Source organism: Xyrauchen texanus, chromosome 11, assembly GCF_025860055.1.
Source record: "Xyrauchen texanus isolate HMW12.3.18 chromosome 11, RBS_HiC_50CHRs, whole genome shotgun sequence".
NCBI lineage: Eukaryota > Metazoa > Chordata > Actinopteri > Cypriniformes > Catostomidae > Xyrauchen > Xyrauchen texanus.
Window position 1 is genome coordinate 48,430,931 of NC_068286.1, and position 68,131 is coordinate 48,499,061.

The following is a 68,131-nucleotide window of genomic DNA, read 5'->3' on the forward strand; positions in this document are numbered from 1 at the left end:
TCTGTGGATTTGAAATGTGGTGTCCTTCATGTGCCTGTTCAAAAACCCATTTGCTCCAAACGGCTTGATCTGTTATTACTATTGTCTGCTCAACTCTTATGAGAGTCTCTGTGTGTTTCTATACTGTAAAAGATTCTTCTGTGAGTCACAGGTGCTCTTGGAAATAACTGTCAAAGTCATTTTGAGATTCTGTCTGTCTGATCTGTCTTCATCTGAACACGCTTACATTCACACAGGAGTACTGTACAGAGAGAGAGATTTTGGAGGACAGGTCAGCAATATTTCACTGCCCTGGGGCAGAAACTCATAGACACACTGCTGCAGTAAAGAAGCCATCTTCAGACTTGCATGTTTGCAGCGGTCTGCATCGCCTCCACTTAGAAATAAATGTCTTCCTGTGCCATGAGGCGATATGTTGTGCCATGATGGGCAACTATTGGAAACCTCCTGCTACCTTCTGTTATATTTGCCTCCTTGTAACAGCAGAATTTGCATCAAAATAGTCACAGGCAAACATATTGCAGATGCTATTGTGAACCTTCTCTGCCTACTATGATGCACAAACTACAGATCAGAAATGCAGAGAAATGATGCTCTATTTAATAAAAACACTCTATTAAAAGTCACCTTTACACTGTGTTTTATGTTCTGCCCAATGAAGCTGAAATGTAGTTCTTGCTGTGTGTAAAAGGTTTTTATAGTGTGTTTAAGCGTAATCAAGAGTGTGTGTGTGCGTGTGTGTTTTCCAACAGTGTGTGGCCTCACCTCAACCGTGTGCTAAACTCACACAGCTGTGTGGCTCCCCTGAGGGACAGAACATGGGGCAGCAGAAGCAGTGAGCTATTGGATTCACAGTCTGATGCGTTGTTGTTAGATAAAGATGATAAACAAGAGATGAAAAACAATCATTATACTTTAATAAATATGACAATCCATCATAAAGTCTTGAAATGCCCTCTTCACATGCACTGCCCTTGTAAATGTGTCAGTAATGTTGAATCTTGGGTTAGGGTTCAGTTCTGTAGATCACAAGAGGGGGAGTTCATACCTAAATTGTCACTTTTCATTATCTTCTCTGCATTCTCTGCGTGTGTGCATCTCTCTGAAATGTATTCTTTATTCAGATTGAAAGGAGGATAAGCGATTGGACACGGTTAAACTGATTACTTCAAATGTTTCCTTTTCTAAAGAGGTGTGCCCACAACTTCTTGTGGTTCTGTGCTGTTATTTATTATTTATTTTTTAGATATAGTTGCATTTGATTAAAAAAAAGCAGAGAAATCGATGATCCAATTGTAATTTTGATCTGTATTCTCGTGATAATGGAAAACAGCAGGTAAGGAGACGTATCTCACAAGCATACTTTGTGATGCAGGCACACTCAGAACTCTTTATACGTCCCTGACAATTAAAAAAACATTTCTCTGAGTGCGTTTTCCATCTGTCAAAGGTCAGCGAGTGAAGATACCCTCATCTCTCCCGATCCTCATAGGTGAATCTCTACCTTGAGCTTTTTATCTGGGCATGACCTGTTGCTAGGTAACCCTGGGTCACAGCTGTACGAGGAAAGTGGAGGCTCTTTTTTATTTATTAGTGAGTTATAGAGAAGGCAGGATGTAATTTATTAGTTTGGCATTGACAGGCAGCTCAAGTTTGAGATTATAAAGGGGTAGCGGTCAGAACAAAGTGTATTCAGGGTGCAGGTTGTATTTACGGAGCACTTATTGTGGCAGCTGTGACATACAAGACTGACAAAAATTTATTCTCAAGCTACATTTGATGGCGTATATGGACAAATGCTACAAGATCAGAACTGAACCTTTCAATACCATTGTTTATTACAGAATCTTAAAAAAATTGAATTTTCAATTAACTCATTGGTTTATTGTTGCTTAGTTTCTCGCAACAGAGCTCTTATAATCGATGGCCATACGTTTCTCAGCAACCTGTGCTGTTAATCTGTGTGTGTGTGATAATGTTTGTGTGTGAGTGTGTGTGTGTGTTTGTTAGTGTTTGTGTGTGAGTGTGTGTTAGTGTGCGAGTGAGTGTGTGTGTGAGAGAGTCTGTGTGTGTTAATGTTTGTGTGTGAGAGTGTGTGAGAGTGAGAGTGTGTGTGTGTGTGTGTGTGAGAGAGTCTGTGTGTGTTAATGTTTGTGTGTGAGAGTGTGTAAGAGTGAGAGTGTGTTAGTGTTTGTGTGTGAGAGTGTGTGTGTGCGAGTGAGAGTGTGTGAGAGTGTGTGTGTGTGTGTGTGTGTGTGTGTGTGTGTGTGTGTGTGTGTGTGTGTGTGTGTGTGTGTGAGTGTGAGTGTGTGTGTGTGTGTGTGTGTGTGTGTGTGTGTGTGTGTGTGTGTGTGTGTGTGTGTGTGTGTGTAAGTGTGTGTGAGCGTGTATTTATCACTTTGTGGGGACCAAATGTCCCCATAAGGATAGTAAAACCCGAAATTTTTGACCTTGTGGGGACATTTTGTCGGTCCCCATGAGGAAAACAGCTTATAAATCATACTAAATTATGTTTTTTGAAAATGTAAAAATGCAGAAAGTTTTCTGTGAGGGTTAGGTTTAGGGGTAGGGTTAGGTTTAGGGGATAGAATATAAAGTTTGTACAGTATAAAAACCATTATGTCTATGGAAAGTCCCCATAAAACATGGAAACACAACATGTGTGTGTGTGTGTGTGTGTGTGTGTGTGTGTGAGAGTGTATTAGTGTTTGTATGTGAGAGTGTGTGTGTGCGAGTGAGACTGTGTGAGAGTGTGTATCTCTGTGTGTGTTTGTGTGCGAGTGAGAGTGTGTGTGTGTGTGTGTGAGAGTGTGTGCGAGTGAGAGTGTGTGTGAGTGTGTGTGTGTGTGTGTGAATCTCTGTGTGTGTTAGTGTTTGTGTGTGAGTGAGAGCGTGTGTGTATGTGTGTGTGTCTGTTTGTGTGTTAGTGTGTGTGAGTGAGAGCGTGTGTGTATGTGTGTGTGTGTGTTTGTGTGTGAGTGAGAGTGTGTGTGTGTGTGTGTGTTGTGTGTGAGTGAGAGTGTGTGTGTGTGTGTGTGTGTGTGTGTGTGTGTGTATATACAAAATTTACTTGATTTCTTTTTTGCTTTCAAAAAAGCAAGTGTTGACATTTTTATCAATTCATGTACATCAAAGTGCAGTGATGCGACCCCAGAAGGTACATGTGCTCATTCTGTGTTTTAATGTATTTTAAAGTGCAACTGTTTTTGTGCACACACAGTGAGCCTCAGTGCAAGTGTAATTTGAGGGATGAGTTCTTCAAATGAAATTGCAATGACACAAAGGAAAATGTGCCATGTTTGTTTTCCATATTGATGTGCTCCTGATTTATCTGTGCACAGTGATGCGGCTTTAATTTGTGCCGCATCTGTTACAGTTCCATGCGCCTGTCATGAACGAGCTTTCCCATGTTTACCTCGTTGGCCCCTAATAAAAGAGTCCGGCCTTGTCTTGCCGAGATGAAGCAATTGCACTTTGTTAAATCCTGCTTTAATGAGTGTGTGATGCATATTTTTCAGATCACCCCTTTAGGCCATCTCAGATCAAAACAAATGCACCTGCACTTTTTGCATCTGTCACTCCCTCGAGACCTGTAAGAATTGACTCTCTGGCTTCCTCCATGAGGCAATTATGGTCCATCTGTTCCCTTCTTGTTAGCTCCAATTCGTTTTGTTTTGGTGATCGTTTATATAATATTATGAACGCTGAATAAACAAATTAGGGAGAATCGAAAATTTGAAGTGGATGTGGTGAATTTAATCAAACTCTTACGACAAACTTTGGTTTTGATAAAGAGATGCAGAATAACAAAATGTCAATTGTCACAGTTTAGGTCACACAGATTTGGGATGGCATAAAGATCCTGAATATTTTTAGAATCACCAAGAGCCTTTGATCAACGTTTGTACAGTATTTTATATCAATTCATCTTGTATGACCCCCTTGGCATTTTTGCACAATATTTGTTCTCTCTCTCGCCCCCATTGTTCATTGTCAAACAGACATGGGCAATAAACCATGTTTATTAAATTGTTCGTGGTGCAGGTGCTTGGAAAGGATGATTTGAAAACAGTACTAACAAGACCATTCTCTAGAAAACAATACTTGAAATTGGCCATGACACACCAATAATCATGTATTATTATTAATAATCAATAATTAGGGGAAATCCACTAATGGGGTAACGCCAGCTGTATTTCAAGGAAGAACTTTCATCAGCTGCAGATATTTCAGTAGAGATACAGAAGGGGTTAATCACTAAAGTGTGTGATGATTATGATGGACAGATGTGGAGAAGGGCTGGCGTGGGGGGCAAAGAGCACAAAAAGGGATTAGTGGTGGCTCTAATAGTTTGCCTGGATTTATAGCGGCCTCAGTGTGTTTTTATACGGGGTGAACTGTCAGGAATGTTCATCAAGCGACTTTATCAATAAGATATGACATTTCATTTAATGAAGGAAAACAAGAGAGGCAGATGCAGAAAAACATTTCACAGTAACATTTACAGTGTTCATAAACCGTCAAAAAAAGATATATTTATCTTTTTATGGTGATTTATAAATCAAGCTTTGTAACTGATCATTTATTAATACAGATTTGATTGAGCTCTGTTTAGCTCAAACACATATGCAAAACTTAAAGAATGTCACATGTTGTACATCAGACAACTAAAAGCTTAACACTTTGATTACCAAACCTCTCTTGTGGAGTAATAACAGATACAGTCAGCAACGCGCGTGTGTGTGTGTTTGTGTGTGAGTGAGTGTGTGTGTGAGTGTGTGTGTGAGTGTGTGTGTGTGTGTGTGTGAGTGTGTGTGTGTTTGTGTGTGAGTGAGTGTGTGTGTGAGTGTGTGTGTTTGTGTGTGAGTGAGTGTGTGTGAGTGTGTGTGTGTGTGTGTGTGTGAGTGAGTGTGTGTGTGAGTGTGTGTGTTTGTGTGTGAGTGAGTGTGTGTGTGTGTGTGTGAGTGAGTGTGTTTGTGTGTGAGTGAGTGTGTGTGTGAGTGTGTGTGTTTGTGTGTGAGTGAGTGTGAGTGAGTGTGTTTGTGTGAGTGAGTGAGTGTGTGTGTGTGTGTGTCTGTGTGTGAGTGTGTGGTGTGTGTGTGTGTGTGTGTTTGTGTGTGAGTGAGTGTGTGTGAGTGTGTGTGTGTGTGAGTGAGTGTGTTTGTGTGAGTGAGAGTGTGTTTGTGTCTGCGTGAGTGTGGGTGTTTGTGTGTGTGTGTTTGTGTGTGAGTGAGTGTGTGTGTTTGTGTGTGAGTGAGTGTGTGTTTGTGTCTGCGTGTGTGTGTGAGTGAGTGAGTGTGTGTTTGTGTCTGCGTGAGTGTGAGTGAGTGTGTGTTTGTGTCTGTGTGTGTGTGAGTGAGTGTGTGTTTGTGTCTGCGTGAGTGTGGGTGTTTGTGTGTGTGTGTGTGTGTGTGTGTGTGTTCTTCATGCTTTCGGAGTCCCAGACCTGCTGCTCATGATCATTAAGGACCTTCATGATGGCGAGCGGGCCCGGGTAAAACTAAGTGGCCAGGAGTCGGAGCCATTCCCTGTTCACCTTGGAGTGCGACAGGGATGTCCTCTGGCTCCCAAATTATTTAATATCTATTTCAAACACGTGGTTCGTGAAGCCTTTGATGGCTGTACCGGAGTTATAATGGGAGGTTGATCAATGCCCAGGTGCGGTCAAGGGATGCTCCCTATTGGTCAACCACATTATGTATGCTGATGATCTGGTGATTGCTCAGAGGAGGAGTTGGAGGCGCTGCTGATGAACCTGGAGCTTGCCACTAAGAGATGGGGCCTGACCATCAGCCCAACCAAAACTAAACACCTGCCTGGGTATTATGTACCATCGGACACTACACCACCACAGCTCCCAATTGGTGATGGGGCAGTTGTGGGGAGAGTGGAGTGTTTTCCATACCTGGGAAGTGTGCTTATGACCAGCTCCGGTTTGACAGCAGAGGTCTCACTCCGAATCAGTCGAGCAGCATTATCTTTTCATCGGTTGCGTAACGCTGTGTGGAAGCTACCCGGTTTGTCGCTCTGCACGAAGCTTCAGGTCATTCCCTCCCTTCTCTATGCTTGCGAAACGTGGACCCCCCTAATGGAACATCTTCGCCGGTTAGAAACATTTAGGCTGGCCTGCCTAAGATCCATCCTGGGTTTAACCAGGCTGGATTGTGTGAGGAGCTCACAAATCCTTGAAAGATGTGGACAAAGTCCCATCGGTGAGCTCCTCCGACAGGCAAGGTTGCATTGGCTGGGTCATGTAGACCGCATGCCCGGCCACCGTATGCCTAAACAGCTTTTGTTCGGCCGGATAGAGGGGGCTAAGCAGGCGTAGCACAGGCTGGAGAAGAGATGGAGTGATGTGGTACAGGAGGATGTGGAGCTGAGTGGACTTGCCGATGACTGGTACCAGCAGTGTCAAGATCGGCCTCTTTGGAGGAGGCTGGTGAAGGACGCTACTGGCCAGTTGGAGGCAGTCGCCCACCAACAATAACGGAGGGCAGAGGAGCGACGCTCACAACAACGAGCAGAGCGCCGGGTGGCTAAAGCACAGCAAGTTGGCACGGTAGGGCACACAGGTGGTCCATCACCCAGTCATCTCAGTCAGTCGACCCGTGTCACCTGTTGGATCTGTCCCGTGACCTCCTGCCAGTGGGCATTCAACACTTCACGTGGCCTTAACGTGCACATAGCCTGGCACAAGCATCGTGGTGACGTCACCGCCAACCGCGAATGGCGGTTGTTGTTGTATGTGTGAGTGTGTGTGCGAGTGTGTTTGTGTGTGAGTGAGTGTGTGTGTGTGTTGTATGTGTGAGTGAGTTTGAATGAGGTTTATTATTTGTCTATTATTTTTCCCTTACCAAAGTTGAAGCCTACTTGCATTAACCGCTGAGGCTGTAAATTGTAATAGAAAAAGAATTAAAGGTCTTCCACTGAAATCGCATCGTTCTTGTCACAGGTTTCACCTCTTAAATTTGAGCTATTTTGTGTGTACAATAATTAAAAATATCATTAATGTGTGGAAAAACAAAACATTTATGTTCATATTAAAATATATAAATAAAAGTGTTGATGATAAACAAAGTAGTTAAACTGTTTTATTTACTAATCAAATAACAAAACATTAATGTGAAAATTGTAAACATGAACTGTCCTGAGATCAGTGAACTGAAGTGGTCTTCTTATGGCTTCAATATTTGTCAGTTGGAAAGCGATTAAAAAGAATCTGTTTGGGGTTTTTTAGCTTGTCTGAAGTGCAAAAATAGATTTTCGTCATGTTTTTCGTAGTTATAATTGCTATAGCTATCATATTTTTCTCCCCATTTTGTCTGATAGGAATGAATGAGTAACTATGGTAACAGGGCTTTGCTTTCCTCCAGTGGGTGGGGCCTCCTTGACGACTGTATCTATCCACCTTTTCCTGAACATCCCTTTCCTGAAGTGTTCCACGATTCCATTGTTTTCAATTTCTAGTTTCCAGTGTTTTCGCTCACATCGGCATGTATTCTTAAAAGGTAATGTAATGTTTAAGGAATTACATTTGTAAAAACTATCAAAAAAACAACCCTAACCATAACTTCAAAGAGTTGAGATGCCCGTTTTTGGTTTTAGAGAAGGTGCCTCACCTGAGTGTGTAGATGGCATGAAGTGATGGTCCGAGCTGAGTTACGTTGATATCATACATGATTATGAGTTATGACAGTCAACAACAGCAGAAGTTCAGCCTGAAATGTATTTTAACACCAGGTAACCCTTAAATGTTTGTTGTTCTCCTCTGGATCACTTGATTTGGTAGTTTTTACTTGGTGTCTCGAGACCAGAAATACAAAACAGTCAATTAGAATCATCATGGCAGTGCCCAGTGTTTGCTCAGGAAAACTGTGGATAGTCCTTCACGCTAGCGCCATCCTTGATTTTAAACGTGAATGAAAACGAGGCTGTGAGGGAACTTACAGTCTCTTCAATGGCACGAATGGTCTAAAGCTGTTTAAAGCTCCTAGATCACATCTGATGTTCCACAGCTCATGTTGTCTGGAGTTCTTTGTCTAATGAATGTTCTTGGACAGATATTTGATCAATGTTTTGTCACTTTAAACTGCAGTTAAAAAAGTCTCTCCCTCTAAAGTCACTAAAGTCAATCCCTCACAGCCTCGTATTCATTCACGTTTAAAAATACATTCACATCTTTTGTAGCATTAAATATGATCTACATGATAAAAGCACTTTTCTATGTGCTTTGCACTGAGATATATATATATATATACATGGAAAATAATCATTATTATTATTAAACTATAATTATTAAAATTATTATTAAATAATTAAAAATAACTAAACTGGTGTGTTCAATATAATATTAGAACTGTTTTGCTGTGGTATTGAAATTGGTATCGAGAACCATGAAATTTCACTGGTATCGGTACTGACTACTGAAATTTGTGTACCGTGATAACACTAGATACATGTCATAAATTACATGATCGTGTGCCATTTAAATCCAGCGTATCAGTTTAATTTTAAACAGCTTTGCGTGTCTCTATAAAGAAATACACAATAACACAAAAACAGTTCAAAAAGGGAGTGAAGAGTGATTTCTCCAGCACTTTTCCTCACTCTGGAAGTGTATAGTTCTTTAATGGGGGACAGGGGGCACTAATAATCCTCTCAGCGGTCCAAACTGTCCTCTGTAGTCTTCTGATGTCCGATTTTGTAGCTGAACCAAACAGACAATTACTGAAGTGCAGAGGACAGACTCGATGATGGTGCGAGTAGAACTGTGTCAGCAGCACCTGTGGCAGGTTGAACTTCCTCATCTGGTGAAGGAAATACAACCTCTACTGAGCCTTCTTCACCCAGAGTCAATGTGGGTGTCCCACTTCAGATGTGAAGGTGTCCCACTGCTGCCACAGTGCTGTTCTGGATGGTGCAGGGGTCAGTGTTGGGGTGTTCCTCCTAAAGTCCACAATCATCTCCACTTTTTTCACCATCTGGGCCCTGCTTTCCTTTTTTTATTTCCAGAAGACATGGCACACCCCCTCTTCACAGATTTTAAGTGAAGATTGAGTAGCAGGAGGTGTTGATGTTTCTGCTGTCGGACATTGACCAGCGTGTCGGCTCGCCTCCCTCTCCTGCGTCTCATAGCACGCTTAAGCAACACAGCTGTACCTCCGACTAAAACGTCCAGCAAAACAACCAAATAGTCCAAAACTGGGAAGATTGTCTGGTATGTGTTGCTGAATGTTCAGCAGTTCGTCCCTAGTAAAAGTGATTGGAAAACGTTTATAAACATAGGACAAACAAACAAAAAAGAATTGGAGAAATCCACACCGAGGCTAACTCACTTGGGCTTTCAAGAACATTCCAGACTTTAAATAAATAATTATATGTGTAGGACGTTTGCATTGTAGGGATGTACACGCATATTTTAGATATCAAATCTGATTAAATGTCTAATGTTTACTCACTGAAATTAAATTATTTCCTATTAAGTCAATAGGGACATTGGAATGTGTGGGCATTGCAATATGGTGAAGCAGTGGCTTCACTGATATGACGTCATGAGCAGTTCTATATGTATGTCAGTGGTGCGATGTCTAGTGGAGATTTTTAAATGATCCTCAGCTAATTAATTTTCCTGTTTGTTTTGCAACCTGCGATATCGCTGTGAATTGACAGCTTACATATGTATAAGTTATATGAGACATGTATCCATTCAGTTTGTTGTTACGTGCCATCATAGACCAGTGTGCAACAAAGTCCCATTTAAGCAGTACTGCGGCTGAGCAGACGCGCATGAGCTCATGATGTTTAAAGTGCTCACGTGGTTTATTCTCCCGCTCTCTCCTCAACGCTTCCCTCACTTTAACTTTCTTTAACACCCTCTGTTTCAGCACAGTTGGGTTCTCACCATATTTTCAAAAGATTAAGTTGTTGTGGTATCTTGTATCCCAAAATAAATCTGTAAGGCAGTATTCCACTTGTGGTCTTTTTTTAACGGCATGCTCAACATGCAGCACACTTCAGAAACTGGACCAAAACAGTGCGTTACTGCCACCTATTGGACACTCCCAGTATAACAACAATAGAGATACCCAGAGGAACAACACCGAGTCACATGAAGAAGAAACTGTCTGTCATGTTATTAAACCAATCAGGTCAGAGTAAACTGCTCAAGGAAAACCTCATTTGATTGGTTACTAGAAGCAGGTAGACCCGCCTTCCCTCTCGCGCTTACAAAACTCTTTTCAGTGAGAAACTCGTGCAAAAGTGTGAGTGCAACAAAGGGAAAACGAAATCGTGTATATCGGATTATTTCAGGAGAATATTTATGACACAAACACACGTTATTTACAGGTTTGCAGTTGTTTATGTTATTTAATTTTGGCTTTCACAAATCTTGCTCTCCAGTAATGAATAATCATGAGACAGCACGTTCTCATAGGATAAGGCCACGCTGTCTCATTAATAATTATGAGACACTGATGACGCAATAATGCGTCACATACACTACATGCACCGCGTGTGGAGGCTGCGGCATCCAACACAACTCACCACACACCCCACCGAGAGCAAGAACTACATTATAGCGACCATGAGGAGGTTACCCCATGTGACTCTACCCTCCCTAGCAACTGGGCCAATTTGGTTGCTTAGGAGACCTGACTGGAGTCACTCAGCACGCCCCGGATTCAAACTCACGACTCCAGGTGTGATAGTCAGCGTCTTTACTGAGATACCCCCTTTACTATTAGAATAAAAAATAATGGATGATTTCTCTTCTGTCATGTGTAACGCACATATCTGGTAACATGTAGTTTAGTGTTTCATGACACTTTAACTTTGCATAAATCCAGTAATTTCTTCCTGTAAAGTGCTCATATATCTTCATATGAAGTGCATATTATATTAACCTTAATCAAAACTAAACATCTGGCTAACGAATGTTATATAACACAAACAATCCCTCTACATGAGAGTACAGAGGATATATATATATATATATATATATATATAAGACAAGTCATGTGATATATATAAAAGACAAACAAAACCTAAGGGAAGGGGCATCTGTCTATATATCAGCATTTCTTCACTATTTCAAGCCTTTCACCATTTTAATCCCATTCACACTTTTGTCTAGAAGTACAAATAAACTAGTATCTGAATTAATATGATGTCATGGAAACTACAGGTATAATAGTCACAGGTTAACACTTTATAACAAAATGTTCTTCATTTCTGTATGTTCTGCAGTCTCCTTTTAAAATGGTTACCAGTTGGAACAAAGTAAAAGAACCGGTAATGATGTTCTTTAATAATGTCAGGAATCTGCACTGAGCGGCGGCTGAAATAACAAAAAGCATTCTTGCAAATCTCGCTAGAGAAAACACCAACCAGGTCTAAAAAAACAACCCCCAAAAAAGTCACAAATTATCAGTTCATTTTTTTCCTGTGGTGCATTTATCAGAATATAAATCATAACAAGCATACAGTTAATTAAGTTATATATAATTTTAATTACAGATCAGCATCAAAACTGTATTAATGCATCAAATCTCACAATAATTCAGTGAATAATCAACTGAGAAATGAACTTTTACCTGTAATAATGTTTTCCTGGTATCTGGATTAGTCGTGCATGTATATGTAATAATTATACATAGTTGTTAAAAAGGTTTTTATTTACAGAATGGTTCATCTACAATGGGCACATGTCAAGCTCCCTTCAGGTTCAAAGCACGTTTCATTGTTTCGGGCAACAGGAAGTGATGTAGTTCCAGACATTTACGGTGATAAACCCTTTGCCCTTTAGTTTCATGAAAAATAACAAGAAGGAAATGAACCGGTTATAACCCATAAACCAGCGTTTCAAAATAACGTCTTCATTCCAAAACAATTGGAAATCACTTTGTTCCGGTTTTCGGTTACGTTCTGCTGAAATTCGATTCGGTTTCAGTTTTTGTTTTCATCCCTTGAGCATTTTTAGTCCCTGGTTTATATCCAAACCTATAAAATATAGTGTACTGTAGATCCTTAAAATATTTTTCCTTTACATGTGTCTTATTTATAGTCTCTGCATCCAGAGCCATGGAGTTCAAAACCAAAACCCTTCCCTCACTGCCCGTTTGGGACACTTGTGGGACATGAACCTGGCGGCTCACACATGCAATGTGAAGACATTTAAAGTTTCTGACTGTAATAAAGATTTTAAGCAACATCAACTAAATTTATGGCAGACCTTCAGACTGTTCTGATTAAGGTTGCCTTGACCTTTTAAACGGATTGTCTGCTCTGTGAATATTGTAAGTACAATAAAACCCCCACAGACTTGCATTGAAAGAATGCTTGTGAATTAAAGGGAAAAATGAAGATTCTTACATCTGTTTCTCACCCTAACCCTATCATATCACTTCAGAAGACATGGATTAAACCACTGCAGTCTTATGGATTACTTTTATGCTGCCTATGTGCTTTTTTGAGCTTCAAAGTTCTGGTCAGCATTCACTTGCTTTGTATGGACCAACAGAGCTGAAATATTCTTCTAAAAATCTTGATTTGTGTTCTGCAGAATAAAGAAAGTCACATATCTGGGATGGCACGATGGTGAATAAATGACGAGTGAATTTTCATTTTTTGGGGGGTAAACTGTCCCTTTAAAACTGTGAATGTAAAACAAATGTAAAATGTAAACAAACATATTTACATTTACCTTTAATCTGCTTTTTCTTTCACAATAATGACTGTAGTTTGAGTCTGTTATTTGAAAAAGACGTTGCTGGGATTTTGGAGAATTTCAATGCACATCTATTTTTACTTTATTCAATCCTGTGTAAGTCAGTCACAGATCAGCATTTTCCTTAAAACTACAGTACCTGATGAGATGGGTCTAATTACACCAGCTTGGTGTGTTCAGGTTTGCTGACATGCCTTTGGACGATAGGATTTAGAAGAGAAGTTTTGTGACTGATGTTAGAAATATGTCTGAAATTGCTTAAAATCCCTTTAAAGTTTAAGTGTCACCATAATGACACACTTTAAAGATCATCGATAATCTACAAATAAGAGAGACATGTCTACAATATTTCCAACAGCAGTTCTTTTGTGCATGCTTTAAGACAGAAACAAAAAGGTGAACGCAAATAAACAAATATACAGTTACAAGAAGAAATGGGAATAATGTACATGCCAGCCCTTTCCTATTTTCTTATGATTAAAAAAGAAATTAAATCTATTAACATTGAGGGCTTTATACACAGGAAATTACAAGTTTAAAAAAATAATGAAACCACAATAATTCTATGTAGTAGGAACAAACTTGTAATAAAAGTCTCTTGCACAGTTGCTGAAGCACATATAGAAGGAAAAGAGAAAAAGAGCTGCTGATGCAGAATGGGGAGGACAAAAACAGTCCGCTTTTCTTTTATAGAAGAAAAACCAGCGAAGCACAAGCTTGAAGCGATGGTGGCTTCCCTCTATCCTATAGAATAGCCAAAAAATTAGAAACGGACATCCATTGTTTTAACACCGAATCAAAAAATGCTTTAAGAAAAAAAGCATTAAAAAAACCCTTTGTAAATTGCACAACACAGTAATGCAAGTTTCTCATCAATGGTAAACAGGTTCAGTTAGAAATGGACCGGTGGAAATGGTCCAAGGAAACGAACAGGATCCACAGGCAAAAAGAAAAGGCACAGAAGCAAAACTTTGGGGGAGCGCAGCAAATCTCCATTAGCGGCTCTTAGTCGACTCAACGTGGCTTCATGTTGTAATGTGCTTCAGATGCAGACACATACACAGATTCTGGAAAGAAGTCCTCATTAAACTCTGCCAAAAACCTAAGATGAAAACAAAATATGTGAACTTAATTGACTTAAAGTAGAATGGCGCGGATAATGCATACTAAGTTTCTTAATGATATGCCAATGCATTTGTAAAATATAGCATTTTGCAACAAAATTCAAAATGGCTGACACCCAATATGGCCAACATAGCAAAAGTGGGTATCATACGACTCCGTATGCCCCAAGGAATCTGAAGAGACCAGTCTTATGATTTTTGGCCAAAATATTTGAAGATATGCCATTTTACATATCTTGACCACTAGGTGGCGATGTGTTAAAATGTGCAGGTACCGTCAAGTCATGAAGGCTATGACATACACCGATCAGCCACAACATTAAAACCACCTGCATAACACTGTCAGCAGCCATATCAGCTCTCGCCTGGTGGCACACTAAAGCTAAGCAGGGTTGAGCCTGGCCAGTACCCGGATGGGAGACCTACTGGGAAAAACAAAGGTTGCTGCTGGAAGTGGTATTAAGGAGGCTAGCAGGGGGTGTTCACCCTGCAGTCTGTGTGGGTCCTAATGCCCCAATGTAGTGACGGGACACTATACTGTAAAAAAAGTACTCTCTCGTAAAACGAGGTCCTGACTTTCTGTGGTCACTAAAAATCCAAGGGCACTTCTTGTAAACAGTAGGGATATAACCCTGGTGTTCAGGCCATAATTCCTCCCACTGGCCCTTATCTATCATGGCCTCCTAATAATCCCCATCCCTGAGATGGCTACATCACTCTAGTCTCCTCTCCACCAGTAGCTGGTGTGTGGTGTGTGGTGGGCGTTCTGGCGCACAATGGCTGCTGTTGCAGCATCCACAGGTGGTGGAGGAGATTCCCCCTATACTATGTAAAAGTGCTTTGAGTGCCTAGAAAAGCACTATAACAAATGTAATAAATTATCATTAATGATTAACATTGTGTAGGGTGCCGCTAATACAGCGCCAACCCACATCTAAGAACAGCATTCAGAGATGATATTCTGCTCAGCACAATTGTACAGAGCAGTTATCTGAGTTACTGTAGACTTTCTGTCAGCTTAAACCAGTCTGACCATTCTCTGTTGACCTCTCATCAACAAGTGTTTCATACACAGAACTGCACCTCACTGGATGTGTTTTGTGTGTTTAACACCATTCTGAGTAAATTCTAGAGACTGTTGTGTGTGAAAATCCCAGAAATACTCAAACCAGCCCGTCTGACACCAACAATCATTCATGTGATTATCTAATCAGCCAATCGTGTGACAGCAGTGCAGTACATAAAATCATGCAGATACAGGTCAGGAGCTTCAGTTAATGTTCACATCAACCATCAGAATGGGGAAAAATTTATTTGGAGAGTGGCATGATAGAAGTTTACATACATCTTACCCAAATACATTTAAACTCAGTTTTTCACAATTCCTGACATTTAATTGTAGAAACCATTTCCTGTCTTAGGTCAGTTTGGATCACGACTATTATTCTGACATTTCACATTCTTAAAATAAAGTCAAGAGAAGGATTTATTTCAGCTTTTATTTCTTTCATCACATTCCCAGTGGGTCAGAAGTTTACACACACTTTGTCAGTATTTGGCAGCATTGCCTTTAAATTGTTTAACTTGGGTCAAATATTTCGGGTTTCCTTCCATAAGCTTCTCACAATAAGTTGCTGGAATTTTGTCCCATTCCTCCAGATAGAACTGGAGTAACTGAGTCAGGTTTGTCGGCCTCCTTGACTTTTGGAGGTCCACAATAGTTTTACTGAGGTCTTGGCTGATTTCTTTTGATTTTCCCATGATGTCAAGCAAAGAGGCACGGAGTTTGAAGGCCTTAAAAATACATCCACAGGTACACCTCCAATTCAGTACACCTCCTATCAGAAGCTAATTGGCTAATTTTCCAAGCTGCTTAAAGGCACAGTTAACTTAGTGTATGTAAACTTCTGACCCACTGGAATTGTGATATAGTCAATTAACTCTTTCCCCGCCAAACAACGAAATTTTCCGTGTTTTATGAAAAACGCTTCCCCGCCAAACACAGAATTTTCGGGGTTTCCGTGTTTTAGGTGTTATACGGTAAGGAAGACCCCTGCGCATGTTTTGAAAGAGTACGCAACTCTTTGATCAAAGAAACAGACTGCGATCGTCTCAAACATGAAGAAGTGGAGTATGAGAAGCTCAAAATATCAGACATAAACATGCCTTTTTCTCAGCTTTTTGTCTGAAATGTTGTTTTTTGACAAAACCTACCTCTGTTCAAGTCGCAATAAAAAAAAGAACAAATGAAGATAAAATAAAATCGTTTTTTTTTTTGCCTAAAAGCAGAGGCCCAGATCTTTATTGTGATATATAGCATCTTCATACATTCATGGAAGAAAATATTCTGCGGGCCATAAAAGTTTAGGGAAAATCAGTCAAAAACCCTGGCGGTGGCTGGCAACTTTTTTTTAAAAACGCTGGCGGGGAAAGAGTTAAAAGTGAAACAATCGGTCTGTAAACAACTGTTGGGATAATAACTTGTGTCGTGCACAAAGTAGATGTCCTAAACGACTCGCCAAAACTACAGTGTGCTAATATAATATCTGTGGAGTTTTAATGACTTGGTGTATGTAAACTTCTGACTTTAATTTTAGTAAAGATTCTAATACGTTATTTAATATGAAACTAAATCATTTCCGGTCAAATTATCAGTTACTGTGACTACTGTAAAATCGTGAAACAGTTTTGTATAATGTGTAGTAATAAATATCTTTATTTTGGCGCATAGCACAGTGTTGTTTGTTCCACCTCACTGCTGTTTATAATGTCGGGCTTCCTGTTTGAGCGGTTAGACTTCCTTCATAGCGATTTAAACTAGAAAACTATCACTAGAATACATCGTAGATATGATCGATTGCGCCAGAGATACAGTAGCGCATCGCACCCTGTGTTTCATGAAGTCACAAGCGAAATGCAACAAAGATCCATTTACAGCTTATAAACTCTAAAAGATTTTTTCTCAGGCATTTTATTTGATATTAATTTGACATGTAAGTGAAATAATGTTTTTATTTTACTCACAAACGTTCCGATCACAATGATTTAACCGTATGTATACAGTACATAACTCTAATTTGCTAATAAAAAGCGCCGGTAAGAGTTGATTATATTGCATATATTCATTGTAACGTCTTTTAAAACGACACACAGTTTGTGTTATTGAGGCAAGTAGTTATTCAATTTGTTTTTCAGCTTGGAACATCAAAAGTATGTCAATATATTTGTGTTATTAAGCGACGAGCAAGCATACAGTAATTTCATCATTTATTTTCAGGCAACAGGTATAATCAATAATACATTTCAACATATTCAAATACTTTGAGCTCATTTTTGGTCCTACAATAATTACATTTTGAATCCATGCCATGAAGTGACATAACTTTTTATTTATTTATAAAACATATAGTTAGCATGTTGGCTGTGTATTCTCAGAATGAAGCTGACACACACAGAACTATAAATGCATATCAACGCCACTACACAGATCATATGCTGTAGATTCCACGCACAAGTATAAATCAGCCAGTACTCGTCGATTATTCACTAGGGATTGGCCAATAATAAGTTTATCAATGATTTTGTCTGATATTTACACTTTTCTGCTTATTCTGTGAGTTTTTTTATATATCAAGTCTACTGACCCGGGACCCACTAGGGGGCCTCAGCAAACATTCAAAGGGACCTCAAGATGACTTATTTTAAATAAGTTGTATAAATTAGATTATTATAAATCAAACTTAAAAATGCTAAAAACCTCTAAAAATCCAGATGAAAACCATGTTAACATGACCCTAACATAACCTTTCAATTACCATTTATATTTAAAATCAAACAGTTCTTGAAACTTCTGGAATCACAAAATTAATTGTGATGATTTCAAATATTGACATTCCTAGTTTCTGTTAATAAAGTTGTGTCATCATTGCAGCAGAAGTACCAAAATAACTCTCATGTTAGCCTACATGGGGGACCTTTGAATATTGTTTCGGACAATGAGGGGCCTTGGAGTTAACTATACAATGTGCATATACATTAAAGCAATATGACAAGAGCAAGAGTGCTGTTGGCCCCATATCATACATATATATAAAAAGGGTTATACATATAATTGTTTTTTTTTTCCTGAAATAGATGCCTGCAGCACCCCCCCCTCCCCCTGTTAAACAGGTGACGAATCTTGTAATTTTTGGTCTTGATTCACTTGCATTGTATGGACAAACAGACTTCAGATGTTCATATGTGTTCTGCTGAAGAAAGTCATACTAGTTTGAGACGACATAAGGGTGAGTAAAGGATGAGAAAATTGTCAATGTTGTGTAAAGTATTCCTGTAAGGTCGGATGCATGCAATATTTAGAGAGGTCTGTACCTCAGGAAAAGCTCGAAGTGTTTCACCAGTGCCCTCAGGTTCTTTTCTGGTATGTGCATCTTCCCCAGGATTTCTGGAAGTTTCACTAAAACAAGACACACATAAACAATCAGGCCTTTAGCAGTGCTACTCAACACATTGGCCCTAGAGCAATCTTTATAAATTAAACATTAACCCTTCATACACTGAAGAGAGCCGAAATGTTTTTTTTATGTCCCTGCTGCTGCTTTTAGAGAATGAAGAACTAATTTTTCTTAAAGATATTTCAGAGTGCAGATCTTTACTTGAATTAAAGAAAATAAATCTAAGTATACCCAGAGATTATTTGGCAGTGACGGGCCACTTCTTAGACTTAATGGGAGAAATTGGAACGGTCAACGGATGTAGAAAGGAAGTCCCGCCTTACAGGTAAAAGAGCCAATCACCTTTCAGATACAGACATCGCCTGTCAATCAAGTCGAGAACGCAAATGCGCATTAACTGTACAAGCTGGGAAAATTGCTTTTTTCATCATAATATGAGGTAAAGAATCACAATTTACGACAGCAGTGTAGTCAGATTTTTCTGCTGATTTGATATATGCTCATGCTTGTTTACTGGCCGCTGGCTTGAGTTTTTACATGTCAACGGTTAGGGTTAGGTATTAGGGTTAGGTAATTAGGTTAGGGTTAGGTAAAAATGGCGAATTGTGGTTGTTTGAAGCATTTCATGTCTGAATGCTTCCATTAAAAGCATCAGGTGGAAAGGGAGATGTTTTAATGTAGACATTTTCAAAAGGTATCTTGGGATGTACAACACGAACAAGTGTTACTCAGTATTTATATTAAGTGTATTTTGATTTGTAGGCAAACACCACAATGTTCTTGACTCAGTGGAAAAGTGGGCCGGTACTGAGATCAGTTCCATCAGTTCAGTTTCCATGGTAACCAACTCTGACATAAGCAGCAGCAAGATAGAAAGGTGTGCGTGTGTGTTAAATGAAGACTATTTATTTTTTAAAGGGACAAGCCGTTCAGTATGTTCCACCCTAACTTCCTGTTTCAGAAGCAAATAAGTCAAAACACCAAATAGAACTAAAAATAAATGTGATAGAAAGTGACTAATTGAATAAACAACTGTGAGAATTGTTACACGTCTTATTTTTAGGAGATACATAAATAGCATGTTTAGCATCCACAGCCCTATGCAGTCTTCAAGGCCGCTGAGCTTTCTAAAGTTGAGTTGCCCTGCACTAAAGAAAGCCGTAAACATGCAGAAGCTCTTTTAAATAGAAGCAAGAAGTAGATATTCACCAAAGAGCCGAAGCAGGTGCTGAGAGCCGTAGAGGTAAGATGGAGGGGGGGGCTGGTCATGCTGAGGGTAGTTATCTGGTGTCAATCTCCAGCTCAAAACCTACAGACAATCACAAATCAGCAAGTCAATCTAATCTAGTTAATTCTACACATATGGTGACAGCATTTCAGGTGTAGCCATTTCATCTCTATCAGAGCAAACATGGACAGTGAACAGATAACTAATCGGTTAAAACGTAGCTGAGAGCAGGAAATACAGGGCCAAGAGTACAAAATCATCACCTGAGATGCAGTTTTAAAAGTTATAATTACAATTACTTTAACCAAAATTACTCCAAACGTTAGACCAGCGTTTCTCAACGGGGGCGGTAGTGTTGGGGGGCGGTGTGAACGAGGCAGCAGAGAGGGGGGCGCTCAGGCACAAATGGGGGGCGTTACTCAGAGGTACTCAACAGGCGGCCTGCACAAAAATCTTTTCAGCTCTTCTCCTTAGCCTATGTCTTCATCTTGCTCGGATTACTGCTGCCACTTCACCAGGAGGATATGCCAGGAGAGCCGCTTCCTAAGTTACACATGCTTTTAAGAGGCGGAGAATTTTCAGCGCAAAATAGAGGCGCGCTTTCATCGGCTTTTTCTGTACATAACGCGGAATACATAATTAGGTGCAGTTTACACTTCCCCTCCCATCTATTTATGTGACACTCCCACTTTCCCCTTGTCCATCCCATGAATGCATATGCATGACAAGAAAAGCGCATTTGCCATTTTCAATTGCGACAGGCAATCTGCGCTTTCATCTCGGTGCGTCCCGTTCGTACATACCTCGCCATGGTTTTATGCGCTCTTTGCGAAACAAATACGCCTGATGTGGGCGCAAAAGCGTTAGTACATCTGGCCCTGAGAATTTTCATTGTAATGTGATGATCGGGTGCGGATATCTAATCGGAGAAAATCATTGGTGATGGTGAGTTTGTTTTTAACAGCTGATTCTGGTGACGTTAGAGCTGATCCGCGCATCTCTAATCTGCAATGTGTAATTGGCCGATGGGAATAATAAAGTCATAATAATATAAATATTGATTTTATATTAGATGTCTTTTTGCAGTTATTCACCTAGTATAATAATAGTAACTTAAGTTCTCTCCCTCGTGTCCCGCAAAATCAGGTCTGCTGACCTGCAACAGAGCAATAGCCAGGTGGTCACCCTACGTTACTCACTGTTATTCATCACAACGTTTAAGCCTCTGACAACTCATACAATGTTCATTTGAATGTAAAATAAAATTATGTCTGTGCAAATTAATGAATTCATATTTAAATGTTGCTAATAACCCACTCGGCTAGTTACCGGCAAATAATCTCCATAGCAACGCCTAAAAACAAATGCCGCAGCCGGCAGCTGTCAGAGTGGTAGAAAGAATGTGTCCAATCAAAATGTACACAAGTTTCGTGGTTTTTAATGTGTCCAATCAAAATGCACACAAGCACAATTACATAGGCTAAAACAATTTTGATATCAAAACACATTTAAACATCATGGCGGAAAACAAGAAGTGCAGACAGTATAGTGTTGAGTACATTAGGTATGGCTTTATTCCCTCACCAATGAACATCCAGCTCCCAATGTGCCTGCTTTGCCAGCAGGTTTTCTCTAACGAGGCAATGAAACCGTCCCGTCTAAAAGGAGCACCTAACTAAAATTCACCCCGATAAGGCATCCAAGGATGCTGCGTATTTCCAGAAACTCAAGGAGCAACTTTCAAAACAGTCCATCTCCAAGATGTTCGCTAGGAAGGTAAACCAGACAGAGAGTGGGTTACTGGCCTCCTATAACATCTCTCTCTTGATAGCGAAGTCGGGGTTGCCATTTACAGTGGGGGAGAAGCTGGTTATCCCAGCGATTAAAGAGGCCATCTCCACCATCATGGAGAGAGACCCATCGCCAGTGATGCAGGCCATCCCGCTCAGCAATGACAGTGTGGCTCGGAGAATAAATGAGATGCCGCTGGATACAGAGCAGCAGTTGTGTGCCACACTGCGTGAAAATCCATTCAGTATCCAGCTGGATGAAACCACGACAATAGATAATAATGTTCTGCTGATGGCGTATGTGCGTTATATGTCTGAGAGAGATGTGGCCGAGGACGTTTTGTTTGCCAAATATCTCTTCACTGACACACGAGGGGAGACGATCTTCAGGGCTCTGAGTGACTACCTGCTGGAGAACTCTATTCCGATCGCCAACATCCTCGCCTGTGCCACAGATTGAGCTCCCGCTATGGTTGGCAGGTACCGTGGCTTCGCAACTTTGTTAAAGGAGCGTGTGCCGCAGGTGTTAACAGTGCACTGCATGTTGCACCGTCACAATTTAGTGGCCAAAAATATAAGTCCTTCTCTCCACCAGTCTCTGAACATCGCTGTCAGGGCCATAAACAAAATTAAGGCCCATGCTCTGAACGACCGGATCTTCAGGCAGCTGTGCGAGGAGAACGATGAAGCGTTTCAGCGCTTGCTGCTCCACACCGAGGTACGCTGGCTATCCAAGGGCAACTGTCTGGCTAGGCTGTGTGAGTTGTTCACAAGTGTCCTGGAGTTTCTTGCGGTGCCGACACAGCTCTAAGGGACACGCTGTGGTCCTGTCGCGGTGACATCTTTTACCTGGCAGATTTCTTCGGAAGATGAATGAAGTGTCACTCAAGCTCCAGGGAGATGCCGTGACACTGGTCCATTCAAAGGCCACCATCTGCAGTTTCCTCGCCAAGCTGGAGCTGTACAAACAAAATTTGAGCAGAGCCAATTTAATAATTTCCCTCAGCTGGCCAAGGTAGCCTATTATTATTAGTAGTAGTAGTATTATTAGGTATATTTTAATTTACAAAGGCAGCCTAAAAATAATCTCAGTAACGTTAACTGCCTTTCTGTACTTACATTCAGGTGGTTGATGAGCTGACCGACAACCACCTGCTGCGTTACACCGATCACTTGAGAGCAGTGAAGGCGGACATGGAGATCCGTTTCAGGGACCTTGACCAATTAGATGTCCCTGAGTGGGTGATGGAGCCATTTCAAGTGGATGTGTCCAGGAGTGAGGACAAATTCAAGAAACTCTCATCGACCTCCAAAATGATGAGGAGGCCAAGTCAACCTTTCGGACCTGTGGCTGGCGTGTCATGTGGGCCACGCATGGTCAGCGTTTCCCTCTTTTGTGGAAGAGGATTCGTCTTCTGCTCCTTGCTTTTCCGACGTCATACCTTGTTGAGCAGGGGTTCAGTCAAGCTTTGCACATGCAGACGAAGTACCGCAGCCGTCTCAATTTGGTTACCTCAGGCGCACTCCGGCTCAAGCTGACATCATTGTGTCCTGATGTTAAAAAGTTGGCTGCCAATCACCAAGCTCAGGGCTCACACTAATGACCGTAATTAATTTAAAAAAGTGGCTGTTTTTGACGTCGTTTTTCTTCGGTTCAGTTCAGGTGGCCGAGCTGTTGTCGATCTTTGTTCGATCATTTGAAATCAAATGACCGTTTGTAGGCTATTCAAATTTGAAGCCTAGTATATATTGCCTAATTGAGTGCTTGAACGACCACTGCTTTTTCATTGGCCATTTAGGTTAGTTACGTTATTGTTCACGTGATTGGTTCATCTTAAAAAAATTTGTGTGTGAGCCTGAATTTGTTTGAATTTCTAAATACATTTGCAATACCTTTCAAACAATCCATGTGTTTTTGCATTTTTTTCCAAACACAATATTACTCAACTTGAGGCATTTACATGTAGTTTAAATACAATAAGAAACTTCTGTTTCAGTTTTTTTTTTTGACCAAAAACTCAGGTATCAGTGTTGCAATTGTTTGGCTGTAATAGTATTTCTGAAGTGTTTTTGTTTTTTTTAGGGGGGGGGGTGCGTTAAGAGGATCATGAAGAGGTCAGGGGGGCATTTGTTCAAAAAAAGGTTGAGAACCACTGCGTTCGACCAATAAATTGTGTTGCCAAATTGATATGGTGTGGTCAGGGTTATTTGCCAATGCCGAGATACAGCCTCCGAACCTGTTTAGCATCTTGCCTAGGTTTGGGAATCATTACCATTCCGGTTCCGATTCCTCAAAGATTCTGTCAATTATTTGGGGAATCCAACTGTACCAGAAGCACATATGTTTTGCACTGTAAAACGAGCCGGCTCGAGACTCGTTCGATCAGGATTTAAATATACTGGTGGGTCTGTGTGTTTTACGCTGTAGAGTCTGTCGAGGACCGCGCTGCTGCAGAGATGTGCTGCTGGAAACACTGTCAGAGTAATTCAGGATGCTGTTCCTGCCACATCTGGGGAAAACTGCTCGCTGGAGAACCGTTAACGGAACCGTAAGTCACGAAGATCATACGATTCTGGTATTCATTTATACAGTCATGTCCATAAATATTGGGACATCGACACAATTCTAATCTTTTTGGCTCTATACACCACCACAATGGATTTGAAATGAAATGAACAAGATATGCTTTAACTGCAGACTTTCAGCTTTAATTTGAGTGTATATACATCCAAATCAGGTGAACAGTGCGAACCCACATTTTAAGGGACCAAAAGTAATGGGACAGATTAACAATCATAAATCAAACTTTCACTTTTTAATACTTGGTTGCAAATCCTTTGCAGTCAATTACAGCCTGAAGTCTGGAACGCATAGACATCACCAGACGCTGGGTTTCATCCCTGGTGATGCTCTGCCAGGCCTCTACTGCAACTGTATTCAGTTCCTGCTTGTTCTTGGGGCATTTTCCCTTCAGTTTTGTCTTCAGCAAGTGAAATGCATGCTCAATCGGATTCAGGTCAGGTGATTGACTTGGCCATTGCATAACATTCCACTTCTTTCCCTTAAAAAACTCTTTGGTTGCTTTCGCAATATGCTTCGGTCATTGTCCATCTGTACTGTGAAGCGCCAATGAGTTCTGAAGCATTTGGCTGAATATGAGCAGATAATATTGCCCGAAACACTTCAGAATTCATCCTGCTGCTTTTGTCAGCAGTCACATGATCAATAAATACAAGAGAACCAGTTCCATTGGCAGCCATACATGCCCACGCCATGACACTACCACCACCATGCTTCACTGATGAGGTGGTATGCTTTGGATCATGAGCAGTTCCTTTCCTTCTCCATACTCTTCTCTTCCCATCACTCTGGTACAAGTTGATCTTTGACTCATCTGTCCGTAGGATGTTGTTCCAGAACTGTGAAGGCCTTTGTAGATGTTGTTTGGCAAACTCTAATCTGGCCTTCCTGTTTTTGAGGCTCACCAATGGTTTACATCTTGTGGTGAACCCTCTGTATTCACTCTGGTGAAGTCTTCTCTTGATGGTTGACTTTGACACACATACACCTACCTCCTGGAGAGTGTTCTTGATCTGGCCAACTGTTGTGAAGGGTGTTTTCTTCACCAGGGAAAGAATTCTTCGGTCATCCACCACAGTTGTTTTCCGTGGTCTTCCGGGTCTTTTGGTGTTGTTGAGCTCACCGGTGCGTTCTTTCTTTTTAAGAATGCTCCAAACAGTTGATTTGGCCACACCTAATGTTTTGCGATCTCTCTGATGGGTTTGTTTTGATTTTTCAGCCTAATGATGGCTTGCTTCAGTGATAGTGACAGCTCTTTGGATCTCATATTGAGAGTTGACAGCAACAGATTCCAAATGCAAATAGCACACTTGAAATGAACTCTGGACCTTTTATCTGCTCCTTGTAAATGTGATAATGAGGGAATAACACACACCTGGCCATGGAACAGCTGAGCAGCCAATTGTCCCATTACTTTTGGTCCCTTAAAAAGTGAGAGGCACATATACAAACTGTTGTAATTCCTACAACGTTCACCTGATTTGGATGTAACTACTCTCAAATTAAAGCTGAAAGTCTGCGGTTAAAGCACATCTTGTTCGTTTCATTTCAAATCCATTGTGGTGGTGTATAGAGCCAAAAAGATTAGAATTGTGTCAATGTCCCAATATTTATGGAATGGAACTGGTTCTGAACTCGGTTCCTAACCCTAATGTTGCATCAAATATGTTGATCCGTTACACAAGAACAGTGGTCCATCAAAAAGCTCAACTTTTTGCAAAAATAAATAAATAAATAAACTATTTTGGTGTCAAACTTGGACAACACACAATTCATGAAGATGTGTCAACTATTAATTAGTCAACTAAAAAGTAACTTCAGCATGACTGAAATACCAAAGTTCAATTCATTATAGAAACATTGGCATGCAAGGAAAAGGCACATAAATGAAACAAAGTGAACCACACATTGTGTAAATGTAAAATTAATTAAAACATAATTTAAAGTAACTTGGATGTTCAGAAATAATATAAAATAATAAAACATACAAATATGAAATACTTAGCCAATGTAGAGTATTACATTTTATCTAAACCAAGTCTTTCTAGAAAGTTATCTAATAACTCGTCAAGTTTATCAAGAAAGTACACATTACTAGTATAACATAACATTACATAGTCCATACATTACAACATTTTTAGTCTAAAGTTTCCAGTTTAGATTAGGCAATGAATTTGCCATATGGCAGTAAAAAAAAGGACACGGAAAATGGGAAAAAAAGACTGTGAAACCGCCAGGGGGTCTGGATATCTCAGTGAGTATTGACGCTGACTACCACACCTGTAGTCGTGAGTTTGAATCCAGGGCGTGCTGAGTGACTCCAGCCATGTTTCCTAGGCAACCAAATTGTCCCGGTTGCTAGGGAGGGTAGAGTCACATGGGGTAACCTCCTCGTGGTCGCTATAATGTGGTTCTCGGTGGGGCGTGTGGCGAGTTGTGCGTGGATGCTGCGGAGAATAGCGTGAAGCCTCCACACACTCCGTCTCTACGGTAACGCGCTCAACAAGTCACGTGATAAGATGCGCGGTCTGATGGTCTCAGACGTGGAGACAATCAGTCCAATTTACTTATGCTGAAGCTGCATGTAAGTATCTCTACTTCAGTGTGTTCAAAATTAGCTTGAACCCTTACAGAGAAGAATAAATGAAGTTGTGTGATAGGTTGTGGACCCTCTCTAGATCACCCTGCCAGTCATTCTCCCGTACCTCAGTATTGTTGCTAATCTTACTGAAAAAGAATACTAGATCCATCTGCTATCGTTTTTTCTTTATTTTGATGTTTCTTAATGACATGCATGACAAGATTCAAGCAAGGGGTAGCCTTACCCCTGCGACAATTCCAGAGGATGCAAGTGTTGATGGCTGCCACTGTCGCCCCTTTGGGATTGTTACATATGAGACCTCTGCAGTGCTTCGTCAACTTGGCAGTACCTCGTCCCGCGGCTTATGACTTCTAGTGACGTGCCACTCTGCTCCCCCGCTGGCTATTTGATGAAAGCACTTGTTTTACCAGAAGAAGTGACCAGATGCAAAATTGTCAGGACATATACATCAAAGTCAGGATGGGGTGCCCTGTGTGACAGTTATCTGTTCTTTGGTACCTGGACAGGCATGTTAATGACGTGGTACAAAAATCGCCTGGAACTGCTGACAGCCCTCTTGGCTCTGAGAGCTTTTGGGCAGAGGAGCAAAGATTTCACTTTCTAATCTGCATGGACATCACATGGATGTGGCGTACATACATTTCCAAGGGGGAAGAGAGATCATGCTCGATGTTGGCTCTGGTGCGATGGGTTCTTCACGAGAGTGAGTGCCATCTCCTGTCGAACGCCCCTGGTCAGTTGAACTACGGTGTAGACTGCTCTTGCATCAGGGAATCACACCGGGGGAATGGGGACTTTATCCTCAGACAGTTCAGAGGATTTAGCAGGAATTCAGGGAATCCAAGGGGAACCCATTTACCTTCACAAGACGGTATTTACTTTTTTTCTATGACGGTATTTCTACTTTTTTATGCATTTGGCAGACGCTTTTATCCAAAGTGACTTACAGTGCACTTATTACAGGGACAATCCCCCCGGAGCAACCTGGAGTTAAGTGTCTTACTCAAGGACACAATGGTGGTGGCTGTGGGGATCAAACCAGCAACCTTCTGCTTACCAGTTATGTGCTTTATCCCACTACACCACCACCACACTACACCACTCTCACTGGTATTCTTTAACTCAAGCTCTGCTGGGCTTCGAGCAAAACGCAAAATTTGGGGCGGGGCAACAGTTCCTAAGACAGGATTGGTCAGAAATGCTTTTAATGCTGGGCTTTGTAAAAGGTCATTTCCAGTAGTTAGGAGACCCCCACTTAAGACTCTGGGTTTAACTAAATTTATGACAAGGACTCACCTCATTCAGTTCGCTGTTCTTCTGGGTTTCAAGCCATAAGAAAACTCCACTGCAATCCTTACTGGGTGTCGAGGGTAAAGGAGAGGAGGAGCCGCTGTGGACCGGAGTCTCTGAATATTTAAATAAAAAGACACAATTTCTGTATTTTTAAAAAGATATACTTGCAACTTTAATTTTAAAGAGACTTTACAAATAATTGTACTACACATTTTAATTGCCTCCATTTAGTTTGGGATTTGTTCTATGAATGTTCTGCAAGTCCAGACAACAAGTGCAAACTAGATAAATGATGACAGTGCTACAGCAATATTATTCTGTTGGATGTTAAACAAAATCACTAAGGTAATGATAAAATGATACCTGAAGATTTTCAAAATAATGTATGAGGCATGCTTTAAAAAACAAACAAACAATATATGCAAGCTTAATACTAGCAGTAACTATATTTTAAAAAGCAGGATTCTTGAAGCTTAAGATCTACCATTCCTTAAATCAAGCTAGAACATTTCATCGCCTTTTCAAATGATCAAACAACTGTAAAATCCCAAATGACAGTAACATGAATGACATATGTCCAAAATCTAGAATATTTCTTGGATTACCATTCCTGTTTTTAAGGAATAAAACAGGGAAAACTGAAAGTCACTTACTCTTCTCCAGGTTGAGGAAGAATTTGGGCAGTGGTGTTGGCACCTCAGTAAGCCTTCGCTTGGGTTGAGGAGAAGCATTGCAGCTGCCTCCACCCCCAGCCTCTGCCAACCGATCCCCTCCGAATGTATTGCGAGTCGAGCGTCGCAGGAACTGTGTGAAGTCAGAATCTGGATTGGCACTGCGACGACGCTTAGGTGTGGTTGCCATGGTGACAGGTATGCTGGAGGATTCACTCAAAGCTGGTTGGCTGTCTGTGGATTGGGGGGTCGAGGGATTCTGGCCAGGACTGGGCGAACGCTCTCTAAGAGTCCTTCAAGAGAGCATTATTAATGACCTTGAGTGTTAATCAGTTAAAGACAAAAAAACATAAGCAAAAAAAAAGATATATATAGATATATATATATATATATATATATATATATATATATAAACATTTTAATCTTGAAGCTATTTAAAGGAATAGTTCACCCAAAATTATCATTCTATCCCCATTTACTCACCTGTCTCAAACTTGTATGATTTTCTTCTGCGGAACACAAAGATATTTTGATGGAAATATGATGCGAGTGGACATAAAGACAGCAAAAACACAATCCACAAGACTCCAGTCATTGAATCCATGTTTTCTGAAGTGATACGATGGGTTATGAATGAGAAACAGACCAATTGATTTGAAGCTCGATTACACTTCTTCGTGCTTGACGGATGTGCAGAACAATGTACAGCATGCGTAAAGCACTCCGAGTGTAATCGAGCTTCAAATCATGATTGCACCTTAGATACTGCAGATAACCCATCATGGAGGAGTTACATGTGGGTCTGTTCTCACACAAAACCGATCATTTCATTTCAAAATATATTAAACCTCTAGAATCATATGGATTACTTTAATGCTGCCTTATTGTACTTTTTGGTACATGCTTTGCCTTTCAAAGTATGGATATTTTGACATCATATCTCCATCAAAATACCACTGTGTTTCACATAAAAAAGTCTTGATGGGATAATGAGAGTAAATAATGAGAGAATGGTCATTTTATTATCTCCACAGTGAACTATTAAAAAAGAAAAGTCTTAAAGTTGCACTATGGAACTTTGGGCTCTCTAGTGACATTTGTGGTTAAAACCTAAAATTGCAACCAACTTGCGGAGGAACATTTGATGTGAGTTTTTGAACTGTAATGGAGTCATACAGTGTTATTTTCAAGTTGATATTATATTATTAGTTCAAACATTTATAACCAGTATTTTACTAACTTGACGGACATCGTGCACGAGTAGAGTAATAGTGTACTCATTCTGCACCAGCTGCTCGAGTATTAAAAACACCACACACACACATCGCAAATTTATTTTCCTTTCCACGTTTGCGTGCTGTGAGCAGTAATGTTCCCTCTTAATCTCACCAAATCTTGCAGTTACAATTGAGTCCACTAGGAGCTGAGGTGTTGGTTGAGAGAAAATGAGATGTCATGGCGTCGGTGCAGACAAGTTATTAAATTACATGGCAATACTTGTAATATGTTAAACTCTTTTGGTATTCAGTTCTTGTTGGAGTCATGCAGACCAGCAGAGGAGGATCTGCTTTAATGGTGGGAAACATGTGAAGCAAACTTGGAAGCTGGTCAAACCAGTATGTGTGTATAAGCGTGAAATCTTATAACATGCAGAGCGCATTTTATAAAAAACAACTTTCACCACTTGTTTTCTGAATAATAACGTGAAATTAACTTTTGAAAACTAACCCAAAAATAAATCTTACATAGTGCAGCTTTAAAATAAGCATTTCATTTTCAATTTAATGTTTAGAAATTTTGGGGAAAAGCAACACTCTTACCTACTGGAGCAAACTGCACTGTCAGTGATTGGCAGGAAGAACTTGGAGGAGCTGACTTTCTTAAATTGAGCTTGCTCGTTTGGGTACAGGAGGATCAGCGGAAGGGTGAAATCAAATATGATCCTCAAACCATCCACCATCTCTTTACAGAGCTCTTCACTTGTGTTGGAAAACAAAGAAAGCCCTCTTAGCATCAAGATCAGAGTATATAAGTGCAAGTATTTGTTTCTGATCACATAAAACGTGATGACTTACTTCTTCTCAGGTGGGACATAATGTGGACTCATACTGGTCTGTGTGGAGCTCTGAGGGTGCCGGTAGCGCTCATTAGCTGCGAAAGCTGCATTGATCGTGAAGTGCTTCACGTAGGACTCCAGAATGTTTACTATATTCATCTGGCATGGAAGCTTCACCAGCTGATGGCAACAGAACATATTGATGAAGCCATTTTGGTTAGATACGGTCCCCTTCACAAGAGTCCCCTTCAAAAAAAGCTTTTTGTTTTGCATTTTTAAGAAATTTCAACAAGATAGATATATCTATCATAACTTGAGTGAAATGTTTAATTGAGCTGAACAGACACTGAAGCTGACATGAACTCCACAAGGTTCTGCAAAACGTGATCATCCAACATGTTCAAAGAACTTTCTGTGTTTTCCAATTGAAGCAATGAAATCACATTCTCCATACAAAGAGAGTTAACATGGTCATTTCACAAACTTGCTTATTTGACAAGAGGATAGAAATAGCACAGAATCCCAGATTGTCAATGTGGTTTCGGACTTTTGGACCCCATTGTGTATTCCTGCCAAAGCAATCAAAGGACTATGAAGATACAGGAGGAGCAAGAGGGATGCTTCTACTTCTGTCATCTTAAATGCATTAGATCAATCTTTAAACTAGAGGACAATATTGAAATGGTGAAGCATTCAGAACCTTTTTTCTTTTGTTAATGTAGTAACAGTCGTTCTCCAGCTTCTTCTTGAGAACATCAGGGATGTCGATGTTTATAGTGATGATCTTATCTTCAATCTCCCTTTTGGCATTAGCTTCCTGCTCTTCCTTCTTTGGAAAAACACAGAATTAAGGGTATTTTTAAAGAGACTGCCAGTAAGGAATGTTTCTGCTGGCCCAGTTGCATCAGTAGGTCAGATTTGACTTGACCAAGCCAAAAATAAATAATAATATTTGTTTTCTATGTATTTTCATATGCAAGGGAAACCGTTTTTATTTATGTTATGTTTTCTTAACATTATTTTTACTACCTTTTAATTTATAATAATAGCTGGAAATGACATCGCTGTAATGACAGCTATACCCATAAAACCCTCTTGCTGAAAACTGAACGCATTTAGGGCTGCAACTATCGATTATTTTGATAATCGATTAATCTAACGATTATAGAACCATTATTCGATTATTGCACCGATTAATCATGAGCTCTTAACCGATTATTCTGCTTGTGCCCCTTAAAAGGTTGTATTAAACATGCTTACTAACAATAAAGAGGACAAAATCATCTTTAATAAATATCTCTAAATGACATTCACTGAATTAAAGGGAAAAAATACTTCGTTATCAAGCGTTTTTGTCTTGTTTTCCATTTAAAATGGTCTAAAAATCCTTAAAACAAGAAACATTTACTTGAGAAGCAACATTTAAGATATTTCGACTTGCTTTAAGAGAATGTATTTAAATATAAATATATTTTATATATAAGTGTATTTTTCACTTGGTTATACTTCTGCGAGTGCAGTAAAGACAAAATATATACTTATATTAAGATCTTATATGCTGCTTCTCAGGTGAATGCATCTTTATTTTAAAGATTTATAGATATTTTAAAATATTTCTATTTTTAATATTATATTCAACATTCTCAGATAAAATTTCTTTATTTTGCAGTTTAGCTGCTAAAGTAAATGTACATTGTTTTAAATGAGTTTTAGATATTTATATTGGAGAACAAGCCAAATCAAAAACAAATCATGAAAGTGAGATTTTGATTTAAAAATGCAGAGTTGGCATCGTTCTGTAGATTCGTGAGACTTGATACAACACCAGTTATTTTAATTTTATTTTATAAGTCTATATGATCATGCTCTATTCTTGAGTTACACTCAAAGATGGTGCATCTCTTACCATTTTGTCCAAATCCTCAGAAAAGTCACTCTCACTTTTTAAAGACTCTGGGTCCGAATTGTCTTCGTCACAATCATCAGATGATGAAATCAGAGCTGTGGAAAATATCAAAAGGCCAAAGGGTGAAAATGCAATTGAGACTTCAGCTGAATCCTTCTATTGCATGCAGGGGCAAATCCCACGAAATCTGTTAATACGGGCAACCAGGTTCGTTTTTGGGACCATGAAGGTGGGTCGTTTCAGCATTGCTTCAGAGAAGGTTTGGTTCTGGGTAACAGATCATAAACCGACACTGAACCAGTCTCTGTCTCTCCCCCTGTACATCTTGCTCAAATTAATTCTGTGAAATGTAGTTTCAATTGAAGAAATCTTTTTATGATAATCATTTATTCGTGAAATCTCGTAATTCAAAGAAACGTAAAATTCACAAGATGGCTATATCAAAGGAGTGAATGCCACCCAAACCCCTTCTTTCATGAACTAGCTAGAAGAGGTGCCAAAAACATACAGTAACAAGTTCAATAAAAGCATGTTGGTACACCAAATATATCTTTATTGTTTCTCAAGTTTTTGAATTTCAAATAAATATTTTAAGCTTTTAAAATTAATATGGCAGGCAGAATGCTCGTTGTGGATCTATTTGGGGTGTAAATATTATTCAGAAATTTAAATTTATCGATTATAAAAACAAATAAAATCTATTATTAGTACTATATTAATCCTCAAGGTGATCCAGATACAGACTCATGAGCCGCTGGAAACAGAGGAACATGCAAGATTTAAGGAAGAAAAGCACACATCATTTAAGAACGTTTACGCGAGTTTGGCTTTCGGTTTCAATAAAACTGTTTTCGTCCATTTGACCAAAGTTCATTAAGTTAATTGTTGATACGTTCTCCCCGGATTGAGATATATTAGGTTTAAATTACTTGTAAATCTCCATAAAATGTGTAATTTCTCCACTAAATAGTAGTACAACAAATTGAACTCTAAATACTTGTAATTGATATGCAGATATTTCCTTGCATGAAATCACTCGTTCGTTTTACGGTAAATGCCACATTGTGCAGCAGAGTTGCTCCGAAACAGTTTTGGCTTTGGCACGGTACCAGCGCTGGTACCTCGGTCTCGATACAACTCGATACTTAGACAAAATGTTTTTTAAAAAACTCAGATTTTTTATGAAAAATGTACACATTATTACACAGAAAATGATTGACAAAAAGAACTGCATAAAGTCTTACAAATACAAATTATGCCTTTCTGTTTTCATTTTTCTGGATTCTATGATAAATGTTTTAATTAGATGTTATAATCAAATTGTGTTTAATCAAATACATATTGTACAACATTAATCAAATGAAAACATAATACTTTTCATCAATATACACACACACACACACACTTCGTTTAACTGGCACAGCACACTGTGGTCCGTTTGGGAGTGTCTTTTATAATTAGTGTTTAGTATGTATTTATATCAAAAACCTGACATATAAATCATAAACTAGGTATCATATGAAAGCTTCAATAACAAAATACCATCCTCTAAAATCTATTATGCAATCAAAACATTACAGCATTTAAAATGCTACTGATATTTTACACGTGAGAGACAGTACTTATCTTTAATATGATTGTGTTATGATCCGAAGATTGTTGGAGAACCAGCACACATTTCCCTGTGAGGGTCCACTGATAAGAACTCGACCATTCTATCCAAAACAGTGAAGATCGGGACAAAATTGGGGGAAAAAACGACCAATCATCCTTTGCTTGCGTCATCACGTAATCGATCCTGTATATTTTCAATAAAATATCTATTTTTGTAATCATCAGAGGCATCCCCTATTCTGTGGACTCTTCATGTGTTTAGAGCCCATCCCGAATCATTCTGCGATTCACAGCCGGAGCCATCATTCAGACCACATCAAAGGCACCAGATACCAAATACACATTGGCCATTTCAGTGGATCGATCCGACCAATGGATCTCTAGCACACTTTGACTGGCAAGTCCTCTAAGCCAATAGTTTCTATGGTTACAGGGGAACAGTGATATCACCCACTTGTTCGTTTGGAGAGATCCAGAGGAGGGGCTCTGAGAGAGCTGATCCATAATGGATGCTACTGCAGTTTGGGCATGACTTGTTATCAGACATCAAATATAATGTTTTTGCTGCCATTTTCGAAGGATATATGCAAAAATATTTAAATTCAGAAAGATTTTAGTACTTTTTAGGACGATATATGCCGTTTTGATGAGGAATACTCGATAAACCGGCGGGAACGCATGATCTGGCTAACAGGCTAAAGGCTGCTCATCTATGCTCATGGATGGGTGCATATGATCATTTTATTATTTCATTGCTATATTTAACAGCATTAAAAAAAAAAACATTGTTTAATTAATGTCAGGAATAAAATATATGTTTGTTAGAAATGTGAATAGTTGCTGGATTCCACTGTTAACAACACATATTATAGTAATATATTTTATTATAATCAGGTTATAATTACAATTTGTTAAATATCTTATAGAATGCAATAAAATAGGGTCTTCACAGGTGGTTTGATGGGTGATTCTGAAATTAGTTTTCACATACTGTATATATTACTGTACCCCACATGACTTTGGGGTCATGACCTCCTGGAGGACCTAGACCTGTCCTCCAGGAGACCCATCCTTTCATAGAACCATTCTCCGTTATATCAGGACATGCTCAGACAAGTCCTAAATATTATTTTTATGCCAATTCCTGCCCAATTTCATTTATTCTTCCCTAAAAATGATTTCATACAAGGGCGGCACTAGTTACTTTCCAATCGATTTGAGCTTCTCTTAATCTGTTAGTACAGTACTTTGATTAATTCTGACCCCTGTAAATAAAAATCACATGTGTAACCTTTAAAAAGCAACCAAGCTGGAATGCATTATACACTCACAAGCACTTTATTAGGTACACCTACATATTAATGTTATATTCTAATCAGCCAATCGTGTGACAGCAATGCAGCAATGCAGGTCTGATAAATCTCAATTTCTGCTAATGTACATAAATAATAGGCCCACAGCAGCATCAGTTTACTGTACTTGGCTGACAGACGTGGAACCTAACGTGGTCTTCTGCTGTTGTAGCCCATCCGCCTCAGGGTTTGACGTGATTAGACCCATTTCTGCATGATTTTATACACTGCTGCCACATGATTGGCTGATTAGATAATCACATGAATAAGTAGGTATACAGGTTTACCTAATAAAGTGCTCAGTGAGTGTATATGGATTTGTTCACTTTTAAGGACATACGTTTATTTTCACAGACTTTCCATTCCTTGAATCTATTAGCTCCAACCGACCAGCCTGCTAACTAACGGGCATTGAATTCAGCCAATAACGCTCGTGATAAATTGAATCGCCGGTGTCCTCTGCAGCGGATCTCAGTTCGTTGTTATATTTACCAACGTTGTTAGCTTTTCGTTCACTGTTGTCATCTTATTTTGTGCATTGTTTTTTTCTGTAAGGGGATTTTTGACCAGCTACTCACTAAGTTTGGAAGTTAACGACTATCTGTTAAGTAAAGCGGTGGGATTCTCAATCAATAATATCATATGCTATGGCAAAAATCCAAACATAAACACCTGTAACACCAATATTAATAATGATCCCACTGTAAAAGTTAACAGAACTTAGCAAGTTAAGCAATAGATCATACAAAATAATGATAATTATGTCACCTTGATCATTGATGTCGTCTCTGGCAATGTAATAACATTGGATTGCATTACTCTTTATGTTTAAATATGTCCTCAACAACAGGAGTAAAAGCTGTAAACAAACACTGCGACACACCATGTTTGTTTACGCTTGAGGTAGTTACGTGAAACTACCACGTAACAGTAACCTGTTAGATCATCATTCAGTTCTCAGGTCAGTGGAAAAGCTTGGCTGGTTTACGCCAGGCTCCAGATTGCCCCGGCCGTGAACCAGTGGAGCACAGGCTCGGCACGAAACCGTCGCAATTTCAGTGGAAAGGGTTATATGTGTCTGAAATTCAAGTACTTCCAAGGACTTTTAAGGAGAGTGGGAACCCTGATTATGAAATCATTACATAAAATTGTCCGAATGACAGTTACTGTATACTGATCCTTCTGTAAAAAAAAATGACCCATTTTAGTAAGTTTTGTAATTATTAAAAAAAAAACTTTTGGTTTGGCACATGGTACAGTGTCGGCTCTGCGGCTTCTGATGTTAGCACTGTCTAGCTATTTGAGAGGTTTGTCTTTCTCTATAGACATTTAATTGGTAGGATAAGTTTTGTTGTCTACATGGTGATATCGAGGCTTGACTTGCACAAGTGATTCGGTCGTGCACTCTCCGATCTGTGGAGCATGAGTCACGTACCACTCTTGCATAAACCAGGCTTCAAATCCCAAATACGCGTTTCAGATGAGAAGCATTTTTAGCGCTTATAAAACACCAAATGTGAGATTGAGAAAAGCAGGAAGAACTGCCGCGGTACTTATGAAAACAACTTTTATTAAACATCAAATACTTACAAGCATCATCACTCTCCTCCTCTTCCTCTTCAGGGAGGGTCTTTAAGAATAAGTTAACACCTAGCAAACGACAACGTCGCTTCCTCCATCCCTTTTTCCTCCTGCCAAAAAGAAAACGACCTTCAGAAAGACATATATATATATATATATATATAAATTACAATTACTATTTAAACATTTTATTCCTCAAACCTTGAGGTGCAAGGAGACATTACACAGCCAAATAATTTTTTTTAAAGGTCTAATGTCTCAAACACCGAACCAGCACAGCACAAGGTCATCTGGGGTGAAGCAAAGCCTTTCTTTCAAGAACAAAATGTCACAAGGAACGGTATCCACCTTATTTTCAGCATGACTAGGGCACCGTCATTATTCAACTTGAATGTGAACCTCTTCCGATTTAAACCACCGCCAGCTATTTTAGTGATAAAAAGTACTGCTTATGTTGCTTTATATTGTAGGCTGGCAATATATGTCATCATATTATTATCATTTTCATAAACACATTTGTTTTTTAGCACAAAAAGTTTTACATAAATTTCACAGTCATACCTCAAACGTGAATTTAAGTGTTTTTTGTTTTTAAATATACAATTAAATACGGCTTGTACCATTGTCACTGAGACAGGGTCTTGTGTTGAAGTGACCAGTGAGCTGCTTCTTTTACTGAAGAATGGACAACACGTCAAGCTGATGTGAATGTTTTCATCACACTCAGATTCTGTCACCAAGCTTTTGTCTTGTAATAAAAATGAGCCACAACAGTCTGTTTGTATTGGATGCATTTCTTTACTCACTGAATGCTGCATGTGGAAATACATTCTACAACAAGCCTCGATTGGATAAATAATCAATCACACACTTTCTCAAGGACAAGTTACTCCATCTTCATGATCACTACTTTTGTACTGCGGCAGAAAGACACAGGAAGAGAGCTCCGGGACTTTCAGAACAGGTACATTTCAATGCAGAAATAATGCAAAAGCAACTAATCACCAATAAAAATAACCACAATGTAAAATCTAAATATTTTAAAATATAACCCTAACCCTGCATTTGGATGTTTAACAAGTATGTTTGTATGACGTATCTAATATGTCATATCATGGCGGACTATTCAAATTAATAAAAAAATTCTGCTGTCCAGATCTTTGCACAACATCACTATAAATGTGTAAAACTTTTACATTTAATTCTTGGGTCTTATATTATTTTATATAACATTTTTCTATACGGTTTTATATTTCTATACGGTTTTAATAATATATATATATATATATATATATATATATATATATATATATATATATAGTAGTCTACATTTCTATATCATTATGTATAAATATGCATACCTTACAAGTTTATTCGTTTGTTTTATTTGAGTTAATGGTGCTTTAATATACTTTTGAATAGTTCACTTTCTGCCAAATGACACACGTTTGTTGCCCAGCTCAATATGAAAATAAATGTGTGAAAAGGATACAATTTCTTTTTGGTATGTGTTCTCAAAAGGACATGTCTTTAATAAAAAAAACAAACATAGCAAATGCTGCAGACTCTTGTAGTAATTTTGAAAAATACCCATGTATTCAAAAGCTTCAGGTTGATTGGCTGTGTAAATGGGGTGTGACAGTGAAGTGTTGAGAAAAGTCAAAGGCAGTTTTAATCATTAAAACCATTTAACCATTTTTAATCAGTAAGTGTGACAGGCTCACTGACGAGCAGAGCAATATTAGTGAAAACAGTCACTAAGTGTGACATTTTACCCAAATCGAGTCTGCTAGTGTGGAGTAGGGCTGAAACGATTAGTCAATAAATTGTTGACAAAAATGTCCATTGTTGAATAGTCGTTTGATCTCATTAAACGTAACATGAGATCACATTAAACTAATGATGATGCGTGAGCAGCACTGCAGTTCACGACTGACTGATGAAGAATTACACAGATGCATTCTAAACTTTCCAAACAGCTTCAACTGATGTACATCAAAGTACAAGGAAATTATACAAAAATACCAAATAAGTAAATACAGAAGCATTCTCGCTGTGGAATAAGTGGAGGCGGAGCTCTTTAATGGCAATCTTTGGGCTGTGGCTCAGGTTGGAGAGCGGGTCGGCTGTCAATCACAGGTTTGGTGGTTCGATTCCTGGCCCACACGACTCCACATGCTGAAGTGTCCTTGGGCATGACACTGAACCCCAAGTTCCTTCCAATGGCAGGCTAGCGCCTTGCACGGCAGCTCTGCCGACATTGGTGTATGAGTGTGAATGGGTGATTGGAACACAGTGTAAAGTGCTTTGGTATCCACTAAGGTTAAAAAGGCGCTATATAATTGCAGACCATTTACCATTTAATGGAAACATTATAATAATTTAATGCGATATATTTAATGTGTCACATCTTTAATGCGGTTATATTTAATGTGTCACATCTTTAATGCAGTTACATTTAATGCATTACATCTTTAATGCAGTTATATTAATGCGTTACATCTTTAATGCGGTTATATTTATACTACATCTTTAACGCGGTTACATTTAATGCGTTACATCTTTAATGCTGTTACATTTAATGCGTTACATCATTAATGAAGTTATATTTAATGCAGTTCTATTAATGCAGTTATATTAATGCGTTACATCTTTAATGCAGTTACATTTAATGCATTACATCATTAATGCAGTTACATTTAATGCAGTTATATTTAATGCAGTTCTATTAATGCGTTACATCTTTAATGCAGTTCTATTAATGCATTACATCTTTAATGCAGTTATATTAATGCATTACATCTTTAATGCAGTTATCTTTAATGCGTTACAGCTTTAATGCAGTTATATTTAATGAGTTACATCTTTAATGCAGATATATTTATACTACATCTTTATTGCGGTTATATTTATACTACATCTTTAATGCGGTTATATTTAATGCGTTACATCTTTAATGCGGTTATATTTATACTACATCTTTAATGCATTATATCTTTAATGCGGTTATATTTATACTACATCTTTATTGCGGTTATATTTAATGCAGATATATTTATACTACATCTTTATTGCGGTTATATTTATACTACATCTTTAATGCGGTTATATTTAATGCGGTTATATTTATACTACATCTTTAATGCATTATATCTTTAATGCGGTTATATTTATACTACATCTTTATTGCGGTTATATTTAATGCAGATATATTTATACTACATCTTTATTGCAGTTATATTTATACTACATCTTTAATGCAATTATCTTTAATGCGTTACATCTTTAATGCAGATATATTTATACTACATCTTTAATGCGGTTATGTTTAATGCGTTATAGCTGTATTAAAGTTCAAATAATACAGAAGCAGATCATGTAAATAAATACAATCTCTGAATCGGGCATTTCTCCGTGCGGTCAGCGGCTCTTCTATGAGTCGTGTGAATGTCCCGATCTAAGGGGGAGAGATTGAAACTGCACCGGCTGATGCACACTCTGTCACGGGACGCTCGCCCCTCGAGCGCACACGCTTAATGCCGCTAGATTATAATGTGAATGCTCGACACTTATTGAATCATAATATATGCATCACTGTGTGTTTGTTATTGTGAAGAACATTGTCAATATGCAGCTTTATTAATAAGAGAGAGTTTGTTTTAATTAAAGATGGATTGAAGTGAACAGAATGGGTTAGGTTAATGTCTTCACATTATACACCGCAACAAAATACGTTTTTGATTTGGCTTGTTTTCCAATATAAATATCTAAAACTCATTTAAAACAATGTACATTTTCTTTAGCAGCTATATTGTAGAAGAAAACATTTTTTTATCTGAGAATGTTGAATATAATATTAAAAATTGAGATATTTTAAAATATCTATAAATCTTTAAAATAAAGATGCATTCACCTGAGAAGCAGCATATAAGATCTTAATAAGTATATATTTTGTCTTTACTGCACTCGCAGAAGTATAACCAAGTGAAAAATACACTTATATATAAAATATACTTATATTTAAATACATTCTCTTAATGCAAGTCTAAATATCTTATATGTTGCTTCTCAAGTAAATGTTTCTTGTTTTAAGGATATTTAGACCATTTTAAATGGACAAAAAAAAATAGAGTTTTTACAGTGAATTTCTTTACTGAATTTCTTTACTTTAATTCAGTGAATGTCATTTAGAGATATTAATTAAAAATGATTTTGTCCTCTTTATTGTTAGTAAGCATGTTTAATACAACCTTTTAAGTCGGGACACAAGCTGAATAATCGGTTAAGAGCTCAATAATCGCTGAATCGTTCTAATAATCGTTAGATTAATCGATTATCAAAATAATCGTTAGTTGCAGCCCTAGAGTGGAGCCAGCGTAATGTTGACCACTGACCTTATTTCACTTATAATCCAAAACTCCCATTAGGAAACCCCATATGAAAATCCAGAGGGAACCCGTGGCAAATTGTCTTCAAGGTTTGTGGAATAGAATTTGAACATCTCTATTGCAGGTTTATTCCAGCCAGAAAACATGACCTCATTGAACTCACCTCAGCTACTACAGCCATATTTCCTTTTTATTATCAATGGTAGCATATCAAATTTAACATAAGGAAGTAGTTACTGTTATTATTATTCTTGCAAAAGTAATTTGAGTGTCTTCAATTTATAATTTGTAGACCTAAAAAACGAAAATCTACAAGACTGAGAATATTAATCAAACAGCAGCTCAATTAAACTCACATGCGAGCCAAAGCTTTGCGTGCCAGTTTACGTTGTAAATTCCGAGTTTCTTCAGTATCTCTGAGCACATGATCCTCTGCAGCCCAGCGATCCCAACTGCAAAACAACACAACATTACTTCAGCGAACATCACAACATCACTCCAGTGAACAGCATAACATTACTCCAGTACACGGCACGACACTGCTCCAGTCCATAATGCTACACTGATCCAGTAAACAATGAAACACTGCTCCAGAAAACAGCAGAACATGAATTCAGTGAACAGCATGGCACTGCTCCATTCATCAGCGCATCACTGCTCCGGTATACAGAGCGACACCGCAACCCTTCTCCTGAAACAGCGCAACACTGCTCCTGTAAACAGCGCGACACCGCAACCCTTCTCCTGAAACAGCGTATCACTGCTCCGTTGAACAGCGCGACACCGCATCGCTGCTCCTGTAAACAGCGTGACACCGCATCACCGCTCCTGTAAACAGCGTGACACCGCATCACCGCTCCTGTAAACAGCGCGACACCGCATCACTGCTCCTGTAAACAGCGCGACACCACATCACTGCTCCTGAAACAGCGTATCACTGCTCCGTTGAACAGCGCGACACCGCATCGCCGCTCCTATAAACAGCGTGACACCGCATCACCACTCCTGTAAACAGCGTGACACCGCATCACCGCTCCTGTAAACAGCGCGACACCGCATCACCGCTCCGGCGAACAGCGCGACACCGCTCCTGTAAACAGCGCGACACCGCTCCTGTAAACAGCGCGACACCGCATCACTGCTCCTGTAAACAGCGCGACACCGCTCCTGTAAACAGCGTGACACCACATCACTGCTCCTGAAACAGCGTATCACTGCTCCGTTGAACAGCGCGACACCGCATCGCTGCTCCTGTAAACAGCGTGACACCGCATCACCGCTCCTGTAAAGAGCGCGACACCGCATCACCGCTTCGGCGAACAGCGCGACACCGCTCCTGTAAACAGCGTGACACCACATCACTGCTCCTGTAAACAGCGCGACACCGCATCACCGCTCCTGTAAACAGCGTGACACCGCATCACCGCTCCTGTAAACAGCGCGACACCGCATCACCGCTCCTGTAAACAGCGCGACACTGCATCACCGCTCCTGTAAACAGCGCGACACCGCATCACCGCTCCGGCGAACAGCGCGACACCGCTCCTGTAAACAGCGCGACACCGCATCACTGCTCCGGTGAACAGCGCGACACCGCATCACTGGTCCGGTGAACAGCGCAACGCTGCTCCTGTAAACAGCGCAATGCTGCTCTGGTGAACAGCGCGACACCGCAACCCTTCTCCTGTAACAGCGCAATACTGCTCCTGTAAACAGCGCGACACCGCATCACTGCTCCTGTAAACAGCGCCACACCGCATCACTCCTCCTGTAAACAGCGTGAGACCGCATCACTGCTCCGGTGAACAGTGCAACACTGCTCCGTTGAACAGCGTATCACTGCTCCGCTGAACAGCGCGACACCGCATCACTGCTCCGGTGAACAGCGCAACACTGCTCCGGTGAACAGCGCGACACCGCATCACTGGTCCGGTGAACAGCGCAACGCTGCTCCTGTAAACAGCGCAATGCTGCTCTGGCGAACAGCGCGACACAGCATCACTGCTCAGGTAAACAGCGCAACTCTGCTCCTGTAAACAGCGCGACACAGCATCACTGGTCCGGTGAGCAGCGCAACGCTGCTCCTGTAAACAGCGTGACACTGCATCACTGCTCCTGTAAACAGCGCAACACTGCATCACTGCTCCGGTGAACAGCGCAACACTGCTCCTGTAAACAGCGCAACACCGCATCACTACTCCTATGAACAGTGCAATGCAGCTCCGATGAACAGCGCATCACTGCTCCTGTGAACAGCGCGACACCGCATCACTGCTCCTGTGAACAGCGCGACACCGCATCACTGCTCCTGTGAACAGCGCGACACCGCATCACTGCTCCTGTGAACAGCGCGACACCGCATCACTGCTCCTGTGAACAGCGCGACACCGCATCACTGCTCCGGTGAACAGCGCAACGCTGCTCCTGTAAACAGCGCAACACCGCATCACTGCTCCCGTGAACAGCGCATCACTGCTCCGGTGAACAGCGCATCACTGCTCCGGTGAACAAACGACACCGCATCACTGCTCCGGTGAACTGCGCGACACCGCATCACTGCTCCGGTGAACAGCGCGACACCGCATCACTGGTCCGGTGAACAGCGCGACACCGCATCACTGGTCCGGTGAACAGCGCGACACCGCATCACTGGTCCGGTGAACAGCGCGACACCGCATCACTGGTCCGGTGAACAGCACGACACCGCATCACTGCTCCGGTTAACAGCGCGACGCGGCTCCGGTTAACAGCGCGACACTGCTCCGGTAAACACCGCGACGCGGCTCCGGTAAACACCGCGACGCGGCTCCGGTAAACACCGCGACGCGGCTCCGGTAAACAGTCGTGATTCAGCTTCTATCTACAGACAATATGGCTAACTTTAGCATCTTCGTTGATTTAACTAAAGCAATGTTTCAAGCTCAACAGCACTGTACCATTCGGTAAATATCAATATAAATTACTTAATACAATAATAAAAATTCAATAATGTGGAATAACTACCGATTTTTATCTACATATATATTGTTTCCCTCTTACCTTCTGTTCCAACCATTGAAATGAATCAGATACTTTGGGACCCTTTTTCCCTGGTCATCTTTGACTACCTCAATGTCAACAACCTGAAATGCAGAATAGAGATCTTTAAAGTAACATAACTTAAATCCTCGTCATGGAAAAACGCGTGAATTCAACAAAACACTGATTAGCTGAGATCATTCCTCGTCCCCCAGTGTCCCTTAATGATGACGTCACGACTCTGGCTCAAGTTAGCTCACTTTAACTGTGAACACGCGTTTTTATTTAAAAAATAATTACTTCTGTATAAATCAGATACTGATAATGTAGTGCTTTAATTCAGGATACGTCACAGCAGCTCAACTAAAAGTTGACAAGAAATGCACACAAGCTAAATTGATGCGATCGCTTCCTACATTATCCCATGAATATTAAATCGATATTCGTTCAGTATAAATGTAACTCTATGCATTTAGAGAGCAAATAACATAACTCTTGACAGTGTTTCATTGTTCCTGATACATGTATATTCTCTTTAATCGAAATATCTTGTTTAAAGATGAGAAGGCCTCATACAGGGCGGATGCAGCTCGTAACTTTAGCGCGCTACCGTCTTATAACTTTTCATGTTTCCTTAGCACAAAATAAGGCCATGGACTTTTAATGTTTTAAATCTCACTTAAAACACACCTATTTAGCTTATTGTGTGCACGGGTTATTTAAGTTGATTATTATCTTTAAGAACTGGAGCCGCAATCCATTTCAGATTCGCGACCGCGCCATAACTAGACTTTAATAATAAACATCACAAATAATCCCATCCATGCATGTGTGCAGACAACATTTACTGTCCACAACACACCACAGAGAGTTTAAAGAACAAGATTGTAGCAGTAGAATCTGTCTGTAATTTACCTTTGCATCGTAGAGCACTCTGGCCTTAGATGGGTCAGGTTCAAAACAGAGGACTTTTTCTCCTTTGTGAAATTTGAATTTCATTCCCCGAGAGTTCATTTGTTCATCATGGCGATCATGAGAGGAGGAATCTGGACCCCCGCTTCTTAACCCGTTGCACTCCGGACAGGAATAGAGATGTGCGCACAAACTCAAAGATGATGTAGGTTTGGCCGCAGAAGTTTCCGTAGACAGGCATGACGCAAAAGAGTTATTGTTTGCAAAATGCATAGCGTATTTATGTCTGAACATCAAACTTCATTTTATACCAGTAAAACTAAGGCTACTTACTATTTAGCTCAGTTTACTAATTGTTATATGCTTCGTTTTTTGAAAGATCAGCTCAGAGTATTTTTAGATAGCGCAAGTGACTGTAAAATGAAGCTTAAGCTCTGTGTGTGTGTGTGTGTGTGTGTGTGTGTGTGTGTGTGGTTAAAGGGGCTTTCGTTAAATGTACTGAAATTACTCATTACTCGAAGCTTCTGTACACGCTATAATTTACTGCGATCTGCTGGTCAGAAACAGGAAGTGCACATCCTAAATGATTCTACAACGTGAACTTTGACAACATTTAGTTTTGTAGCAATACAATTGATCAACGCTATTTTGTCGTTTTACCTGTTACTGTTCAATAAATGGTAAGACTAAAGGTCTTTAGTTTCCAATCATGAAAATAATGTATTATGCATTATTATAAAAACAATTATAACGTATGAGACCAAGTTAGGATTATTTGATTAATTGGTTAGTGAAGTTATTTGTGTATTGGGGTAAAACTTGTCCAGGGATTTGAGCTTCTTTTGAACAAAATACTGATTGATTGATTGATTGATTGATTGATTGATTGATTGATTGATTGATTTTACAGAACATTAACAAACAAAATACAAACAGATAAAGGATTTACGATATTGTTTAATATTATTACAACATTGTTGTATTCACAGAAATAGTGCCAAAAAAACCCCACAAAAAAACAACATATAAATACATTATTTAGAGAAAAGACTGGGGGGTTTGGCTTCTTCATAGCTTGATTACTCCCACCAATGCGCCTGTGACATTGGAGCCCACACGGACATCACTGGACACTTTCTGGATCCCCTGTGGATGATGCTGTCAGTATGGGACTGCACTACATATTTCAACATCTAGACAAACCAGGGACAAAAGCAAGGATACTATTTGTTGACTTCAGTTCTGCTTTTAACACCATCAACCCCACACCTCTATAGACTAAATTAACCCAGCTTTCTGTTCCCGGCTCGATCTGTCAGTGGATCTCCAGCTTTCTGATAGACAGGCAGCAGCTAGTGAAAATGGGGCGCTACAGAGCACTGCACACCAGAACTGTCAGGCACGGGAACAGTTTTATCCATCTTATGAACAGCTAAAACTGCCCCCAAATACTTTACTTTTGTCAATACAATCATGTGCAATATTCAATCCATCTATTCCTAATTATATCCATATTTCATTTATATTCTTTAACAAATCCTACCTTTTCTTCAATACATTACATCACCTACACATAACTGTATATCTGTATATAAAATATTCTAACAACATTATTGCTCTATTGTATAATTCTCTTTTTTTATCTGTTATATCTTATTTATTTTTATATGCCACTATATGTATATATGTTTAAATGTATATGTTTGTATGTATGTATATACGTTGCATTCACTTGCACTGGAAGCTTCTGGCAATAAAGCTCATTCTGATTCTGAACTACTTTATATGGCCCATACCTTTTGGCATGAAACTTACCTTCATGAGTGTATAACAGAACTATTACTTTTTCCCCAGGTTGAAACTCCCTTAGCTGTGCCACCCAGTTTTTGATCCATGCCTGGGTCTCCTGGGCCTGTTTCATGAGTTCTCGATCAATAGTCCATTCCTGCATCATTCAGATGTTCCACATGTTCAACAACAGAGCAGTGGGGCGATGGCTGGAGCTCCCAGACCTCTTTGGCTACATCCAGCATGCCCTGCTGTCTTTGTCCATACAGAAGGGACTTATCCCAGTTTCTTTTTTTTTCAGCTTCAATTAGTTTCCATAACATCTGCTTTAATGTCTGATTAAACCTCTCAACCATCCCATCTGTTTGGGTATGATAGATGGAAGTATAAATTTTGCTCACCTTTAGCAGTTTACACATCTCTTTCATAACTTTGGATATGAAACATGATCTCTGGTCCATCAGAATTTCATCAGCAATGCCCACTCGTCTGAAAAGTTTAAATGTTTCTCTGGCTGTCATTGACTGCAGGGGGAGGGCCTCAGGGTACCATGTGTCCCCTACTGGATTTTGGCAAAGGTCCCACAATGTCCACAGCAATTCTGCGGAATGGAGTCTCAATATTTGGCAAAGGAATCAATGGGTTGTGATAGGTTACCTTGAGGCTGTTTTTTGGCATATTGTACACAGTCATCAATAATCTTCAACTGCTCGCTTAATCCCAGACCAGTAGAACTGCCTCAATATGCATTTAAATGTATTTTCTGTTCCTAGATGGACCCTCAGGAAGGGGGAGTGGGCTAAGTCTAGCACACAATGTTTTAAAGCAGCTTTACAGAAAATCATGCATTAACAGAAAATAAAACTGTAATATCTATAGAGTCTTAAAGTCGTCATTGTATAGTTTAATAAAAATGTTATTGTAAATTGTGTATAAAATTTAAAAATTAAATAAAGTAAAAAAATATTGTATTTATAACCCCAGTGAGCAGCTGAAGGCGACTGTGGCAAAGAACACAGAACTCCATAAGATGTGGATTAATGGAGAAAAATAATCTTGGGAGAAACCAGACTTACTGTGGGGGCCAGTTCCCCTCTGGCTAACATCATGAATAGAATTATTTTTATTTTTTGTGCAGTCCAAGTCATAGTTTAAAATGAGTAAACTAAGCAAGTGTTAAAGGCCAGCATTTAAACAAATAATTTGTATGAACTATAAGATTAATTATAATGTTTTTGAAGTCCATCCTGGATTAACTGCAGAAGTTCACAAAGATGCAATTGTTCTGTGTTGTCAGAATTTGTTAGCAGAGAAGGACTCAAACACAGAGGGAAACGTTTACAGTTCTTTATTGATGAGACACAGAGATAAACTTGTGAGAATAGTCAATAATGGGTAAACATGGCGCAAACTACAACGTGGAATGGCGGAACTGAAGATGGCAGAAAGACACTCGGGCAGAGGAGGATGAGAAGGTAGAAAAATGACAGAGGTAATCCAAAGGTGAGTATAAATCCAATAACAGGTAAATTCATCAGGCAGTAATCCAAACTGGGTGCAGAACTAGGTGAATTGGGTGAGAGCACAGAACAAAATAACAAAAGACTGACAGGTTAGGGTAATTACCTCGTGATCGCAACGAATGTGCATTTCCATGGAAATGCTTATCATGCCGGCCACGAGGTAGAGGAAAACACAAGTGGGAGATGAAAACACACAGACAGACAGGAAGAAGAAAAAACTGCCAAAACCACCAGGACCGTGACACTTTGTTAGTTGGCGGATGAAGGCATTTGTTGGCAGTTAATTGATAATCTTTGTTTCCCATTTTAAGAGAGTATTCCATCCTTAGACCAAGGTTCAACCTGTTCAAATGACAGGTAATTTCGGTAAGGTTCATTGAGGTCCATCCAAAGTCCAAGCACCTAACCCTAACCCTAACCCTAACCCTAACCCTAACCCTAACCCCTAAGGCAGTGGCACATGAAGTATCCAATGTCTTACGATTGGAGTTCGCATCAGCTCATCTTCTGAAGTCCATCGTAGTAGACTGAAGTGATGTCTGGCTGATACCAGCTGCAGTTAATCATCACCACTCAGTGACACAAAGCAGTGGAGTCGGCAACTAAGCAGGAATGGAACTAGATCTAGCAGGCTCTGGTTATCTCAGGATATGAATCCCTGTAGCATTGGACCCTGAAGCACCATGGAGAAATAGGACTTAGGTAGCAGCTTTTTCTCTCACCTTTATGACCCATAAAGATAAGTTATTTTAAATTGTGAAATGTAGATAATTAATTTCACTCACCCCCTCAAATAACAGTCTGCCACACTTTCCCTCCTTTCTTTCAGGCTGGAGAGCCCCCGGGGGAGTCCTCCTTTCTGGGGGGCCCTTCCAGCCCCGCCTCTTCAGACCTGGGAGGGTAAAAAGGGGAGCGAAAAAACAACAAAGAAATGAGAGGGAAAGGCCAACATGGAGAGAAAGCGGGTGAGAGGGAGAGGAGAGAGCGAGAGTAAAAAAACCTCGGTCACTCCTCTATCCTCTAGTGGATACAGCCGCGCCTCCCTGGGTGGATTGGAGGCAGTCCTCCAGCCCCTGGTGGATGGAACACCCCGCTGCATTTTCGGTGGATGGTAGAAGTCTCCCCTGCCCTTGTCAACAGTTCTCCTGTTCCAGGCGCTCTTGGTCAGTGGTTCTCTCTTGACCCTGCCGCATTTTAGCGGCTGGTAGGGGTCTCCTCCACTCTTATGCCGACGATACCCAATTTTATATTTCTTTGAAACCCAATTTTCTTCTACTCAATTTCGACAAAACAGAGGTACTATTAATTGGACCAAAAAAATCTAAAAATAAGCCGCTAAAACATAATTTTATATATTTGTATTATATTTTAAAATATAATATCTCAATGGAGGTACTGTTAAATCGTCTTCAAAAGTGAAAAACTTAAGTGTTATATTTGATACCAATCTGTCCTTTGAAAATCAAATTACCAATGTTTGTAGAACAGCATTCTTCCACCTCAGAAATATTGCTAATTTACGACACATGCTCTCTGTTGCTGATGCTGAAAAACTAATGCATGCTTTCATGACCTCAAGACTAGATTATTGTAATGCATTACTGTCCAGCAAGATCAATAAATAAACTTCAATTCATTCAAAATGCAGCAGCCAGAGAACTAAGAAATATGATCATATTAACAAGTAACAACAAGTATTTTTGAGGTTCAGAACAAGATGACTTGGGGCTTTTTTCCCCTGTCGTCTTCCCATAATTATTATTTTCATTTATTTATTTATTTTTGCTCCAAAACGGCATTGTTTTTCCTTCAGTCATAAGTAGCGCCTAATTCACGACCTTATTCAAAGCAGCGCCATCTTTGATTTTTTTTAATGGGAATGACGTTCAGAATAAAATACCCTGATCAAATATTTTACATTTTAATATAAGCCTTTTGTGTTCATGTAATATATTTATCATAATATGTATAACAGTATTAAATATATTTGGTGGCCTGTGTCATCAATAGTAATTACTTAGGGTCTGCATCCCTAAAAGTTGAAAACACCGTCTGAAGAAGACTAAAAACGTGTGACTCTGATCCTGATCCGAGTGGAAGGGGGGGGGAGCTGAAGTCTTTTATCAAAGCTTACAGTAGGTGGCAGTAAAGCGCAATTTTACTTTGCGAACCGCCGCCGCAGAAGAAGAAGCAGCAGCAGCAGCAGCAGCAGCAGCAGTAGAAACAGCTGAAGAAACAGAAACATCACATCATGGTACTGCCGTGGACAAACAATGTCCAGCGAAAAACACCCCAATGACAGTAGGCACTCTGAGAAGAGAAGATGGCGCAAGATACAGAAGATTTGCATTGAAAAGGTTTGTGTTTGGCTCTTTGGTTGTGTTGAAAGGCAGTCAGAGGGGATGAGAGGTGGGCCCGTCTATCTGCCGTCAAAACTGCCGCAGTTTAACGGTTTCTAACACCTGCACGATATTCTTGACTTTAACACGTAGCTGGTTGGGGATGTTTTTCACACACGAGTTAAGTCCGATGTATCCACCTTTTTCCTGAATGCGGAAGTGTCTCATGTTTAATAACGGACGCCTGTTTTCCATTTCCGGTCTCCAATGTATTTACTCGCATCGGGATCTGGAAAGCTCGTTACTTCGAAATATCACGAATTCAAGTGGGAAACATAATAAGACAACAGATTTCAATTACCCAATTAGCTTTTTTTATTCTCTACACTAACATTAATTAATTTTATAAAAACCTTTACTTTCGAACACAAAGTAATTTAAACTAATAGTGGCTGTGTCTTGTTTGGAAGGCTGCATGCTAGGTAGGACGCGCCTTTGAAGGCTGCAGTATACAGAGCGCCCTCCTTTAAACAAGCCTCATTTAAACGAGGCGGCCTTCATTGGACGAACGGAAACGGAATGTAGCATGGTTGCTATGACAGCACGCCACTCTTTAACATGCGCGAGCACTTCGCGTGAGAAGGGAACAAATTCCCTCTGGAATGGAATGCATGAGGTGCATTTTAGGAGAGTTATAATGATGTCAAGAGAAAAGAAAATAGATTTTACTGGTGTTCTTGTAGTCTAATACTTTATTTTAATTATATATTAACATAATTATACATATTATATACTTTGCACCATCTTCTGAGGTACTTCGACTTGGTAATTATCATTACTTTCAATTGTACATGTTATTTATGGGCAAATTGGCGTTATTCTATTTAGTATTTTCCATTGAATCAAAGAATTGTGGGTTGTGTGAGTGCCCATGAAGGGTACACCTCATGCATCCTCCAAATTCCCGCAAAAGGTTGCATTCGGAGTGCCCTACCTGCTTTTCTGAAACGAGACCACCTCGATGACGTATGCGTCGACAAATGCGACCCCCGGAGGACGCACCCTTCCAAACGAGACACAGCCAGTGACGCTGAAGAAAAGATGGTTAGCTAATTGTTATCATTTTCTTCACTGTTATTCATATAGCAGCAGGCCTGACATTATGTAGACTCAATAGTTCATCAACAGTTCAAGAGCTTACTGTAGTTTTATAATCCTCATTTATATTAACGTTATGATTTAGTTGTGCTGCAATCATTGTAATTGGAAAGCCTACATTTAAGATAAAATACAAACAAAATGAAAGAGAATTTTTTTTTATAGACTCACCTCTGTGATGTGATGGTTCACCTTTAAAACTAGTGCATGTTTTTAGCACATTTTGGCTGCTCAGTCATCAATACAATTAAGATGTATTTTGATGCATCTGGACGGCTCAAGTGTCACACGTTGGACCCACAGGACCCCTCTCCATCGCTTCTGATCCGCTGCACTGCAACACAATGCGACACAACAGCGTCTAGCGCATGTTTATATAAAATGGCCGTCTAGCGCATGTTTATATAAACCAAAACAAAAAACATGCAGACCGTCTTTCATTAGTCATCATATAGAAAGCGTGTTGACAGTTTGGATAAAGTGTGATGCAAAAGAATTACTTCCAGAGGGGCATATGGTGCACCATAGGTGGGCAAAGGGGCAGTCACCCCTATCTAGTGTTGTCAAAAGTACTGGTACTTCAATACCAAGTCTGTATTAAAATAAAGATGTAACGATACCAGTGTTTCTGCAGTACCGACCCTATCCGATATCAGCGGGCAGTATGACATTCCTAAATTCTCTCAGGAGGAAAAAGGGTCTCAATGATAAACACAAAATCTAACATCAGGACTGCATATACAGTCTCTCTCACCGAGTGCTGATTGCACCAGTTGTCTCTGACATACAGACGCTGCCGTCTCTGCTCTTCCCCGATGTTTCACACCTGTCCGACTGGACAAGGGAAAAGCCCTGAAGTTCAATCAAAGATCTGGGGACATCCCGATGTAGCCAAGTCTCTGTAAAAACTATTGGACAAGATTCCAGGTTCTCAAAGAAGATTCTGGCGTTTGTGTGGAGATCCTCTATTTAGTTTCTCAGAGACAGAACATTTGCTTAAAATCATAGATGGCAGCGGTGGTCTCTTGTCCTTATATCGTAGACGCTGCTTGAGTATTGAACTTGTTACCTTTTCACTGCCTCCGGTAGATCCATAGGAGGAATTGTACTTGCAGGTCTCAGTGAAAGCAGATCCTCTCTACTGTAGGAGAGCGGCAGTACACTGGCCGAGCACGTACAGAAACACACACAAAGGCCACAGTACAGAAGTCAGTGTCACCAGCAGAGCAGATACAATTATTATTTTCTGTTGTTTTAGTGTACAGTTTAAGAATTTGAGACTGTATTTGATATAAATTACACCGTGGTCAGAATTTCTACATTAAAATTTCAATGATGACATTCACATGTCCCCCTCTCTGGTATTTTTAACAAATTGCACCCTGGACATAACCATGGAGTTTGTGTTAAATGCATTAATATTGCAATAAACAGTTTAAAGTTAAGCTGAAACTGTATGCAGTTACAGTTTTGCAACTTTCTGAAGTTGATGAAGATTTCTGAGGATGTTGTCTCAAGTGTTTTTTTCATGTTTTTATTTTTTTAAGGCTCTATTGGCGTGGCCAAAGATGCGCCGTCATTGGCTGCTGGTTGGTGCTTGCGGCTGGATGCTGCTCATCTTAATGTTCGTCAGCAAGTTCATCAACCTCAGAACCTTCAGAATTCCCAATGGTAGGTGTTCATCACAATGTGGCTGTGCTTCAGTGCAGAGGAATGGGTTGGAAGTGTTTGCTTTAATGTAATTTGTCATTTCAAAACATCTTTTAATATGCACCATTATATGCATTGATCCCGAGGCACTCTAAGAGCTTATCTCATTCCATTTTTAGACTTTGAGGGGAGGACAGATATGTTGTTTTGGACCTTGCCACCTGTTAAGACGATGAAACCTCCTTCAGCCCAACAGCCAGACAAAGCAGCATTACAGCCATCTGTAGTGGTGAGACAGTTTCTCTGTGTCCACTTATTTACTTTTTACTTCAAAATCTACTTGAATTGTAGATATATTACCTAGGAGAAATAACATTGCTTCTAACACTGAGAACATTTAGACATGTTTTTGTCATATACTGGATGTGTGATGTGTGTTAATGGTGTTGTGTTTTATGTGGGTTTCAGTCCTCAGTTACACCATCTGATGTGGACCCCATAGACTGGCAGTCTGTGAATATGAGACGTTTGGAGTTGTTATCAACTGTTTGCAGAAATGTATCTCTCTGGAACCTCACCCACACCACTCTGCGCAAATTTGTCTTTGACCGCATTTTTGTGTGTGATAAGCACAAGATTCTGTTCTGCCAAACACCCAAAGTGGGTAACACACAATGGAAGAAGGTCCTCATAGTGCTTAATGGTAAGATTTGGTGGCGACACCAGATGGAAAATTACTAATTGCCTACAAAAGATAATAAAGAAATTAAAGATAATAATCATAATAAATAAAGCCTAATAAATTCCCTTGTGTTCCCAAAATAATGCTGCCAAATGTGTGTTTTTAGCGATTGTGTTTGTTAATACACTTTATGCTGCCAAAATAAAATAAAACTCAATTTTAGGTTCAGGATGAACGGATCTTGTATTACTTTATGATTTGATCACTTTCGTCTTTGTTTAATACAAAGATATATCTTTCTGAACCTGCAGAGTTGCATTCACATGCATGTTAACCGTATGTAAATAAAGCGAACTAAACTCACAGCACCTGCGATGATAAGAGATGATTTGCATCATTCTCATAGACGACAGATTTCAGATGAATGAAGCAGAGAAAAAAAGAGTGAAAACTCATTACATGAGACCCGAGACCGTTTCAGCTCGTGCTGCACTCCTCTAAACAAACAGTGAATTGGACACAAGCAGTAGATATGTTAAAAATCTGAATATCGCAAAAACAATGTGCGGATAAAGCCACGTTTCCATCCCTTGTGTTCAAAAGAACAAAATCATCACTTCCGTGGAAATTGTAGCAACTGTGTGACTCTTATTAATGAAATACTTGCAGTTTAGGACGCGCAGACAAAACGCATTAATAACTCGTTTCATGACTGGTAATGACAGCGTGTCACACATTTCTGGGAGCACTGTGTGTGTGTATGGAGTGGTGGTGGTGTAGTGGTCTAAGCACATAACTGGTAAGCAGAAGGTTGCTGGTTTGATCCCCACAGTCACCACCATTGTGTCCTTGAGTAAGACACTTAACTCCAGGTTGCTCCAGGGGGATTGTCCCTGTAATAACTGTTAGTCGCTTTGGATAAAAGCGTCTGCCAAATGCATAAATGTAAATGTGTGTGCGCGTTCCCATCATGACTTGCGGTGTGGATCTATAAGATAATCTTTAAAAGTTTCAATAAACCTGCTCTAAGGGGAAAAAGTGCAAGTTTGTGTTTAACTTATTTGTTCTGCAGGCTCTGGATTTTTAGGACACCGGTATTTCAGAATGACCAGGTCAACACTTCAGATGCTGGTTAGTCCAGTTATGAATAATTTTTTGAATGCGCATTTACATTTATGCATTTGGCAGATGCTTTTATCCAAAGCGACTTACAGTGCAATTATTACAGGGACAATCCCCCCGGAGCAACCTGGAGTTAAGTGTCTTACTCAAGGACACAATGGTGGTGGCCGTGGGGTTAGAACCTGTGACCTTCTAATTAACAGACCTGTGCTTTAGCCACTACGCCACCACCACTCCATCTTGTATTCCTGTTAAATTCAATAGGAGTTTCTTCGGTAAATATAGTTTTAAGGACATTAATTCTTATCGAATACAAAATGTATCCACCTCAAGCGAGCGTATATGTTTTCCATGTGCATTTTGGAGATTTATTTCCCATCTTGGTTTCAATCCAGTAGATATTATGTGATATCCCAAAATGTGCATAAAAAGTGTTGATGGAAACATGGCTATTGATGGCTTTTCTTTTGTCTGTTTTTAAAAATAGAGTAAAGTGCTTTTCTGTCTTTGTGACTAACAGCATTTCTTGTCACGTGTCACTTCAAGACTTCTTACAGCAGGTCGCCCGCATGTTGCGGGTAGATGAGCAAAATTACCCACGCGTGAAATACATTTGTACGAGAGCTCGCAAACTGGATTCAACCTTGTCGCATTTGGCAGGAGGCGGGTACTAGTTTCACAACCTGGTCAGTTTAATATATTAGGCAACTTCCCAGATCCTTGTATTTTCCATTTCCCAATATTGTCGATCGTCGTCTGTTCACAATCGGCATCGTGATCTTTGTAAGACATCATTGATATCTGATTACATCGTCCTATCGCCCAGCCCTATTGTGAAATAGCCCTAATTTAGCATCATATTTTAGGTCTATAACTATGAATCTTTCATTTTACAATAAAATGCCATTTGTTTACATTAGATAAAACATTAGTTGACATGAACTAACAATGAACAACACTTTGACAGCATTTATAAATGTTTGTTAATGTTAATTACGACATTAACTAATACATTTTTAAAATCTAAAGTTGTATATGTTAACATTAGTTAATGCAATAAGACCTAACATTAACAATGAGCAATTGTAATTTTATTAGCTAACAGTAACTAAACTTAATAAATGCTGTAACATATTGTTCATTGTTGATTAATAATACCTAAAACATTAACTAATGTTAACAAATGGCAGTTTATATTAAAGTGTTACTGAAACATGCTCATTTTGTCTGATGTTTTATCTTTCAGGAAAGTTCTCCAAGGTTGAATTCATACCAGAGAACCTGGTTCATGACCATGAGAGAAATGGGTTACCCCGTCTGTCCTCTTTGAGCGATGCAGAGATCCGTCAAAGGTTTACATGCGTTACAAAAGTTTATTTCAGGAAAATATTATTGTTAAAACAATAGTGGTGGCAAAAAAAAAAGTGAAGGAAATTAGATAACAATCTGATGGAGTTATATCATGTTTCTGACAGAGGAAAAAAGTACCTATAATTATTAATACTAATAAACTCTTTATAGCATGTGTGACCTGTTCACCTCATAGCAGGTGAAATAAGGAAAGCAGACCTTTAGGATGAGTTTGATATTGCCATGAGTTTTTTTAAATGCTTCATATATACAAGTATGGGAGCAGCTGTAAAACATAAAAGGGGTGTGTGTGCGTGTGTGTGTTACACATATACACATGCATAGACTGGGAGCCAAAAGTTTGGAATAATGTCGAGATTTTGCTCTTATGGAAAGAAATTGTTACTTTTATTCATCAAAGTTGCATTCAGCTGATCACAATGTACACTCACCTAAAGGATTATTAGGAACACCTGTTCAATTTCTCATTAATGCAATTATCTAATCAACCAATCACATGGCAGTTGCTTCAATGCATTTAGGGGTGTGGTCCTGGTCAAGAAAATCTCCTGAACTCCAAACTGAATGTCAGAATGGGAAAGAAAGGTGATTTAAGCAATTTTGAGCGTGGCATGGTTGTTGGTGCCAGACGGGCCGGTCTGAGTATTTCACAATCTGCTCAGTTACTGGGATTATCACGCACAACCATTTCTAGGGTTTACAAAGAATGGTGTGAAAAGGGAAAAACATCCAGTATGCGGCAGTCCTGTGGGCGAAAATGCCTTGTTGATGCTAGAGGTCAGAGGAGAATGGGCCGACTGATTCAAGCTGATAGAAGAGCAACTTTGCCTGAAATAACCACTCGTTACAACCGAGGTATGCAGCAAAGCATTTGTGAAGCCACAACACGCACAACCTTGAGGCGGATGGGCTACAACAGCAGAAGACCCCACCGGGTACCACTCATCTCCACTACAAATAGGAAAAAGAGGCTACAATTTGCAAGAGCTCACCAAAATTGGACAGTTGAAGACTGGAAAAATGTTGCCTGGTCTGATGAGTCTCGATTTGTGTTGAGACATTCAGATGGTAGGGTCAGAATTTGGCGTAAACAGAATGAGAACATGGATCCATCATGCCTTGTTACCACTGTGCAGGCTGGTGGTGGTGGTGTAATGGTGTGGGGGATGTTTTCTTGGCACACTTTAGGCCCCTTAGTGCCAATTGGGTATTTTTTAAATGCCACGGCCTACCTGAGCATTGTTTCTGACCATGTCCATCCTTTTATGGCCACCATGTACCATCCTCTGATGGCTACTTCCAGCAGGATAATGCACCATGTCACAAAGCTCGAATCATTTCAAATTGGTTTCTTGAACATGACAATGAGTTCACTGTACTAAAATGGCCCCCACAGTCACCAGATCTCAACCCAATAGAGCATCTTTGGGATGTGGTGGAACAGGAGCTTCGTGCCCTGGATGGGCATCCCACAAATCTCCATCAACTGCAAGATGCTATCCTATCAATATGGGCCAACATCTCTAAAGAATGCTTTCAGCACCTTGTTGAATCAATGCCATGTAGAATTAAGGAAGTTCTGAAGGCGAAAGGTGGTCAAACACAGTATTAGTATGGTGTTCCTAATAATCCTTTAGGTGAGTGTATAGTCAGGACATTAATAATGTGAGAATTACTATTAAAATTTGAAAAACATTTTCAGAACTTCTTAAACTACTTCAAAGAGTTCTCATCATAAAATCCTTCACGTGCAGCAATGACTGCTTTGCAGATACTTGTTATTCTAGCGGTCAGTTTGTCCAGATACTCGGGTGACCTTTCACCCCACACTTCCTGTAGCACCTGACCTTTCACCCCACAGTTCCTGTAGCACTTGCCATATATGTGTCTGTCTTGTCGAGCACTTCTCACGCACATAACAGTCTAACTGATCCCACAAAATCTCAATGGGGTTAAGATCCGTAACACTTTTCCAATTATCTGTTGTCCAATGTCTGTGTTTCTTTGCCCACTCGAACATTTTCTTTTTGTTTTTCTGTTTCAAAAGTGTCTTTTTCTTTGCAATTCTACCCATAAGTCCTGCACCCCTGATACTTCTCTTTACTGTTGTACATGAAACTGGTGTTGAGCGGGTAGAATTCAATGAAGCTGTCAGCGGAGGACATGTGAGGCGTCCATTTCTCAAACTAGAGACTCTGATGTACTTATCCTCTTGTTTAGATTCACATCTTGCACATCTCTTTCTGTTCTTGTTAGAGACAGTTGTGCTTTGTCTTTGAAGACTGTAGTTACACCTTTGAATGAAATCTGAGGTTTTTGGCATTTTCAAGCTTTGTATAGCCTTCATTCCTCAAAACAATGATTGACTGATGAGTTTCTAGAGAAAGCTGTCCTAATATTGACCTTAAGACGTGCCAGTCTATTGCATACTGTGCAACTCAAACACAAAGACAATGTTCAGCTTCATTTAATGGACAAAATATCTTTCAGCTGTGTTTGATATAATGGCAAGTGATTTTCTAGTGTCAAATGATCAATGCTGCTGTCTAGATTTGATAAACAACGACTTTTTTAAATATTGATCGCGCTGTTTTTTTACATCAGTAATGTCCTGACTATACTTTGTGATCAGTTGAATGCCACTTTGATGAATTAAAGTACCAATTTCCTTCCCAAACAGTAAAATCTGTACATTATTTGAATTTTTTGGCCGCCAGTTTGTGTGTGTGTGTGTGTGTGTGTGTGTGTGTGTGTGTGTGTGTGTGTGTGTGTGTGTGTGTGTGTGTGTGTGTGTGTGTGTGTGTGATATATATATATATATATATATATATATATATATATATATATTTCTTGTGTAATGAACCTAGTCACAGTAAAAGGTCATAGTAATACGTTTTCAATAAACAAAAGTAATACATATTATTTTTTATTTTAGGTTGGGGTTAGGTTAGTAAAAGTTATATTTTAACATGTTTGAAGTATTGAGTCATGGTCTTTGGTGGTTTCCGTGATAGAGAGTTAAAGAATAAAGTAAAATGGTGCATTTGTATTAAGAATATTCTAGTAATATTATTGATTAATTCAGAGTGAGTTTGTATACATTTAAAAATCTAATGGCAGGAAAAATTGAAGGACATGTTTTGTTCCATGACTTAAAAATGGCACCATACTGATACTGCAATTCTGACTTTTTTACCGTTTGGTTCACAGATTGAATTCCTACTTCAAGTTCTTTATTGTCAGAGACCCATTTGAGCGTCTCATTTCTGCTTTCAAGGACAAGTTTGTAAAGAACCCACGATTTGAACCCTGGTACAAACACGACATTGCACCAGCTATCATCCGCAAATACCGCAAAAGTCATCATGATGATGATGATGAAAGTGTGGGTTTGCGTTTTGAAGACTTTGTGCGGTACTTGGGTGACAAGACAGGCCGCCAGCGCTTGGACAGGCAGTTTGGTGACCACATCATTCACTGGCTGACATACGCTGAGCTGTGTGCTCCTTGTGATATTTCCTACAATGTCGTGGGTCACCATGAAACTCTTGCGCATGATGCTCCATATATTCTAAAAGCTGCTGGTATCGCTGACCTGGTGTCATACCCCACTATCCCGCCAGGAATAACCGACTACAACCACACCAAGGTGGAACGCTACTTCACTGGAATCCGCAAACGAGATGTTCGGCGCCTCTATGCTCATTACCAGGGGGACTTCAGTCTGTTTGGTTACCAGAGACCTGATTTCTTATTGGACTGATAAATAGAGATTCCCTAATAGTTTTGGTTTACTGAAGTATAAGGTTCCTAAAAGAAATGATTAATTGCCTGACCAACAAAAAATGGTCCTTTTACATTGATCTGTGACAAATATTAACTTAACACATAATTATGTATTTACATAAGGTTTAGATTTGGCTTAGTCAGGATCTGAACAAAAGAGTAACTTAAAGATGTTATGTTTGATTTTCTCAAAGAGAAAATATTTTCTTCTAACCCCACTTAATATGCAGAGACAACTATGAGTAAGTTAGTTTGTTGAATTTCCCTGAATAATTTAAACTGTGGCGCTGTTAAAACATTGATCTGTTTTTTTTTTTTTTTAGTGGTCTGACGATCCTGGCATGGATTAACCAGTGCCATGAGTTTGGGGCAGGACTATATGTTTGTCTGAACTAAGGGAACAGGTTTAGGTTAGAAAGTTAGCCTCTGCTGATAGATTTCTTACGTTGATGGCTATTCAAAAGTAGCCATGTGTTCTGACTAGAGATTGACTGATATTGATTTGTCTTTTCACAACCAATACAATGCTAATTATTTTTGTTTACACATTCAAAAAAATATGCAAAACATATTTAATAATTGTTTTGTTTTATACCTGTTTGCACAATGGTAACTTAATAATCATTAGACAACAATTAAACATAGTATTAGCCTATTAATATTTAAAAAAAATAAAAATATATAATACTATGTGTGTGTATATGCAGGATTGCACAAAAGTCTTTAGAAGAGATTCTTTCTTCAAGCACATTAGATGTCTCACAAAAACAAATGTCTGATTTTATGTATTCTGTTTTAGTGTGTCAAATTAACCCATTTCAATCATGTGACTTTTTCCTCGGTGTCGCCATATTTATGACCATCAGCGGGAGGAAACAATGGTGGTGAGTGGAAAAACGCCCATGAAACTATATCAAGAAAAACCTCAAAAATTGCTTTTGGTCCATGGAAAGTCACAGGAAAGGTTCATACAGATCTGATGACTGCACAAATATTGCTATTTGACTATTGTGGACATTTAAAGATATTTTATCCACGATTAATCTGTACGCAGACGAGTCTGATGTTTGTCCGGCAAGTGTACACACGCCCACCGGTACATCACCATAAACATCTCTCAGAAGTTACAAATGTTTCTGTGTTACTTTCTGGGCTGATTTAGTCGGTATTTAAAAACATCTGTATGAATGTAAGTGCTGTTATTAACTCCTGAAGAAGGATTTTGTCGTATTTCACAGCGCAGCACATTGAAGGGATAAGAAACTTTGGTCACAAATGTGCTGTGCAGTCATACAGTGACGACACATGAAACAGGTCAATAGGAAACGCCTGTTTTACATTTCCAAACATTCATTTGCAAATCGAATAGAATACAAGTAAACAAGGTGTCCTGCAACAGATGTTATGGCCCCCTCAGAGCTGGGATCTCAACATTGAGTCAATCTGGTATTACATGAATAGAAGCAACTGAGACAGCCTAAATACATGAAGCTGTGGCAAGTTCTCCTATCTGTTTGGAACAGTCTATCTCCAACCAACCTTAAAAAATTGAAGCTTTTTTAAAGGCACAGGGTGGTCACATAAAAAAATAAATATATATACAGTACAATAGGAGCACCCACAAATGTTTCGCTCAAACTTATTCAAGGACTAAATGTCTTTTAAATCATAAATGATACAACAGTGTCTGACATTGACAACAAAAAGAAAAACTATTATAAAATAACTTGAACTGCACTGCTTTTATTTTGTTTGATTGTAACGGGGAAAGACTCAAATGATCTCACAATTGTCATGTTTTTCTTGAGAAAATTAGTTTGTTGCACTTGTTATTTATATTTGTATAGCACTTTTCACAATACACATAGTTTCAAAGCAGCTTTATAGAAAATCATGCATTATTGTCGGAAAAGCCCCCAGTGAGCGTTCAGCGCCGCCTCTCCGGGGAGGAGACTGTTTCTGCAGATCTCAATGTTACGCTGCTTGGTTTTAATTACACTATAATGTGTTTATGTATCATACGATATATATATATATATATATATATATATATATATATATATATATATATATATATATATATATGGTACTGAATCTTGAGCGTCGTATCGGACGATACAGTATTTTTCACTTCCCTGATACATACAGTATATACAGTTTTACTTGTTAAATATTGGTTACTGGACATTTAACTGTACATATGTAACACGTTTGTGCTGTTCTTTACAGACCCACCAGATGGTGTCATTTATCAGTAGACTCGTTTTTAAAAATAACAAATTGATTACATGTAAAAGGGTAACTATCTGTTAACATTGGTTAAACCGATCATCAGTCGATCTCAATTTCTGATAATTATTTCATTTTATTATGTAATGTTTTTGGAGGGTTCTTTAATACATGAAATGGACTTATATTTTCCCTGTCTTACAGGGTTGTGCAAAATTCAGTATGAACTTCTTTTCAGTTAATGAGTTGGAATTTGAATTGAACTGGCCACGCCCCATAGGAAGTTTAATTGGATTTGAATGACAGGAAGTTGAATTTACTGAATTGCAATTCGAAGAATTTTAACAGTTTCATTAGTCCAATACACAGTTGGTGACAATTAACTACAGTCAGATCCATAAATAGGGGTATTTACATCCAAATCAGGTGAACGGTGTAAGAATTACAACAGTTTGTATATGTGCCTCCCACTTTTTAAGGGACCAAAAGTAATGGGACAGATTAACAATCATAAATCAAACTTTCACTTTTTAATACTTGGTTGCAAATCCTTTGCAGTCAATTACAGCCTGAAGTCTGGAATGCATAGACATCACCAGACGCTGGGTTTAATCCCTGGTGATGCTCTGCCAGGCCTCTACTACAACTGTCTCAAGTTCCTGCTTGTTCTTGTGGCATTTTCCCTTCAGTTTTGTTAGGGTTAGGTTAGGTATAGAGGTAATTACGACTTCCACCCTCATTATGTCCACCCTCATTCGCATATTGAATCTGATTGGCTGGATTGTTTCACAGATAAATCTTTAGGACGGTTGGTCCTATTTTGCCAAGCTTGGTGTCATCTAATTCAGAATTCCGTCTGCTTTCATGTGACGAGGAGAGATGAACAGAAGAAGAGAGCAATGGAAATGTAGTGCTGAAAAGGTAGAAGAGTCTTTTGCATGTAGGTTGTGAGTGGTTTAAAAAAAGTCACATGCAGGTCTTTAAGATTTGCATGAATACGACTGTGGTAATGAACGCATTTTTCACAAGAACGCTGAAATGTTTTTGTAGGAATTGTTGGGTGGGATAAACTCAAATCCTTTATTATTATTATCATTTCATGAAACTTATCGGGCCATGCTTGTGAGGAGGAGATTATTTTGTTGCGAGCAGAGCAGACTTGAGTCCAGCAAATATTAAAGAAATTGTTCCAAAAACAAATGCATCAGAAAATAACCGAAGGACTTGAAAACTTTTAACAATACAAACGGCATCGAATCTTGCCACGATAATGAGATGACACACTTGTTAGGGGCGTTTTGTCCTTTGAAATGAAATCTGCGAAATCCAATAAAGCCCCTTCGCGGTTCAATCGCTGAGTCATCGATTACAATAACAATCCATCAATTCAGATTTCCTTAAAGATATTTTTTTTATTATTAGTTATTTATTTTATTTTATTAATAATCATGCCAAGGTCTTACATGAAATTGTGTCAAATTGCAAAACATTTTTTTTAAAAACACACATACAACAATTATAAAAAAAACAAAAGCCAGAGGGAGAAAAAAATAAATAATTAAATCTATATAAGGTTGAACAATGTAAGCATTTTTTGACTTTTCAATGATTTTTAGTTTTTTTTATGCCCATAAAAGACATAATATAGATAGTTACAGTCAACCAGAAAAAGTGACTGGACATTGCAACTCTCAACGTGTCCAACTTGATGAAGCCGGATAACCGTTGCATTTTAGAAATGAGTTGACAAGTGAGGGGATGATGAATTTTATTATGACAAGAGGAGCTTTAAAAACAATATAATAACAATAAATAGCGATACATGAAATGGGTGAGGCTCCAGTGAGTTCAAATTGTAACTTCGTGGTTTTGCGACGGGTTATCACAATTCAAAGCCTTTTTTAAAACCAACTGAAGAAAACTCAAGGAATCGATTGAAGGGAACAATCCACCAGCGAGCTCTCGAATTGTAAACGTCTAGGGAGCGCCCGAAGATTTACATTTGTAACGACCGGGTTAGATACGGAGATACGGGGCTTCGCTATGACCCACATCATATATGGTCCAAAGCGAATTACAGTGCACTTATTACAAGGACAATTCCCCCGGAGCAACTTAGATTAAGTGTCTTGCTCAAGGACACAATGGTAGTGGCTGTGGGGATCGAACCAGCAACCTTCTGATTACCAGTGCTTTCGTCCACTACACCACCACTCCATATTAAGCATGCCGCCTATATTAAGCATATTTGGACTGTAATAAAACGGGTTCCATTGGGGCGGGACACACAAAAGTGTAATGTTTCTCGTGGAAAGACCCTGATAGCGTGTGCAAAGTTTGGGAACGACCGCTTGTTCGTAGCCAACACGGCGGCCTAAAACGTACTCCTTCTACAGAGGCTTTATATAGGCCCGACTATATTAAACATTTTTACTGTAATAAAAGGGGTTCCCCTGGGGCAGGGCACACAAAAGTGTAATATGTTTCTCGTTGAAAGACCCCGATAGCGTGCGCAAAGTTTGGGAACGATCGCTTGTTCGTAGCCAACACGGCGGCCTAAAACGTACTCCTTGGCCCTTTATTGTTTCCCCCCACTGGGCGGCAGTCTATACAATGTGAGTCTATGGAAAAATGCTCACAAATGATAAGAGTTTTTTTACATCTGAGATGTACTGTTGCAGAAATTATTTTTAATGTCATTCTAAATTTTGCAAGCACAGTGTTAAAGTGAATAATTCAGGTGGAATTATACAATAACACGAGAAAATTGTATTGATGGACTTATAAGGATAATAACAAGAAAACTACAATACTACTAATAATAACATTAATAATAGTAATAATTCATTTAATTTATGAAGTGCTTTTCTAGACACGGATGAGACAGCAAAGGCTGTCCATATATATATTTATAAAATCTGCATGTTTTAAAAACACGTGGACGCCCCCTAAAGGTTCAGCATTGAAACTGTCTGTGATTCTCTGTTAAAATATCCACTTTTTAGCAGTTTTGCACAGTGCAGGTCTCAATATGTCCACTATTCAATTCAATACAATTCAGAGGGTCTTTATTGGCAAGAATATAAACGATACAGTATTGCCAAAGCAGAGGCTGTGTAAAAAAGAACTACACCTTAATCTATAATTACATTTAGTTTAACAAATATAAAAATAACTAATCAAAATAAATCCACTATGTGTATATGTGTGTATATATTTGTATCTGCAAGTCGTAAATCTATCTTTCTATCTACCTAAATATCTGTCTGTCTGTCTCTTTGTCTGTCTGTCTCTTTGTCTGTCTTTTCTATCTATCTATCTATCTGTCTGTTTGTCTATCTATCAGCTATGCTGATGACACGCAACTCTACTTGTCTTTCCAGCCCAAGGACACCACAGTGACCGCTCGAATCGCTGCCTGTCTGGCAGACATCTCAGCCTGGATGAAGGAACACCACCTTCAACTCAACCCTGCCAAGACCGAACTCCTTGTCTTTCCAGCCAACCCGGCTGTTGAACACAACATCACCGTGCAGCTGGGTCCAACTACAGTTTCACCTTCCAAAACGGTCAGAAATCTAGGGGTAACCATTGATGATGAGCTAAATTTCACTGACCACATTTCAAAGACTGCAAGATCATGTAGATTTACACTATCTGTCTAATCTGTCTCAGGTTAGGGGTGGGGTTAGATGTGGGGTTAGGTGTGGGGTTATGCTTACGGACAGGGTTAAGTTGTTAGGTGTGGGGTTAGGTTTAGGGACAGGGTTAAGTGTTTAGGGGTGGGGTTAGATGTGGGGTTATGCTTACGGACAGGGTTAAGTTGTTAGGGGCAGGGTTAGGTTTAGAGACAGGGTTAAGTGGTTAGGGTTAGATGTGGGGTTATGCTTACGGACAGGGTTAAGTTGTTAGGTGTGGGGTTAGGTTTAGGGACAGGGTTAAGTGTCTAGGGTTAGGTTGTTAGGGACAACGGCCCCCCCATAACAGTCTCCCCAGACTGCTACAGTTTACTTAGGGGACTCGAAGAAAAGCACTGGCCAGCGCATGTTTCTGGTGGACCGATCGACCTTAGAGGTTAGGGTTAGGGCTAACCCTTAATTACAAAAAAAGGGGAAAATCTCCTCCCTAGGCCTATTCGTGCCCCCCAAATGGCCTTGAGACTTTTGGCTATTAGGTTAATATTTTAGATTTCTCCTACCGTCCATCCCTGTTCTAAAGAGAAATTCCCGTCTGTGCCTATTTGTACCCCCCAGATGGCCTTGAGACTTTCAGCAACTACGTTTTTAATCTTTCAAGGATAACGATCCCACGAAAAATTAAGAGAAATTTAGGGAATTTCTTGTGCACAACTTTTCCCCATTCCAAACTAAACCCTATATTTTCCTAATCTAACACCCCCCAGATGGCCTAGCGATATTCAGCCCCAGATGGCCCTAGTGATAAGTTGCAAGCAGGTTTTATCAAGGGAAAATCCCAAAATGATCCCAGGACCCCCATTCAGACTACCCCCCAGAAAGTATTTCTTTAAGGAGGAATATTAGTGACACCTCATCAGTAGCAAGCCCCAGAATCTTCAGGTGTTTCAGCCTCTTCTTACTATACACCCTCCTCTGGGGAGGCCCGCCATAGGGGATCAGTCCCAGGCGTGTGTCACAATGTCCAATTACTACCCCTCTCTTCCAAAACCGCAATGTGTTTTTTTGGGTCTGGCTTATCCCCTTGTCTAAAGTTATTTCTACATACCACCCCCCTACCTCCCTTCTTACAACATTATTTATCAAGGCAGACACTTCTGGGAACCCCCTGAAGTACCAACCTATTCTGAATATATACTCCCCAAACAAATTCCTCCTACAAAAAAATTCTAAAAAAAATTTCTCCCCTCCAACCCTCTACACACCCGAAGACTATTGAAACCAGAAAAAACAAAGTAGGTTTGTGTAATGCCGTGTTGTGCAAAAATGTACTGTTGCCATGGTGGTGCTATTCACCAGTAAAAAAAGCTACCCCCCATAAGTGCTTTGTTCTAGTGGACACAAGGGGGCAGTTTACTCACGTGACTCTCAACCCAGCCAACCTGATCATTAACACCGCAAGGTATCCACAGACTGCCCGAAAAGAGACTGAGAAGGATCTCATCTTGAAGGCTATGACTGGCAGATGTCAAAGCATCAAGCTTCTACCAG

The 68,131-nt window shown here is 39.5% G+C and overlaps 2 protein-coding genes across 3 annotated transcripts; one reads left to right on the top strand and one right to left on the bottom strand.

Moving 5' to 3' along the window:
- Window positions 1–11,472: 11,472 nt before the first annotated feature.
- Window positions 11,473–45,734, bottom strand: LOC127651463 (male-specific lethal 3 homolog). Of its 2 annotated transcripts, none has more exons than XM_052137305.1 (13): window positions 45,301–45,734; window positions 44,407–44,489; window positions 41,724–41,819; window positions 36,989–37,089; window positions 32,433–32,527; window positions 31,227–31,352; window positions 30,546–30,706; window positions 30,291–30,449; window positions 28,453–28,763; window positions 27,803–27,912; window positions 19,515–19,614; window positions 18,223–18,307; window positions 11,473–13,829 (listed from the first exon to the last, which is right to left on the bottom strand). In XM_052137305.1, the coding sequence occupies exons 1-13, from the start codon at window positions 45,589–45,591 to the stop codon at window positions 13,742–13,744; spliced, it is 1,806 nt and encodes a 601-aa protein (XP_051993265.1). In that variant the 5' UTR covers window positions 45,592–45,734; the 3' UTR covers window positions 11,473–13,741. The 2 variants fall into 2 exon arrangements, with proteins under 2 accessions (XP_051993265.1, XP_051993264.1); XM_052137304.1 differs by having other exon boundaries at window positions 11,474–13,829; window positions 31,227–31,355.
- A 5,059-nt stretch (window positions 45,735–50,793) lies between these two features.
- On the top strand, window positions 50,794–61,834 carry chst10 (carbohydrate sulfotransferase 10). Its single transcript, XM_052137319.1, has 6 exons — window positions 50,794–50,965; window positions 53,653–53,776; window positions 53,935–54,044; window positions 54,224–54,458; window positions 56,806–56,911; window positions 60,141–61,834. Exons 1-6 carry the CDS (start codon window positions 50,882–50,884, stop codon window positions 60,691–60,693), a joined length of 1,212 nt encoding a protein of 403 aa, XP_051993279.1. The 5' UTR covers window positions 50,794–50,881; the 3' UTR covers window positions 60,694–61,834.
- The last annotated feature ends 6,297 nt before the right edge of the window (window positions 61,835–68,131 follow it).

Coding starts and splice junctions, on each gene's coding strand:
- LOC127651463 (XM_052137304.1), bottom strand. CDS start 45,591: ATGTTCAGACATAAATACGCTATGCATTTTGCAAACAATAACTCTTTT. Junction 41,820..44,406: donor TTCAATGGTTGGAACAGAAG/GTAAGAGGGAAA, acceptor GTTGTTTTGCAG/TTGGGATCGCTGGGCTGCAG. Junction 31,356..32,432: donor CTGAGGATTTGGACAAAATG/GTAAGAGATGCA, acceptor GTTTTTCCAAAG/AAGGAAGAGCAGGAAGCTAA.
- chst10 (XM_052137319.1), top strand. CDS start 50,882: ATGTCCAGCGAAAAACACCCCAATGACAGTAGGCACTCTGAGAAGAGA. Junction 50,966..53,652: donor AGAAGATTTGCATTGAAAAG/GTTTGTGTTTGG, acceptor TATTTTTTTAAG/GCTCTATTGGCGTGGCCAAA. Junction 56,912..60,140: donor GATGCAGAGATCCGTCAAAG/GTTTACATGCGT, acceptor TTTGGTTCACAG/ATTGAATTCCTACTTCAAGT.